At 38.6% G+C, this 72,089-nt stretch overlaps 1 protein-coding gene and 1 pseudogene across 1 annotated transcript; both read right to left on the bottom strand.

Moving 5' to 3' along the window:
• Positions 1 to 19,768: 19,768 nt before the first annotated feature.
• Positions 19,769 to 35,514, bottom strand: LOC130831275 (E3 ubiquitin-protein ligase TRIM34-like; annotated as a pseudogene).
• An 8,558-nt stretch (positions 35,515 to 44,072) lies between these two features.
• On the bottom strand, positions 44,073 to 47,390 carry LOC130830905 (olfactory receptor 52B4-like). Its single transcript, XM_057698201.1, has 2 exons — positions 47,369 to 47,390; positions 44,073 to 45,019 (listed from the first exon to the last, which is right to left on the bottom strand). The coding sequence occupies exons 1-2, from the start codon at positions 47,388 to 47,390 to the stop codon at positions 44,073 to 44,075; spliced, it is 969 nt and encodes a 322-aa protein (XP_057554184.1).
• Between the last annotated feature and the right edge of the window lie 24,699 nt (positions 47,391 to 72,089).

Here is a 72,089-nt window from a genome sequence, read left to right as displayed (position 1 = left end):
GTCACAAATCAAGCCTCAGTAAATTCAAGAAAATTGAAATCGTACCAATCACAAGCACTGAAATTGAGACTGATTAAAAATCTCCCAACAAACAAAAGCCCAGGGCCAGATGGCTTCACAGGTGAATTCTATCAAATATTTAGAGAATAGTGAACACTTAACGCTTCTCAAACTCTTCCAAAATATAGGAGAAGGTGGGACATTCCCAAACTCATTCCACGAGGCCACCATCACCCTGATACCAAAACCAGATAAAGATGTCACAAAAAAAGGAAATTACAGGCCAATATTACCGATGAATATAGATGCAAAAATCCTCAAAAAAAACTAGCTAACAGAATCCAACAGCACATTTAGAAATCATACACCATGATCAACTTGGGTTTATCCCTGGGATGCAAGGATTCTTCAATATATGCTAATTAATCAATGTGATACATCATATTAAAAAATTGAAGGATAGGACTTCTTAGGTGGCACAGTGGTTAAGAGTCCACCTGCTAATGCAGGTGACACGGGTTTGATCCCTGCTCCAGGAAGATCCCACATGCTGCAGAGCAACTAAGCACGTGGGCCGCAACTGTTGAGCCTGTGCTTTAGAGCCTGTAAAAAAAAAAAAAAAAAAATTGAAGGATAAAAACCATATGATCATCTCCATAGAGGCAGAAAAAGCTTTTGACAAAATTCAACATCCATTTATGATTAAAAAAAAAAAACTCTCCAGGAAATGGGCATAGAAGGAAATTAACTCAACATAATAGAAGCCATATATGACAAACCAACAGCCAACATCGTTCTAAGTGGTGAAAAACTGAAAGTATTCCCTTTAAGAACAGGAACAAGACAAGGGTGTCCACTCTCACCATTATTATTCAACAGAGTTTTGGAAGTGTTAGCCACAGCAATCAGAGAAGAAAATGAAATAAAAGGAATCCAAATTGGAAAAGAAGAAATAAAACTGTCACTCTTTGCAGATGACATGATTTTATACATAGAAAACCCAAAAGATTCTACCAGAAAACTTCTAGCACTAATCAATGAATTTAGTAAAGTAGCAGGATATAAAATTAATGCACAGAAATCTCTTGCATTCCTATACACTAACAACAAAAGAGCAGAAAGAGAAATTAAGGAAACTCTCCCATTTACCATTGCAACAAAAAGAATAAAATACCTAGGAATAAACCTGCCAAAGGAGTCAAAAAATCTGTATGCAGAAAACTATAAGACACTGATTTAAGAAATTAAAGATAATACAAACAGATGGTTTGACAAACCATATTCTTGGATTGGAAGAATCAACATTGTGAAAATGACTGTACTACCCAAAGCAATTTAGAGATCCAACACAATCCCTATCAAATTACCAATAGCATTTTTCACAGAAATAGAAAAAGAAATCTTATGATTTGTATGGAAAAGCGAAAGACCCCAAATAGCCAAAGTAATCTTAAGAATGAAAAATGGAGTTGGTGGAATTAGCCTTCCTGACTTCAAACTATAGTACAAGGCCACAGTGATCAAGACAGTATGGTACTGGCACAAAAATAGAAAGGAAGATCAATGCAACAGGACAGAGAATGCAGAGGTAAACCCATGAACATACGGGCACCTTCTCTTTGACAAAGGAGGCAAAAATATACAATGGAAAAAAGACAGCCTCTTCAATAAGTGGTGCGGGGAAATTTGGACAGCTACATGTAAAAGAATGACATTAGAACACTTCCTAACACCATATACAAAAATAAACTCAAAATGGTTTAAAGACCTAAATGTAAGGCCAGACACTATAAAACTCCTAGAGGAAAACATAGGCAGAACACTCTATGACATCCATCAAAGCAAGATCCTTTTTGACCCACCTCTTAGAATAATCGAAATAAAATCAAGAATAAATAAATGGGACCTAATGAAACTTAAAAGCTTTTGCACAGCAAAAGGAACCATAAACAAGACTAAAAGGCAACCCTCAGAATGGGAGAAAATACTTAGCAACAAAGCAACTGACAAAGGATTAGTCTCCAATATATACAAGCAGCTCATGCAGCTTAATACCCAAAAAGCAAATAACCCAATTCACAAATGGGCAGAACACCTAAATAGACATTTCTCCAAAGAAGACATGCAAATGGCTAACAAATAAATGAAAAGATGCTCAACATCATGAATCATTAGAGAAATGCAAGTCAAAGCCACAATGAGGTATCACCTCACACCGGTCAAAATGGCCATCATCAAAACATCTAGAAACAATAAATGTTGGAGAGGGTGTGGAGAAAAGGGAACTCCTCTGCACTGTTTGCAGGAATGTAAGTTGGTACAGCCACTGTGGAAAACAGTTTGGAGTTTCCTTATAAAACTAAAAATGAAATTACCATATGACCCAGTAATCCCACTGCTGGGCATATACCCTGAGAAAACCATAATCCAAAAAGAAACATGTACCACAATGTTCATTGCATCACTATTTACAATATCCAGGACATGGAAGCAACCTAAATGCCCATCAACTGATGAATGAATAAAGAAGATGTGGCACATCTATACAATGAAATATTACTCAGCCATAAAAAGGAATGAAATTGAACTATATTTAATGAGGTGGATAGACCTAGAGACTGTCATACAGAGTGAAGTAAGCCAGAAAGAGAAAAACAAATACCTTATGCTAACTCATATATATGGAATCTAAAAAAAATGGTACTGATGAACCCAGTGACAGGGCAAGAATAAAGATGCATATGTAGAGAATGGACTTGAGGACACGGGGTTTGGAGAGGCAAAGGAGAAGCTGGGATGAAGTCAGAGAGTAGCACAGACAGAGATACACTACAAAGTGTAAAATAGATAGCTAATGGGAAGTTGCTGTATAACAAAGGGAGATCAACTCGATGATGGGTGAATCTTTAGAGGGTCAGGACAGGGAGGGTGGGAGACAGTCATGGGAGGGAGGGGATAAGGGGAAATATTTCTAAATACAGCTGATTCACTTTGGTGTATCTCAAAAACTGGTACAAATGTGTAAAGCAATTATATTCCAATAAAGAGCTTAAAAAAAAAAAAAGAATGAGACTGAAGGTGAACCAGAAATGTAATCCAGCTAAAGGTACAGATGCTGAAAATAGCTAGTGGGCATATACAGTTGCCCCTGGCTGCAAAGACTATGGCCCACATCAGGCTCTGATGAATAACAAGATCAGAGGTAAACATATGACTAGAGCTGTGATCCAAATATGGTGATGGTGGCTCCAATTATTGCTCATCCCATTCAACATCCAACCAATGCTGAGCTGCATGAAGAGCCTATAGAGAAGGGAGGAGAAGAGCATGTATTCAGCCATGAGGTTGCAGAATTTATTTTCCCTTCAGGGCTCCAAGGAGCTAATGTCAAACAGCCACAGCCACAATAAATACAGAAGGAACTTGTCCTCACACATGAAGAATGACCCCCCCCCTTCCCTAAGCAGTGACCCAAGGGTTCCCCAGCAATCAGAGAGACAATTGTAGGAACATGAGTGGCATCTGCCTGATAAAACTTCAGGTCAGTTTGCTGCCATGGTGTCAGGTGATTGAACCTTACAAGTTGGTTTTCTGACATCTGACCTCAGGAGAACACAAAGTCAATATATCTCAGAGGTAACAGCTATAGATAAGCCAAAAGGACATAAAATGACAATAAATATATAAAAGATGTAGATACAGAAATTTCTTTTATTGTGACTCCAGTAAAATTGTGTCCCTAAGCATGATAGCCACAAGTTATGGATGTTATATGGGAAAGGGTCACTTTTCCTGAATAGAATTGGAAAGTGAAATAGTGTTTTGTTTTATTTCCCAGACAGTCATCTAGTATTATTTAATATAAACTTCTTACAACACTAGCAAAATAAAACCTGAAGCAGAAAAGTAACAAAATCATTTCTAAAACCCTGTAGTAATTGGCCTGACAGAGGTGCACTGTTTGAGTTCAGAAGACAAGGGTCTACCACTGACTATGGCTGAGAGGGTGACAAGGAATATGCAGCAGAGGTGATAATCTCCATAGTCAACCTTGATGAAGTAAGATTTGGTCAGATGAGGGGAAATCATGGTGAGGAAAGAGAAAAAACTTCAGGTCAGTTGGCTGCCATGGTGTCAGGTGATTGAACCTTACAAGTTGGTTTTCTGACATCTGACCTCATGAGAACACAAAGTCAATATATCTGGTGTCATCCATGTGCCTGAGAAAGCTGGTGCAGCTGTACCTTCTATAGGAAGGAGAAGGGGAAATAACATATAGATTCTGCTAACTTACTTCCCTTGGGGGGCTCATGATGTTGTTATAATAATAAATCTCAGACAACTTTTTATATTCATAACACCAGTCAAGTAACAAGTTTTTTAAAGTAAAAGTTAGATGTCACTGTTATTAGAAGTTCGATGCTTCCAGATGTCACTTCTGGCATTCCTCCCACGTGCTCCTCTTGCCCCTGACCTCTCAGCTGAGCTGGTTCTGGGTGTCAGATCCTGCTCCAGGAGAAGGAAGAGCAGGTTAGAGATGTAAGGAACAGCAGCACTTCCCTGTGTCTGGACCAGTGAATACATAAAAGGCTACAGAGTCTGCCAGCTGTCACACCATCAGGCTCCTGAGCACAGACAGGCTGAGGGGATGAGAATTTATCTATGTGGTTATGCAGAAATACTACATTGTTACACTGATAGAAATTTAAATATCAGGACTCAAGAGACCCCTCAGCCTTTGCTCTTGTTGTTGAGGGTGAAACTTTCTACCTCTGAAAAACCAGGGATCCTGGCTGTCCTCAGCAAAGTGCAGTTCAGACTTGCAGAATGGGAAGGAACTGTGGGTAGATTCAGACTAGAGAAATCAACAGTCCCTCCAAGGAAGAAACAAAGCCTTTCTCTTCTTCCAACCCCCATTCCTCTAAGACTCCCCTCCCCCATACTGATCTTCAGTCAACACTCTTTTTCCAAAGCAAATAGAAGTGATTTTTCTTTTCCTTCTAGAGAGCAAGGGAAACAAAGAGAATGTTGAACAGGCTACAGGAGAAAGATAACCTGGCCTGAAAGAGTTAATCATTCCTTGTTTTACTTTAGCTGTCACTAATCTGTAATTACTAGATTTTTACTTCACAAAGCTAACTCCCTGATACTTAACTCTGTGTGTTACATTCTGCCTCTCTCTCACTAACTTTATTTACAACTTGGAAGCTGCATTCCATACAAACATTGTAACAAAATCATTCCTATAGTTTGTTTTGCATTTCAGAAAGAAGGTTCCCAGCTGACAAAACTTAGAAAAACACAAACTGCCAGGCAAACAGACAATCAACAAACTGCCAGACCCTAGTTACCAGGTGGCCTGATGCCAGCTATGACTGTTTTGAAATATTGCAAAGGAAAAAAGAATAATGCAAAGGAAAAAGAATGCAAGACCTCCACCAACTAGATCCTTATCACATACCCCAGACAGTGAGCCCCCATGTATAACATCTTTCCTGACTCCCAAGGAGGGGGGGCACAGTTTTTGAGGTGCTAGCCTGCTGTGTCTTCCCTTCTCCTGGCAAAGAAAAATAAAGCCATCTTGCTCTTCCTCCAAAATCTCTGTCTTCAAAATTTCTATTAGGCCTGGGTGCACAGAATGGCCATTATTAAGGCAACACTCTCAGCAGGAAGCCTGCAAGCTGCGCCTTCTCCCCCTTTAGAATAGTTTCCATCCAACAAATTAAACCCACCCTGTTGCAGAAACCAATCCCATGAGAAACCAAGCACCACACACTCAGAGGGTTGAGGAACTCAAGTTTATTGAGCCGGCAGACCCAGATGAGCTAATGCTCCAAAATTCTGGGGCCCCGCTTCAGGGGAATCCTTTCCTTATATAGGCTAAGGCATATAGCTATAGTTGGCACAGACTGATTGGTTGGTTTAAACAGGGCTCTAGCTGAGTGGGCACAAATTGATTTGTTACACAATTACTATCGGTTACAGGCAATTACAGAGCATGGGAGTTGCTGTGGGTTACACGCAGGGAGTGGGGGGGTTCCAAACAGGAAGTTGCAAGAGCAGGAGCAGGACATTCCATACTTATCAGAACATCTTAAGGTTACAGTTGATTGCTAGATAATCTTGTTCTTATCGTGGCACTGCAAGCAGTTTTTACAGAAACACAGCTAGCATAAAGTTATAAACGTAAAAATTCCCTCATCATTCCCCTCTCTTGACGCCCTTGAAAATTTCATAAGGCATCAACTTCTTGGTCATCCAGGCCCAAAGGCTGATATAAAGGTGGCCTGGATGTCACAACCATCTGTAATTTTATAGTTTCCAGGAGCGAGGAGATGAACTTGACAAGGCAGTTTAGGATGCAAGGACCAAATAGGAAAACCACAAAGAGCATGAGAAGTGGCCCAGCCAGAGGCATAAGCCATTTTGCCCAGTCTCAGTAGTTATTCCAGTTTAACCAGGAACTGTCTATCCCCTTTCTCCTCTTTGTTATTTTCCCAGGACCTTGAATATACCATAGGGCCTTGAGAGGCATATGGACATCTGTCAGCTTAGGTTCTTGTGTTGGGTCAAATTGGCTTTGATTCCCTCTGGTGGTATTAATGGCACTTACTGGGACAGCAATGAGTTGGGGCTCCATTATGGGTAGGCAAAGCCAGCAATTTCTTGCCAGAGTGGGGTTTGTAATATTTAAAAGGTGATGTGTGACATTTAGCAACTGGCCCAGGTTAGGGCCTGGGGCTCTAAGTCTAGGTCTGGGTATCCTTATCATGGGGAGTCGTAGAGGAGGTGTAGGCCCTTCATGTAACTCTTCATATTTGATATCTATTCCCCCTGGCCCTGGTCTGTAGCCAACCAGGTAGTGGTTTCCAGGTGGCCTGTCATCAGTAAATCCTGTCCCGTCCCATAAGTCGTCATCCCAGTCTGCCGCTCCTGGAGCAAGGAGCAGGGCTATAGCAACAATTATCCCAAGCACCCAATAGCAAGCAAGCAACTTATAAGCACAAGGAAAAACAGCACGAGTAAAGTCCTTTTCCCCCATGTCCAATCTTCAGGAGCAGCAGATGCTAATCCCACAGCTAGATTCAGTGCTAAAAGTGTAGCTAGAATCAAGAAAAAGGGATTACAGTCCATGGGGAGGTAATAACAGTCTTATCTGTCCTTTTGCTATGGCATCCTTTCTTAGGTTTCCGCTGTCTGGGTGGTTGATTTCTCAAGCTTCTTCCTTGCGTAGACTGACCAGCTTCTAGGAGTGGTCAGAGCAGGGCTGAAGATCTCAGATGGGATCTGATTGCCTCCGTAGGAAGACCCGAAGTGGCTGGTTTGGATAAGTTTTTGCAGTCCAGGTCTCTTGTCTTTCTAGAGCTGTTTTTTCTTCACCCGGGTATGGTGGATCCACAATGCTATTCCTGTAACTTTAATAGCAGTTGGGATTGCCAGTATGACTGTGTGGGGGCCAGTCCAAACTGGCTGAAGTGGTTCCTTTTTCCAATCCTTTACCCACACTTCATCTCCTGGCTGATAGGGATGAACCCAATTTCCCAAAGGAAGGGGAGTCCTTTCTAGAGCTTCTCAAGAAATATGGTAAAAAACTTTTCCCAGGGCCTGGAGGTGCTGTGACATCTCCAGATCAGCTATTTGTTATAAGTCTCCCATTAGTCTCCCTATTGTTGGAGGGCTTCTCCTGTATAAGATTTCAAAGAGAGAATTGCCTGAGGGCCTCATGGTGCACCTAGCATGGAGCAAGGCTAGAGGCAACATATTAATCCAGAGCAATTGTGTTTCCTGACAGAGCTTAGCTAACTTAGTTTTAAGGGTTCAATTCATGCGTTCCACTTTCCCTGAGCTTTGTGGTCTGTACACAGCGTGAAGCTTCCATTTGATTCCCAGTGTCCTGGATATAGTTTGGATTATTTCAGATACAAAAACTAGCCCGTTATCAGACCCTATGGAAAGAGGTAGTCCATATCTAGGGATTATATCTCTTAGTAGGGCCTTGGCAACTTCTCGTGCTCACTCAGTGCATGTGGGGTAGGCTTCAACCCACCCCAAGTAGGTGCAGACTATTACAAGTAGATATCTATAACCTCAGCAAGGCTTGACTTCAGTAAAGTCTATTTCTAAATCTTCAAAGGGCAGTGTCCCATCTGTCTGCACCCCTGGGCTGGGTCTTGGTATTTGACTGGCATTGTTTCATGTACAAGTCACGCACCTAGCACTGATCTGAGCACACAGGGTTGGGAGCTTAGGAATGAAATAACAGCAGCTCAGTAGACTTTCTAGTGCAGTTTTTCCTAAGTGAGTTGTCTCATGGTGTTGTTTCACCAGCTGGACTGCTATAGCGCTGAGGATGAAGAGTCTTTGGTCTGGAAGCTTCCACCAGCCCTCTTTTTCTTTAGCTCCTCCCTCACCTAAAGCACATTGATCTTCTTCTTTGGTATACCTCAGGGACTCAGTCAATTCTGGTGCCAAGAGGACCTTAGAGATTGGCTCTGGGCACAATGCTGGACTTGGTTGGTCTGCTGCCTCCTTGGCTGCCTGGCCAGCCAACCGATTTCCTTTGCTGACTGGATCAGTTCCTTTCTGGTGGCTTCTGCAATGGATGACTGCCACCTGAGAGGGCTTCCAAATTTCCTCTAACAGCTGAAAGATTTCTTCTGTTTTTGATCGCTTTTCCCCGTACTGTTAGTAGTCCCCTTTCTTTATAGATGGCTCCATGGACATGTAAAGTAGCAAAGGCATACCTTGAGCCTGTGTAGATGTTGACTCGCTTTCCCTAGGCATGCCGCAGCACCTGGATGAGTGCCCACAGCTCACCCCTGTGGCAAGGCCTCAGCCTTTATTATCACATCTGTTGTTGTTATTGCATACCCTGCTTTGTATTGTCCTTCCTGGATGAAACTGCTTCCATCAGTAAACAGTTCCAGTTCTGGGTTCTGGAGGGGAGTGTCCGTCAAGTCTGGCCTGCTTGAGTAGATTTCACCCAGGACCTCTTCACAGTCATGATCAGGGGTTCCTGTCTCTGTAAGTAAGAAGGTGGCAGGATTCTGCATCCACACAATCTTGAGGCGGACTTATGGGTTTTTGCACAGCAGTCCTTGATAGTGAGTGATTCTGGTGTTGGTCAGCCATTTATGTCCCTGACTGTTCATCAGCGTGGTAACAGCATGGGGGACTTTTATATTTATAATCTGTCCCAGTGTAAGTTTGTCTGCTTCTCTGACCAGGATCACTGTAGCAGCTAATGCTCAGAGACATGGCAGCCATCCCATGGCCACAGGATCCAGTCACTTGGACAGATATGCGACCAGGTGCTGCCATGGCCCAACTGTTTCGGTGAGGACCCCCAGTGCAGTATGATTTTTCTCATGCATGAAGAGGTTAAAGTCCCATGTCACATCTGGCAGCCCTAATGCTGGAGCACTGGCTAAGAGTCTCTTTATTTCCTTGAAGGCTCTTTCTTGTTTAGTCCCCAACTCTAGGGGGTCCTTACCAGACCCTGCTGTGGCCTAGTACAATGGCTTGGCAGTTTCAGAAAAACCCAGTATTCAGATCTGACAGAATCTGGCAGCTCCAAGGAACTCATGGACGTCTTTCTTGGTGCTCAGCCGAGGTATTGAACAAATGGTTTGTTTCCTTTCATGTCCGAGCGCCCAATGCCCTCTCAATATGACAAACCCAAGGTACTTGACCTCCTGTCTGCAGATCTGTGCCTTTTTCCATGAAGGCAGCAAGAGCTGCAGCCAGTGCTTCACCAAACAAGGTAGGTGAGTTTTTGAAGCCCTGTGGCAGTCAGGTCCAAGTCAGATGTGTCTTTCTCCCAGTGTGTGGGTCTTCCCATTCAAAGGCAAACAAGGGCTGGCTGGCTGGTGATAGCTGGAGGCAAAAGAAGGCGTCCTTGAGATCGAGACAGGTGAACCAGCTTACTTGGGTGAGTAAGAGGCTCAGGAGGGTGTAAGGGTTCGGGACCACTGGATGGATGGTGATCACTGTGTTGTTGACGGCGCGGAGGTCCTGGACAGGGCGATAGTTGTTCCCTCCAGGCTTCTTGACTGGTAGGAGCAGAGTTTTCCAGGGAAACTCACGCTCAGTCAGAATTCTGGTGTATGCAGGCATTGGATGTGGTCCTGAATTCCCAGATGTGCCCCTTGTGGTATTGGATACTGCCTCTGCCTGACAGGAGTGGCCCCTGGCCTCAGGTCCACCACTATGGGTGCATGGGTTTTGGACAAACCTAGGGGCCTCTTTTCTGCCCAAACATTGGGGAACTCCTCTAATAGATTAGTTGGGTTCTCCTGTTGCTCTCCTGAAGAGTAGAGATGCCATTAACCTTCCCTGGGCATGGTCACAGCCATTATCAGAGTCAGTTGACTCCCCAGGGTGAGATGTGGATTTCCCGGGAGCAAAGGTGATTTGCATTCCCAGCTTTGTTAGCAAATCTCTACCCAGTAAAGGAATGGGGCACTCTGGTAAAAACAAGAATTTATGAGTCACCAAGTGCCCCCAAGCTGACATGAGCGGGCTTTACAGAATGAGCGAGCAGTTTTGTCTCCTGTGGTCCCAATGATAGTTGCTATCCAACCCGTGAGGGGGACCACAAGTGTGGTCACCACAGAGTGTTCTGCCCCAGTGTCTACAATGAAAGTCATTTGTTGGCCCCCAATTTTCATTGTAACCATTGGCTCCTGGGGGCCCAAGGTCAGGGAGCCTGGTCTGCCCTATTCTGACTCTGTTCCAGCCAGCCCAATAAGGTCCTGAATGACTTGCTTAAGCTGATACCTTCCTCCACTAGGTTGATTGAACTTTCTTGATCTTTCAGCTGCCCCGCTGCGGTGAGGACATTCATTTTTCCAGTGCCTGGTTTTTTTGCAATAGATGCACTGGTGGCGACATAGCGGTGGTCTCTTCTTGGTTTCCCCTTTCCTCAGGGGTGCAGTCTGCTTCATCAGGCCTGGATTTCCTAGTGTGGTGGCCTGCAGGGACACCTTCTCTTTCATGCCCTTGTCAGCCATATTTTGGGCTTCTCAGTCACGATTCACAAACACTTTGTTTACAACTTCCAGCAACTGAGTAGCATTCATCCCAGTGAAGCCCTCAAGTTTCTGAAGCTTACAGCAGCTATCAGCATGAGACTGGGCCACAAATGCTGCATTAACCATGCGCTGATTTTCTCATGCCTCAGGGTCAAATGGGGTGTACACTCGGAATGCCTCACATAGTGTCTCGCAAAATTCCATGGGTGATTCATCTGACTTTTGGTGTATTTCTGTTGTCTTGGACATGTTGGCCGGCTTCTTAGCTCCTGCACTAAGTCCTTACAGCAGGGCTTGGCAGTACTTGTCAAGAGAGTCCCTTCCATCCAGGATATTGAAGTCCCAGGTGGGCCGGACATCTGGTGCAGCCCCCAAGGCCCAGCCCATGGGATCTGTTACACCAGCTGGAGCCTGTTCTTGAAGCCATTTCCAAGCCTCCTACAGGATTCAACAGCATTCCTCAGTGTTGAAGAGGGTCAGGAGGAGATGGTGACAGTCATCCCAAGTAGGTTGGTGGGTGTGAAAAATAGACTCAAGGAGGTCAACCATTGCTTGTGGTTTCTCTGAATAAGGTGGCGTATGGTGTTTCCATTTGAGGAGGTTGGTAGTACTGAAGGGCTGATAATAAAGGACCGGGCAGCCTGGCTGGATGGAGCTATACTCATTGACCTGAGGAGGGCCTCAGGCCTCTCACAAGGGCATCTGCAGGGCTGTGGGCTGCTGCGTTGGTTGGCTGGCTGAGCAAAGCCACCATGAGCTTGGAGGGGGCTATGGATTTGGAGGTGGTGGAGACACAGAGGGCAGAGGGCTGTCTGGTGGAGGATGAGGGGGCTGGGTGGGAGCTGGTGGAGCTGTTGGTACATAAGATGGAGGCGGGGGGGCTCTTCTTCAGGGTCCCCTTAGTGGATGACCTTGGCTGGTTTTTCTCTACCTTTTTTGAAGCCATTTGGGCTACAAAAATCCTATACTGTCCCTGCTTATTTGCACAGATTGGAACCCATGGAGGCCGCTGAACAACAATTTGTAGCCAGGAATCTATGTATGGAAACTGTTCGGGGTGCCCAGGAGTCCCTGTCACCACTCAATATGCTGCCCTAACCATGGAGAGATCCAGGGTACCCTCCATAGGCCTTCCTACTCCAAAGGTGGGCCATTCTAGCTCACATAATGTGCAGACCTTTCCCATGGTCATCTTAACCCCATAATCTCCAGAGAAACCCTTCCTAAAGTTTTTTATCATGCAATCCAGAACAGTTGATTTTGAGGATTTTCCTCCCATCTTAGCAAGTGAGCAGAGAAAAGGGGAAGGATAATCTAAAGTTGTAGGCAATTATTTTTCCTCCCTGTGTATCCCACCCTGTGTCAATGATGCAGAGACAAACAAGGATGGGTGCCCGCTCTGAAGAGGAGACCACACATGTTCCCACATGGCCGCATCCCCTTGGGGAACTTAGGTGCCTCTTAGCTTTGGCAGGTGGTATAGAATCCCACTTGAATCTGACTCATAGAGAGGAACTGGGTCCCCCAGAGACAGATACCGCCCTGAGCTGTATGAGGTCACCACAAAACCACAGGTTAGGGCCCACTCAGACTCCATAGCCACGAAGGCTGTGGAGCCACACAATTGCCCTGGAATGAGGATGAACCAGGGTGCCCACTCACACACACATTCACACCAGAGTTTATCACAGTGCCTCATCCCTCTGGGAAGGTCCCTAACTGGTGGCCTTCTTAATGAGGACTGTAGGAGGTGATCAAGCTCCTCTTCTGTCCAGAGACAGGACCTGACTAGGTTCAGTGCCCTGGGGCCTTACCTGGTCCTGCGACCATTCCTGGTGAGTTGGTCCATCCCTCCAATGAGTCCAGTTGGGGCTTGGCCATCCAGAGAGTCAGAGCACCGGTTCGGTCCAACAGAGAACCCAGAATACCATCAGGTGGCACGCCTCCTCATTTGTTTCAGGGTTCCTTCGCTCTGACCCGGTCAAGCCACCAGTCTGGTGGCTCAAGGGGCCAGTGTGGTTGGAATCTCACTGGGGCCTCCAAAATGTTGCAGAAACCAATCCCATGAGAAACCAAGCACCACACTCAGAGGGTTGGAGAACTCAAGTTTATTGAGCTGGTGGACCCAGATGAGCTAACGTTCCAAAATTCTGGGGCCCCACTTCAGGGGAATCCTTTCCTTATATAGGTTAAGGCATATAGCTATAGTTGGCACAGACTGCTTGGCTGGTTTTAACAGGGCTCTAGTTGAGCTGGCACAAACTGATTGGTTACACAATTACTATAGGTTACAGGCAGTTACAGAGCACGGGAGTTCCTGTGGGTTACATGCAGGGGGTTCCCAAACAGAAAGTTGCAGGAGCAGGACATTCCATACTCATCAGAACATCTTAAGGTTACAGTTGATTGCTAGATCATCTTGTTCTTATCGTGGCACAGCAAGCAGTTTTTACAGAAACACAGCTAGCATAAAGTTATAAACTTAAAAATTCCCTCATCAAGCCAAGAAGATTCAATTTTTTCTTCTGTGTCTCTCAAAGAAGATTTAGTTTTTTTCTTCTGCGTCTCTGCCCTCCACAAACCACTCAGCTACCTTCGGACCCCAATGGAGAAGCTGTGATTCCTTGGAGAATAGTGAAGGCAAGCCCTGGGCAGATGTGTTCATGATTCACTCACCAAAGCAGTTGCCTGACCTCCACTAAGAAGATCCTCAGTAGAAGATGAGGGAAAATGAAAGTTAAATTCTAGAGGGTGGAGTATGGGCAGGAAAGGAAAACAGAAACTACAGACCAACAGGAGGGCTCCACATAGGGCCTCTGGGAAATGACAAGGCTTTTGTGCCTGAGACTGTGGGTCAGAGACTGCATTTTTATTCCTATCTCAGCTCTCCTCCTGGAAGCTGTTCTCATGGCTCTTTAAAATAACCCATCCTTTGAAAACTAGGCTTCCTGAGCAATGTAATTTCACACACCCACCTTGTCTGGTTTCCTTACTAATGAGCTGTCAGGAGGAGGGAGTGAAGTTTCTCCTTTACCCCAGTGAAGACTCACACTGAGGGCTGCCCTGAGGCAGCAACACTAGCATGCTCTCTCCTGGCCCGTGTCCTGCAGTGCAAGTAAGTGACTCTGGCCAGTCTGTGTCCTATTAGGTCCTGTTAGAGGAAATGGCTCTCCAAATCTGAATCATCCAGGTAGCCCATCAGAGGGGTGATCATAAGAGTTGACTTCACTGATGCTGACTTTCAGAAACTGGATGCAATGGGACCAAAGTGACACTTTTCCTAAATAGGCTAGGAAGGTGAAACTATGACAGTGTCATTTGTTTGACAATGTCATCTAATATTATTTAACATATAATCCCTATGATCTTAGCATAATGAAGATGAAGCAGGAAAATTAGTGACATGGTTAATTTCACATGTCACCTGGACTGATCACTGGGTGCCCATATTAGACATTGCTCATGGGTATGTTTGTGACGGTTTTGTTTCTAGGTGAGATTAGAATTGGGTCTGTAGACTTAGCAAAGTCATTTGTATTCCCCAATGTGGGTGGGCATCATCCAATTTGTTGAGGCCTGAAAAGAAAAAAAATATGGAAGAAAGAAGAATTTGCTCTTTTCATTCCTGCCTACTTGAGCTGGGAGATAGTTTTTCTCCTGTCCTTAGAGGAGGACTTACACTATGACTACCCTGGTCTCAAGCCTTCGGACTTGCACTAAATTACACCAACCGCCAGCTTTCCTGTGTCTCCAGCTTGCAGATGGCAGATCCTAGAACATCTTAGCCTCCATAATTAAGGTGAGCCAATTCATCCTGATAAATCTCCTTTATATATATATAGATATATGTGTATATATCTATATCTATATATGTATATATAGATATCTTATATTGGTTCTACTTATCTGTTTTTCTGGAGAATACTGAGTAATACAGTAATGAAACAATTCTCAAATTCTGCATTTGGTGCCACAGGTGAACTTTGTTAATGATAAAGACATGATTGAACTGTGCAGCTTCAAAAGATGTGTGCCAAACAGTGACTAGGTACAGTTAAGGGTACAAAGAGGATGTTTCAGAGATGATAATATCCATTATATCAATATTTTCTAATTTATTTTTATTTATTTTTAAATTTTTTAAAAAAATTTTTTGGGGGGCTGTGGTGGGTCCTTGTTACTGTGAGCAGGTTTTCTCTAGTTGTGGTGAGCATGGGCTACTCTTCGCTGCAGTGCTGAGGCTTCTCAGTGCAGTGGCTTCTCTTGTTGCAGAGCAAGGGCTCTAGGCACAGGCTTCAGTAGTTGCAGCACATGGGCTCAGTAGCTGTGGCACTTGGTCCCTAGAGTGTGGCAAGTGGGCTCAGTAGCTGTGGCACGCAGGCTCTAGGACTCATGGGATTCAGTAGTTGTGGCTTGTGGGCTCTAGCGCACAGGCTCAGTAATTGTGGCACATGGGCTTAGTTGCTCTGTGGCATGTGGAATCTTCCTGGACCAGGGATCAAAACTGTGTCACCTGCATTGGCAGGTGGATTCCACTGTGCCACCAGAGAAGTCCCCCAATGTATCAATCTTAATCCAGTAGCAAGATCTGTTCAGTTATGAGGGAGTCAGATTAGAAAAAAAAAAAAAAAGAAGAAGAAGAAGAAGAAAGGAAGAAAAAGAAAAAGAGTTTTCACTGGATTTACCATCGGAGTGTCTGGGGTTCATCTAAGCCTCTCCCAAGAAGAGAGGTGATAAATAGTCGCTTCTATTTTAACCTCCTTTTCTCATGGGTGTCAGGATCTTGTTATCATGCCAATTCTTCACATGTCTTTTCACATGATTAAAACCAATCAAGCATCTCATTTTGTTTTATGAAAAATGTAAAGATGCCCCTTATAGAAATTCTTCTTACATGTTCCTCCTGCTTCTGCTATCTCAGCTGAGCTCTGTTTCTGGGTTGCAGATAAGGCTCAAGAAGAAGGATGAGCAAGGCTAGTGATTTGGGAGGAACAGCAGTAGATCCTTGAGTTTAAACTTGGAAATCTTGTAGGACTAGTGAACACAATAGAAGCTGCAGAGCCGGGCAGCTCTCACACCATTAAGGCTCCCAACTCAAGAAAGAACAGGGTGCTAGGAATTTATGTGGTGAGCCATGCAGAAATACTCCATTATTACACTGACAGGTGTTAAATTATTAAGCTCTGACTTTTCCCTATTGTCCCATCAAAACATCTCTTTTACCCTTGAAAACATGGATGAGAACAGATACTGGGCCAAGTAGTGTGGGAAAACATTCAGATGGTTTTCTGAAGCCTTGAGAATGTAACAGAAAATATGGCTAAAAGTAATCAAAGTACGTGGGCGGAGCAACTGGGTGTAGGACGTCCTGCTTGTTCCGCGGTGGAGCGAGGGGGGGCGGACTTAGGAAAGCCAGGTCAGCGCAAGTTAGAAAGCTGCTTGCACAAGCACTGATTGTACTTCTGCTGTTCTTGCAAAAGATCACTGCCCCCAGTCATGTGAGGCCCTTTGTACAAAGAGAAAATCAGTTACTTCAAAGAAAACATTGATTGTGGGACATAATTGGGAGTGTGGGAACCTTATGCTATCTTACTTCCTGAATGCCGAGAGCTCTATAAAAGCAATGTGGGATGAATCAGCAGGGCTCTTGATCCTAGAGGTCTTGAGTCCCCCATCCCATCTTTCTCTTAAGTCTGTCTTTGTGTTTCTTTATGCTTTGTGCCACCCGTCATTCTCCCCAAGTTGCCAAGCTGGTCTCAGCAAAGTAACCCATTATTTCTTTTTCTCTCAGCTCATAAATAGGTTGGGAAAGAGTTGTAAATGAAAATGCCAAGAGACACAGGGACTGCACCATGTGCTGCATGTACACTCACTGTAGCAGCATTTGCTGTTTCACTGGAGGAGGAGACCAGCCTTGACTTTATTTCTAAAGATGACTGAAGCTTTTCAGCTCACTAGAAAGAGTGAGGCTGACCAGGAACAGGAAACACTGACCTACACCTTGGCTGAGGGAGCCCAGGACAGAACTCCTGACCCTCCCTGGCTCATGGGAAGTCATAGTGTGAACCAACAACAAGAAAAATGGAGATACATCTTTGCAAACAGAGAAAAGGTTTTTCCAATGAAAGAGAATTACTGCAAAAATAGGAAAAAAAAAGTCAAATCAACTTTTATCTAGTAAATTCTTACATTAAAGAAGCAGTTCCAGTCATTAAAATAAAAGCCTAGGTACCTTTGAAGAGATAAAACTTTCTTTTACAGCAAAGACTTTTCATTATATGCACAATACAGTATTGTTACCTATATGTTGTACAGTAGCTCTCTCGAATTCATCCATCTTATATAAGCAGCACTTTACATTCACTGAACAGCAGCTCCTTAACAATTTTCTAAGAGGTTAGATCTCATGTTAAATATTCTTACCACATTGAAAAATAAAGACCATGTGATTCAGAGCAGAGAATTAAATAGTAAAATCAAAACAAATGTTTAGAGAAAATAAATAACAACCTAGAATTGTTTACTCAGAAAAATATTTATCTGTAAGGTAAAATTAAAATATTTAAAAGTTTAAGAAAAAAATAAATATTTATTATGCAAAATGATTAGATTAAAATGATTTGCAATTCCTTAATCAAGTTATTATTTATCAAAGCAAAGCAAAGTTACTAATTTAAAATAGATTACTATTCATTCTTAACATTCATTATTTCAAGTCACAGAGAAAATTAATTGATACCAATCTGGATCACTGCTTATGTGCTAGGAAATGAGGAAGTTATTACAAATATTCTATTATTTAATTCCCATAATAGACCTATAAAAGTCTTAGTTTTTTATTTGTTATGAGAAAATGAATCAATTTAATTTAATAAGGACCAGTACATAGTACTATCACTATGATAATAAAATTCTATCTGATTTCATAGTCCAAACTCTTAAATGTCCAGTGTTCACCCATTATAACATGTCACCTGTAAGATCACCCTAGTCACCAAGTAGCGCAACTTGGTTTTAGCCATTATCATGACCTGCTTCTGCTTCATTAATGGCCACATGGATTGAACACATCAATCTATATTTCCTGGCATCTAAGATTTTCCCATTTGCTCCCAGCTCTTTCTGCAGATAAGTATCTCCTGGGTTTGCCCTCCTACTCCACATCTTAGGGAACCTGGCTCCTACCTTTTCTTGGGGAGTGTCCTGCTGAAAGGGTACCTGTGCTGGAGAAACACAGTCCCAGTTCTAATCCGTCCTCCTACACTATTAGCCATGAGACATTGGGTATACTTCATAAGTTTATGAATTCTTTTAATGACCTGATAGGAATTTGTTCTTTATATGATATTTTTGAAGATATACTGAGATAAAGATACTCTCTATATATACTTATATATATAATTATATGTATACATACACGTGTGTGTGTGTAAGATTATGTATGTATATACCAATCCCAGGCCATGTACTTTCTTTGTCATTCCACTGGGACAAGGTATTACCCTTCTATAATTTGATGTGTACTCTGTTCAGTAATCTGCCCTAATTTATAACATATACTTACCTAAGAAAATCTTGTTCTTTTGTTATCCTGGATAAGTCTATTCCTCATCCTGAATTTGAAATTGGTCACAAAGAAAAAGAACAGAAAAGAAAAGTGCATGGTATGGGATATACTATGGTATACTCAAGTGTTTTACCATAAGGGAAAGCCCTGAAAATCAAAAGACTGTCCCTAATAAGAACAGTTGTCCCTAGACATAGCTCCCTCTGCTAGACAGATTTTAGAAATTCATACTTTTGCACTTTTCTGACCCATTTCCAGTAAAGTGCCTTAAAAAAAAAGAAAAAGTTCGATATACAACAGCCTCAGTATAAAGAAATCTATAAGACAAGATTGGAACTGAAGTTGTCTTGCCAGCCAAATCTGAGAATTTGAAAAATCAGACTTGAGTGGATCAATTATTGTTCATCTGAAGGGAACAAATCTGTACACAGGACCTTGACACAGCTTATATTTTTCAGGAATCATATGAGCAAATCTTTATTAAATTGTGCAGGACACTTAAATAATTGCTTTATGTTGCGTGACATTTAGTTTTACATAATGATCTTAAGAGTTAGGCACAGTTTTAAACTCTAATTTGTATTTAAGGAAAAAGAAACTCAGAATTTATTTATCATTACATACCTTGTAAAAGACAAGACAAGATTAGAACGCAAACACTCTGAACATAAAACCTTTACTCTGGGTACATATATTGCTTGTGTTTTCCTTCTGGTGACCCTCTGATGAACCTAGTGTATCCTGGGCAACAAAAGACATTCACTCAAATATTTAGTTGATGGTTGTGTGTGTGGGGGGAGGTGATTGTAGACTGCCTGGATATTATAGATGGTGGCAGACAGGATTTGCCATGTCTCTTTATGTCGATGATCAAAAAAGAAACATATGGAGGGTTACAAGGGCAAGGGTGTTATACCAATACTGCTCTGTCTCCAGGAGGGCCTGGATACCTTTCTTTGAGAATTACAAAGCAGAGTCAGTGGGTAAATAAGCATATCTTCTAACTCAAAGCAGTTACACTGTACATCCCAAGGATGAGCACAAGTTCTAAAATATAGATGGGAGACTGGAAGAAAGAGATGGTGTGAATGGTGCAAATGAGCTCAGGTATAGAACATGAAACTCAAGACAAGGGTCAGTATAAACAGTGGGTGAGGGAATGGAAGTTTCAGGAAGTTGGTGGGCACAGTGTCATGGGAGCTGGACAGTTCCAAGGATTGAAATACGGATAGGCATTCTGAGAAAAGCTACACTTAGAGAATTTATAGATGAGTGACCCATGATTTGTGACATTGAAAAATGAGACAGTGCCTGCTTCATAGTCTAGAAAAACACCAACACAATGGGGAGGAACAGCCATGGAAAGAGTCAAGACTTTGAGATCAGAGGTGAAAGAGTCCTCAAAGGCTTTATACTTAAATTTATCCTTTAACCCTATAACCCAGTAGTCAAATTGAGGTCTGTATATGGAGTAAGCATTTTGATAACTCATGCCATGTCTAACAGCTAACCTTATATTACAAGAACGAGTTCTACAGTATACCGCCAGGATCCAGGCAGTCTTCTTGGATACATCTATTTCCCAGTAGTGTTTCCCTGAGGAGATATATTGGGAGCCCAAGATACCATAATTATAATACTTAACAGGCCATATTGGCACAGATAGCACTTGTCTCTGATCTTCTGAAAGGACAAGATTCAAATTTAGGTTGAATGGATTCAGTGTGATGTCCACTGCAGAGAAAAAAAGTTATCAAAGCATGTAACAAAATATAGGGTAAATTTACCCATTATGAGGGAATGTGGGAAGTGATTATGAAGAACTTTTGTTGATGGATTGGGGAAGGGGGTTCAAACACTGGACTTATGTATTATACCGGAGTATTGGAAGGTGAGGCAAACACCCAGGGCTCTGATCATGAGATCTAATTGAAATCACAAACTTCTGAAAGGGGGTCAGAACACAGTGATTTCAAGACCCAGTAAGTCTTCTTACCCCAGTAGCACTGGACGTGTATTAGCTCTGAAATGATAAAAGATTCAATGAAGTTAATTGAAGCAAATGATTAAGTACTCATGCCTATTTCTTCCCTAGAGTATGGGCAGAGGAGGGGACTACTGTGAAGCTATAAAGTGGTGAATTAGAGGATGAACCAGATACCTAGCCATTCTCCCTTAAATATAACCATATCCTCTTCAGCAATATCCCTTCTCTAAACACCCTCCTCCTTTCTACCCTCACCTGGAAACTATTTCAGTGCCCAAATTTAGTCCCTGGCACCACAAGAATCCTACATCCACACTCCTGCCCTGGCTGCCTCACCTCTAAACATGTGAAGATTCATCTCAGATCTGGAGCAAGGAATACACTCTTCAGTTTCTTGGAAACAGTTTTTGGCTTCTTCAGTGTCCAGATCTCACTCCTACAGATGACAAAAATGTTAACCTTAAATCTCTTATGTTGTATCCTTTCAACACCACTGCCTTCCTCTCCTCCCATGCACTGATGCACTTAAACCTTCTTCCCTGAGAAGCCCAATGAGGGAAGAAATGAGGGCTCTGACACTGGAGACAGAAGAAATGTGCTCATGCCTACCTGCCCACTTAGGAAGGCCTTCACCTAAGAAAACAAAAAGAAAACCAACAAATAACTGTCTCCTCCTAGAAATGGAATAAACAACACTTCCCTTGATACCTCATGGAATGAATATGAAATTAGGTGAAATATAGGAAAATTTTTTGTTACCTCTAACAAAAGGTACTAATATATGGAAAAGTCATCACATCACAATGGGTCTGCCAGTTGTACATTACCAGGAAGATCAGTAGGGAGGCTACAGATCCTGACTGGGATGTGGGTCTATTTTTAGAAAACCTGTAAGCCTGTACTCTACTCCAAAGCTTTAATTCCAGTGGTGTGGCCCACAAATAACATTTGAGATTTCAGGTGTTCTGGGAAAAAGTTAAGAACTTATGGCATCCAGCTCAATATCAAGAAAACAAACAACACAATCAAAAAATGGGCAGAAGACCTAAATAGGCATTTCTTCAAAGAAGACATATGGATGGCCAAGAGGCACATGAAAAGCTGCTCAGCATCACTAAATATTAGAGAAATGCAAATCAAAACTACAATGAAGTATCACCTCACACCAGTAAGAATGGGCATCATCAGAAACTCTACAAACAGTAAACGCTGGAGAGGGTGTGAAGAAAAGGGAATGCTCTTGCACTGTTGGTAGGAATGTAAATTGATACAGCCACTATGGAGAACAAACAGTATGGAGGTTCCTTGAAAAACAAAAAGACAGAGTTACCATATGACCCAGCAATCCCACTGTCCCAGAGAAAACCATAATCCAAAAAGAAACATGTACCATAATGTTCATTGCAGCACTATTTACAATAGTCAGGACATGGAAGCAACCTAAATGTCCATCAGCAGATGAATGGATAAAAAAGATATGGTACATATATACAATGGAATATTACTCAGCTGTAAAAAGCAATGAAACTGGGACATTTGTAGAGACATGGATGGACCTAGAGACTGTCATACAGAGTGAAGTGAGTCAGAAAGAGAAAAACAAATATCATATATTAACACACATATGCGGAATATAGAAAAATGGTACAAATCAACCAGTTTGCAAGGCAGAAATAGAGACACAGATGTAGAGAACAAACATGGACACCAAGTGGGGAAAGCGGGGATGGGGGTGAATGAATTGGGGGATTGGGATTTCCATATATACATTACTAATAAGAAAAAAAGTACCAAATTGTACACTCTAAATATATGCAGTTTATTGTCTGTTAACTGTATTTCAATAAAAGTTCTTAAAAAAAGAAAAGAAAAGAAACTTCTGGTGAAGGAGAAGCTATAACTACCAAACTAAAAACAGTTGGTGCTGCTAATGGGTCAGCAGACTTTAGACACAAGGACTACACTTTCCCATGTAAGCTTCTGAAGTGAGTGACTAGGAAAAGATTAATTATTGGCACAAGGATCAAAACCATGAACCCCAAGGCTCAGATCTGCTTTTAGCAATCTAAAGAGAACCTTGTAGAATGACCTAGTCCCTCGCTATTCCCATATAAGCAAATTATTTTAAAAATATTTTTTAAAAAAATCTGCCCCTGTAGACTATCTTAGGGCTTGACAAGGCCCTCTATATTCTAAGATAAGCACCTGTGAAATACAGAAACCAAAGAGGAATAGAGGGTGAATTAAATGAGTTAAGTCAAAAGAGTCTGATAGTGAAATCCTTTAGCCCTATTATCCTTACAGTCCCTAACCCTGTGAATCCCAACCACCAAATTCACTAACACAGAATCTGGCCCATTCTCAAAAGATATGCAACACTAAAATCCTTACCTATGACCAGCAATTTAAAATAATAAATATTAATTGAAATGTCCTTGTTTGGGGAGATTTTTCATTCTGATTGGGCAGATAACTCCCATGACTGAAAATCTTTCTTCATACCACCTGAGCACCACTCCTGGTCACCCATACACACCATTTCATGACTCCACTCATGTCCTAGGAGGAAAAGAGAAAACATGAGTCAAGGAGAATAAATAGTACAGCAGGATTAATGAAAGAAAGAATAGAAAAACAAAAAAGTAAACTATTTGAAAAAAATCAACAAAATAGACAACCTTTAGCTAGACATTTCAAGAAAAAAAGAGAAAGAAGGCAAATTACTGAAATGAGTGAAAGAAAATACTACTGACTTAACAGAAATTAAAAGATATTAAAGGCTATGAAAAATTGTATGCCAACAAATTAAATAACCTAGATTAAATGGACAAATTCCTACAAACACAAAAACTACCCAAAATAATTCACAAAGAAATAGAAAAACTGAATTGACTTAAAAACATGTAGAGATTGGACTGGAAACCTAAAACTTCCTCCAGGGCTTCCCTGGTGGTGCAGTGGTTAAGAATCCACCTATGTAAGGTCAGACACTATAAAACTCCTACAGTAAAACATAGGCAGAACACTCTATGACATCCATCAAAGCAAGATCCTTTTTGACCCACCTCCTAGAATAATCGAAATAAAATCAAGAATGAACAAATGGGACCTAATGAAACAAACACTTTTGCACAGCGAAAGAAACTATAAACAAGACAAGAAGACAACCCTCAGAATGGGAGAAAATACTTGCCAATGAAGCAACTGACAAAGGATTAATCTCCAAAATATATAAGCAGCTCATGCAGCTTAATACCAAAAAAGCAAATAACCCAATTCACAAATGGGCAGAACACCTAAATAGACATTTCTCCAAAGAAGACATGCAAATGGCTAACAAACACATGAAAAGATGCTCAACATCATGAATCATTAGAGAAATGCAAGTCAAAGCCACAATGAGATATCACCTCACACCAGTCAGAATGGCCCTCATCAAAACATCTAGAAACAATAAATGTTGGAGAGGGTGTGGAGAAAAGGGAACTCTCCTGCACCGTTGGTGGGAATGTAAGTTGGTACAGCCACTATGGAAAACAATTTGGAGGTTCCTTAAAAAACTAAAAATGGAAATACCATATGACCCAGCAATCCCACTGCTGGGCATATACCCTGAGAAAACCATAATCCAGAAAGAAACATGTACCATAATGTTCATTGCAGCACTGTTTACAATAGCCAAGACATGGAAGCAACCTAAATGCCCATCAACAGATGAATGGATAAAGAAGTGGCACATATATACAGTGGAATATTACTCAGCCATAAAAAGGAATGAAATGGAGCTATATGTAATGAGGTGGATGGACCTAGAGACTGTCATACAGAGCAAAGTAAGCCAGAAGAGAAAAACAAATACCATATGCTAACTCACATATATGGAATCTAAAAAAATGGTACTGATGAACCCAGTGACAGGTTAAGAATAAAGATGCAGATGCAGAGAATGGACTGGAAGACACAGGGTTGCGGGGGGCAGTGAAGAGGAAGCTGGGACGAAGGCAGAGAGTAGCATAGACAGAGATACACTACCAACTGTAAAATAGATCACTAGTGAGAAGTTGCTGTATAACAAAGGGAGATCAACTCGACGATGAGTGATGCCTGAGAGGGCCAGGACAGGGAGGGTGGGAGGGAGTCATGGGAGGGAGGGGATATGTGGATATATGTATAAATACAGCTGATTCACTTTGGTATACCTCAAAAACTGGTACAAGTGTGTAAAGCAATTATATTCCAATAAAGAGCTTAAAACAAATAAATAAATAAATAATCCACCTAGTGGGAAATTGCGGCATAACACAGGGAGATCAGCTTAATGATTGGTGATGACCTAGAGGGATGGGTTAGGGAGGGTGGAAGGGAGACACAAGAGGGAGGGAATATGAGGATATATGTATAAATAAAGCTGATTCACTTTGTTGCACAGCAGAAACTGGCACAACAGTGTAAAGCAATAATACTCCACATAAAAAAATTTTTATTAAATAAGTAAATAAATAAATAACCAAAAATTGTAACAATTAAAAAAGAAAACAATCCACCTGCCAATGCAGGGGACATGGGTTCAATCCCTGGTCTGGGAAGACTGCACATGCCACAGAGCAACTAAGCCCATGTGCCACAACTACTGAGCCTGTACTCTAGAGCCCAAGAGTCACAACTACTGAGCCCATGTGCCACAACTACTGAAGCCCAAGTGCCTAGAGCCCATGCTCTACAGTAAGAGAAGCCACAGCAGTGAGAAGCCCGTGCACTCCAATGAAGAGTAGCCCCTGCTCGCCACAACTAGAGAAAGCCCTTGCACAGCAACAAAGACATAACACAGCCAAAAAATAAATTAGTTAATCAATTAATTTAAAAATTTAAAAAAAACTTCCTCCAAAGAAAAGTCCAGGCCTAGACAACTTTCACTGGTGAATTATGCTAAAGGTTTAAAGAAGAAATAATACAAATACTTAAAAAAATTCTTCCAAAAAATAGAAGAGGAGGAAACACTCCCCAACTCATTCCATGAGGCCAATACTATTCTGATACTAAAATTAGACAAAGATATCACAAGAAAAGTAAATTGCATGTCAATATCCCTTATGACTATGACACAAAACTTTTCCAACAAAAACTAGAAAATTTAACCCAGCAAAATATAAAAGATTATACACCATGGTCAAGTCAGATTTATCCCAGAAATGCCAGGTTGGTTTAACATTAGAAAAGCAATCAATAAGAGTGAAAATAAGCTTGACAAATATCCCAGAGGAGCCTCTAAGCATCAACAACAGGATGAGACCCCAGAGATGAGAAGGTAACTTACACTTTGGTTTAAGAATGTCAGATTGAAGACAGCCTCTTCAATAAGTGGTGCTGGGAAATTTGGACAGCTACATGTAAAAGAATGAAATTAGAACACTTCTTAACACCATACACAAATATAAACTCAAAATGGACTAAAGAGCTAAATGTAAAGCCAGACACTATAAAACTCTTAGAGGAAAACATAGGCAGAACATTCTATGACATAAATCAAAGCAGGATCCTTTTTGACCCACCTCCTAGAATAATCGAAATAAAATCAAAAATAAACAAACGGGACTAATGAAGCTTGAAAGCTTTTGCACAGCAAAAGAAATCATAAACAAGAGGACAGTCCTCAGAATGGGAGAAAATATTTGCCAATGAAGCAACTGACAAAGGATTAATCTCCAAAATATATAAGCAGCTCATGCAGCTTAATACCAAAAAAGCAAATAACCCAATTCACAAATGGGCAGAACACCTAAATAGACATTTCTCCAAAGAAGACATGCAAATGGCTAACAAACACATGAAAAGATGCTCGACATCACGAATCATTAGAGAAATGCAAGTCAAAGCCACAATGAGGTATCACCTCACACCGGTCAAAATCGCCATCATCAAAACATCTAGAAACAATAAATGTTGGAGAGGGTGCGGAGAAAAGGGAACCTTCCTGCACTGTTAGTGGGAATGTAAATTGATTTAGCCACTATGGAAAACAGTTTGGAGGTTCCTTATAAAACTAAAAATGAAACTACCATATGACCCAGAAATGCCTCTACTGGGCATATACCCAGAAAAAACCATAATCCTAAAAGAAACATGTACCACAATGTTCATTGCAGCACTGTTTACAATAGCCAGGACATGGAAGCAACCTAAATGCCCATCAACTGATGAATGGATAAAGAAGATGTGGTATATATATACAATGGAATATTACTCAGCCATAAAAAGAATGAAATTGAGATATTTATAGTGAGGTGGATGGACCTAGAGACTGTCATACAGAGAGAAGTAAGCCAGAAAGAGAAAAATAAATACCATATGCTAACTCATATATATGGAACCTTAAAAATTGGTACTGATGAACCCAGTGACAGGGCAAGAATAAAGATGCATATGTAGAGAATGGACTTGAGGACATGGGGGGTGAGGAGGCAAAGGGGAAGTTGGGACGAAGTGAGAGAGTAGCATTGACATATATACACTACCAAATGTAAAATAGATAGCTAGTGGAAAGCTGCTGCATATAACACAGGGAGATCAACTCGATGATGGGTGATGACTTAGAGGGCTGGGATAGGGAGGGTGGGAGAGAGTTGCGGGATGGAGGGGATATAGGGATATATGTATAAATACAGCTGACTCACTTCGTTGTACAGCAAAAACTGGCACAACAGTGTAAAGCAATTCTATTCCAATAAAGAGCTTAAAAAAAAATCTCAGATTGGGTGACCCTCCTTACCTGTAGCAGCTCCACGGTTGACCATTCACTGCGATGCTCCAGATCTGAGATGAGTTCCTTCAGCCACTGGTTCTGCTGGACCAGCTCAGCCTCAGCCACAGCCAAGTTATCCAGGGTCTTCTTTTCCTCTTCCTCCAATTTCTGCAGTTCTCTTTGCTCCTCACTGTCCAGGATGTTCTAAGCCGATTAAATTCTGTTTGTATCCTTTGTTTCTCAGTCTGAATCTGATACTTCAAGGTTGGACAAGAGGGAGAGGGAATGAATCTGTCAGCCTGGGAGCCTGCTTTGTAAGGATTAGGAGCCAGAAAAATAAATTTTTTTTCAGGGGCTTCTAAACAGGAGGGGAGTAAAAGCAGGCAAGCAATTTTTGGGAAAGCTCTTTTTTTTTTCTATTATTTTCCCTTCAGTACAAACCAAAAAGGTCTTAGACAGTCTTATCTGCCAACCCTGGGACAAAATGTAAAACCTGAGTGAGGTTTGGGCTGTAGACAGCTGTCCTAGACACTCATACCTCCCTGCATTACCACACTCCCAAGTTGGAACCCTGAGAAAAATCTCAGTCCTTTGCCCACTGTCTTCCACTGGAGGTGTCAGAGCTTCACTGGAGGTGTGGAAGACAGAATTCTCCAGTCTTCCTCACCATAGGGTCTGTCTTTGGGCTCAGTTCCAAAAATCTGTTTATGCTTGTAACATACCCACTCTTCAGCCCCCACTTCCAACAAGGACAAGACAAAGGAGAAAACTAATAAAATGGCCTCTGGACTCATTCCGTGCCAGGCAAGAAGAGGAAGGGGCTTCCTTGTGATTAGAACAGAAGGTCGTGCCAAGATTCCTATCCTCCTTCCACCTTCCAAGAATTTCTCTCTTCTCTGATGTCAGCTTCCAACTTCTCAGCCTCCTGCTGCTCCTTCCTCAGCCTCCTCAGAGCTGCCTGGAGCATCTACTACAAGCAAGGAACCACACCAGCATCAAGCTATGGGGTTTCTCAGCACCTAGACAAAGAAAAAATGGGGAAGAAATCATGCTGATCTCAGAAAAGACCAGTTTAGGGAAACTGATTTGAATCTGATCATTAGAATGGATGACATGGGAGAAAATCCAAGAAGATAAGTGTATCCTTTATTCCTTGGTGATGGAAGTCACTACCCCCTTGCAAGGAGTATCCCAATTCTCTTTTTTCTTAAAGTAAGTATTGACTCTGCTACAGCAAGGAAAGTCCTTTCTTTCTTATTGATACTCCTTCCATATCCAATCCACAATCTTCAACAGCACCCATTCTGCTGAGAGGAACAATTAGAGCTAACCTGGTGAAGGAATTGCAGGTCCATACAACAGAAGGGACAAAAGAAGAAAACCTCTCACTCTTGGCCAAGACTCTCTACTCTAGGCTCCTCCTTTATGTAACTGAAGGAAAACACAGAAATGTCCTTCAGGCATTGGAAGCTTAGCATATGGTAAGAGACATACATGAAAGGAGATTACAGGGCTCAGAACTACAGCGCCAAGCTGAGTAAATGCAAAGGTGAGATTTTCCATCAAGTACTAATTTCCATCCTGGGCCCTACCTGACTTTCCTTGACTGCCTCCTCCATGAGGAATATGTGGTGACCACAGTGCTCCTGAGACTGTTCACAAAGCTGACAAATGACCTTTCTGTCCTCTTTACAGAAGAGCAGGAGTTTCTCTTCATGGTGCACACAGAGATCTTTCTTCTGCCTCTCCTCTGGGCTCAACTTGACCTCTCTGAGTCTCTCCACTATATTGGCCAGATACTGATTAAGCCATAGGTTTCCAAGTGAGTACCTGTTACCACAAACAGGACAGCTGCTGTCTCCTCCAGGGCTGGCGTCTGCCTTCTTGTTGTCAGTGATGCAAGTTTGGCAGAAGCTATGGCCACAGTCTAGACTTAAGGGTTCTGTCAAAAGCTCCCAGCAGATGGGACAGGATGCCTCTTCCCCTATGTTCACCAGGATGTTTGAAGCCATAGCAGCTGTTCCCTGGCTTCCTCCTGTCCGAACTCCTGAGGCTCTTCTTGCTTAAAGATTCCTGGATGGATGGGCAGATTGAAAAGAGATGTGTCAGAATTGCATGGATAAACATTCTAATTGTGCAGACATTAAAGACTGGTTAAGATTGAAATACTGAAGAACAAAAAAGATGGAAGAAAACCAGAAATGGTATTCAATGGCTTGGGTAAGCCACTAATGCCTCAGGGCTTTTGTAACTAATTTGCTTTTCTTTCACCCTAGAATGATCTTCCCCTTGATGTTTGCATGACTTCCTCTTATGCTTCAGCTGACTTCCTCCTTACATGTCCTCTCCTCTGAAGGACTAACTCATCCTCAGCACAACCACCAATACATCACTTGGTGTGCACTTACCATCTTTCTCTCATTATCACTACATAATATATGACATCTTTCTTGAAATAGTCTACTCCTAAAACATAATCCACGAAGATTAGTCACTTTGTTTTTGTTCACTGCTGTATCCCTAGTGCCTAGCACAGATAGGAACATAATGTTTGATGAATATATAAAGTATCTCCTCACTTCTCCAGAGATGATTAGACCTTTTTTTTTTAAATTAGCATTTCCTCTTTTCTTTCCATTAATTAGCTGTTCTCTAATAGGTTAGCTTTGAGACTACAGATATGGTTTCCAGTGACGATCTACCTATCTGTCTACCGATCTATCGATCTATGTATCTCTCCCAATATCTTTCCACGCAGAGCTCTTCCATAGCCTTATACTCACTCCCCAGACACCCACAGAAAGGGCAAATGTCATAATAGGGAATTAATTTTGTGACTAACAATCGTCTAGCCAGTTACAATTTATAAATCACTTTAACCTATTAATTACGCATACAAAAATCCTTGTGAAATGAGTACTCCCTTTACTGAGATGTATAAATAGAATCAAGTGACTTACAAAGATTATTCAATTCAATAAGCTGAATTGGGGTGAATATAATGTTCTCAGGGTCCTCTTTCAGAGGTCTGCTGAGTATGATAAATGCTATCACCCACAGGTACATGTTTTTGAGAAATCAAATAATTTGCCAAATTTAGAAGAATTTGCCAAATTAGGAGAAAAGCAAAGATATTGCTGTCAAATAAGTAAGGGTTGAATGAAAGCTGAATGATGAGAAGAGAATATGAAGTAAGAGAGAAAAAACATCTTAGAGAGAAGGAATCACATATATGAATGTCCTGTTAATGGAAGGCATGGCATCCTCTACCTGTTTTAAAATGTCAGCATGGCTGGTATACAGAGAGCTGCTATGTCTTTGACATTACAAGAACCAGGAAGGAACCAGAAATTTGATACTTCCTAAATAATATAAAGTCTCTTGTCAAAGAGCAGGGATGGGAGTTTGTAGAATAAGTTGATGGAAACAATGACAAGAAGCATTAGAGAGTGAGAGATAAGGTAAGACAAGAATGACAGGCTTGGGAGTTAGATCGTACATGTGGGAGTGAAGGATTATCATCAGGCTTAAGTCCTTTCTTCATGTAAAAAGGAAAATATTGGCATCACCTTCTCCTAGTATTTTATTTTATTTTCATTATTTTTGGTAAGCAAAGACCTCAGCTTCCTCAAGCAAATTGTGACTCTTATAATGAAATATTCACCTGTAGGGTCCTGAAAGCTATGTTTCTGGTTCTTACAAGATAATCAGGCTGTTGGCACAAGACTTACCTAAACCATGTTAGTTTCATACATAACCACCTGATCTTGTTCTTTTGCAAATGAACTGATGAGAGGGATAAACCTCCTATACCACTGCTGACCTAAAAAAAATGCACAACGTGAGAGTTGAGAGTTGAGTTTATTTGAGGCAAAATTAGGACTGCAACCCGGGAGACAGCATCCCAGATAGCTCTGAGAAACTGTTCCAAAGAGGCAGGGGAGGAGATTAGTATATATGTATTCTTGGTAAAGGAGGCGTACATGCAATCAAATAATTTTTTTGTAGGGGATTTCTGCTAGTCACGAGGAGCAGGTGTCACCATGTAGGGATTTAGTGCTTTTCTAGTATGAGGAGATGCAAGGGTTGGGCTTATAAAATGAGCTCCTAAAAACATCTAACTATCTGAAGACCTGTTCCATCCATTTTCCAAAGCACAGAGTGCCTCATTCCTGGTCTCCACCCTGAATTCCCTTCAGGGGATGTTGAAGGTCAGCAGGTGCAGCAGCACATGTGATTTAATCATTGTAGTAGACGTAGATGGAAAGTGCCCATGGCAAGTGCCAATTTATAGTTGACACCACTGTATGGATCCTCATTGAGAGCCCACCAGAGGCAGCCATGCTGACACGCTGGGTCTCCTCCCCTCAATGCCTCTGCTAAGCTAAGTGAACCTGATTGGTTTATGTCCTGCTAAGTCACATGAGTGGGAAGGGCAACCAAACCTGAAACCATTGCTGGTGGTCAGTCAGAAGGCATAACACAGAGTGGTAGCCTGGTAATGTGGACCCTCAGAACCTGGACTCATTATGGACAAGGACCTGCGAAGCAAAAAATTACATAAATAAAAATAAAGGAATATCTCAGTAGATATTACTGTCTTGATACTTGCTGTAATGGGTTTTTTTTTGTCCTCCACACAGATAGGTTCACCTGCTTGAATATGAGCTTATTTGGAAATAAGGTCTTTGTAGATGTAATCAAGTTAAGATGAGATTATACTGGTATAGGGTGGTCTCTAAATCCAATGACCAGTATCCTTTAAGAAGGGGAGAGGGAACAAAGACAACGGGAAAGAAGGCCATGTGACAACTGTGGCAGAGATTGGAGTAATGCAGCCACAAGGTAAGAAATGCTTAGGATTACTGGAAACCCCCAGAAACTAGGAGAGGAACATGGAGCAGATTCTCCTTAGGAGCCTACAGAGAAGAAACAACTCTATCACCACTTTGATTTTAGACTTCTGGCATCCTGAACTGTGAGAAAATAAATTCCTGTTGCTTTAACCACCCAATTTGTGATTTTTTTTTCAACAGTTCCCCTTGCTCTAAAAAGAAAGGGAGGGGGCATGAGGAAAGCTGTATGGAGATAAATTTAGGTCTAGAAATCTGCCCACATCACCAATCATCCATGAAGTGAACCTGGTGAGAAATAAAGCTGGTGGGTATAATCTAGCCAACAGTAAAGATACTAAAAATTGTCCAAAGGCCACATGCTGTTAGCTCCTGGCTGCAGGGTCAGATGAGGCTCTAATGACCAGCAAGACCAGGGGTTTACATAATATGATAATGTCCAGCCCTGATTACAACAGAAGCCATGAGCCTACATGGGCATAGTGTTCTGTTATTTTTCATTCTATTCAGAATCCAACCGAGGCTGAGAAACACTTACAGCCTACCGGGGAGGGAACAGTGGAACATGATTCTACCATGGGGCTATGGACCTCTGGTTCAGAGTGGGGCTGTAAGGAATTGATGTCAAGCATAATGGCTGCAGAAGGAAGGTGCAGAGGAGACAGAGCCCCCACACATGGGCAATGTGTTTGGGACCAATTCCCAAGAGGGATCAAGAGCCCAGCAGCAGTCAGGGAAGTGAAGAAGGCAACACAAGTAGCAGCTGCCTGATAGAACTCCCAGGTCAGGTGGCTGCTATGATGTCACTTGAGTCTTCTCCTAACATCTAGACTCATGATACTGTAAACTCTATGCCTCTCTGCAGGTTAGATACTAAAGTGAAAGTGTCTCCAGAAAGTGGAGTGCAGGGAAGGATGTCCTTTGAAGCTTCCAGGCAGCATCCTAGACACGTCTCTTGGTTTCCTGAATCAGGAACTGCCAATGGGGAAAGTAGGACCTTTTTTTCTCATCCAAGGACCTAGGGAACTTAAAAACATTGCAACTCCCCCTCCCCATTCATCTGTGCTCAGAGTTCTGCTTCAGCAACTCCTTAGAGTCCAGGACTAAATCTGCCTCATATTAATGACCCTCTCCCTAAGAGCTCTAGCCCTCTGGGAAATATGTTTTAAAGAAATCATTTTTTAGCATAGGATCACTTTCAATATTACCCCTAATCTCATTTGGTCATCTGATACTGAGTGCCGTTTCTAAATTCATTCAACCATTTCCATGACAACCATCCTGGTAGTAGCCACCTGTATCTCCTGCCTGGATTCTGGGAAAATGTTCTTCCATTGTTCCCCCTGCTACTATCATTGCCCCTCTTCACTCTGTTGTCATCCGTGTGCTTACATCACTGGCTAGAGTGATCCTCTTAAAGCAGACACCAATCTTGTCACTCCTCTCTCAAACGGATGTCATTGAGCGTGAGCCAGTCATTACCATAGTCTCACTAGGTCACATGATACATCCCCTTCTACTGCCTCATCCCCTGAGCCAACCTTCTACTCTTCTCCCTGCACACTCCACCTCAACCCACACTGGCCTCCTTTCCATCTCAGGAAAAAACCCATGTGAAAGCCTTTAAATCCCTCATATTCTTAAGATTGTGCTCAAATGGTCTTACCGGGTCATTACAGATCCCTCAGCCTAATTCAACATTTAAAAAATGTTACCCCATAACATTAGTCACCTTCTCGTATACATTATTTTTTGTTTGTTTACAATCTTTCCCCAACTAGGACGTAAGCTCCTATACGTACTTAACATTTATTGTATGTTGAATGGATAGCCATTGTACTTTTAAAAACCAGCAGTCTGCTTTAGTTCCTACGAATTACATTTTAAAAATAGATGAATAAATCCATTTTTATTCTATGTATTGGGCCTTATTTTTGACCCTGAGAAAACAATGACTATCTAGGCAGAAGTGGACACTAACTAGGAGTAAGGCGTAGACTCACAGGAAGGCAGTAACAGTGACTTCTGAAAAGTGGGTACACAGAACAGCATGGCCATGTGTCGGAATGTATGTAAGATATCAATTCTTATATATATGTACCACAGCTTTTTTATCCATCTGTCAATGGACATTAAGGTCCCACTGTATAGCACAGGGAACTATATTCAATATCTTGTGATAAACCTAGTGGAAAAAAATATGAAAAATAATGTATATACATGTATAACTGAATCACTTTGCTGCACAGCAGAAATTAACACCACATTGTCAATCAACTACACTTCAATAAAATAAATTTTAAAATAAAAAAATAAAAGAGTATAACAACAATTTAAAAAGATATCAATCAATGCAAAGATGCTCACACGAGCTTAAGATGGGAGGTCGTCAGTGTCAACGGATGGAGCAAACTTCTTGCCAAGACCACTGAAACTTGGGCTCCTCCTGAGCAATAATCAACTCCTTATTAATTAAACAACAACAACAACAAAAGTAATTCGGGGAGCAATCAATGCAAAGATGTGCCTAAGTGGAAGAATGAGGAAGGAAAACTCCAAGGCAGGTGAGGCAGGTGAAGAAAGAGTAAGCAGGTCTATTCAGAGAAGTGCAATCAGATTCCTGAGACTGGATCTCAGAGGGATACAGGATAGGTGGGAGCCACAGAGGCAGGCAGCAGTCATACCACCCAACCTACTATCCTCAGGCAGGACAGCAGCTTCAGGTATGTCAGGACAGCCACAGACAGCCCTTCAGTGGTTGCCAGGAGGGGACTGAAAGTATCAGCTTCAACACTGCCCCGGCCAGGCTCCCACGGCTCCATCTTGTCTTACACTCCACACAAGAAGCTGGGGCTTCATGCATTTGGAAAACAGGGACCTCTTTCACCAGCTTTTCTTCTGAGGAGGTGGAGGTGGGCAGAAGACTTCCTGTTCATCTCTTTATGATAGAGAAAGAGGGAGACATAGAGGATTCTATTTTCTCTCAGCAAGGTAGACAATCAAAGCTACAGAACAGGAAGGAGACCAGAATGGACTCAGCCTGGAGAAATAGGGCCTCTCCAGGAAACAAACAAGGCCCTCTGCCTCTTCCACACTCCTTTCTTTCAAGGCTGTCTCTTCTCTGGACTCAGGACTGCCATCTGTCTGCACTGGGTGCAGGAAGGCTGCAAGCTGGCTTATCTGCCCTTCAGAGCAAGTCTGGGCCACAAACTAAATTCACCTAATTTCACCTACTACGTTCCTTCTCCCACCCTTTGTGCCCCCATAAATCTCCCCACACACCTTCAGCCCAGTGAAGAAGTCCTGACTCATGATTTAAGTGGTAAAGAAAAGCAGGGGCAGTCAGGGTCAGAATTCAGTCACCAGACAGGAATCAGTCTGCTTTCTGCATGAAGCAGTTCCTCATGAGCTGGCTGAGAAATGAAAGTGAAATTCGTGGGGCTGGCAGGAAGAGAGAAGGGGAAGGTGCTCTGGGCCAAATTGGCAGCACTCCCTTAGGGCCACTGAAGAGTAATGCTTTAACCCAGTGATTCTCAGGAGGGGCGGGGCCTTTAGCAGGCTGAGACAAATTTGGTTGCTTTCCAAACAGAACAATGGAAGCTTGTTCTGGATGCTACTGCCATCTAGTGGGCAGAGGACAAAGATACTGCTAACCATTTGACAATGCACAGGACAACTCCTGCAATAAAGTACCAGGTCCAAAATGTCCATGGTGTGGAGGTTGAGAGGCTCTGTTTAACCCTCTCTGTTCCATAGGCCAGCTAGACATCCAGGGTCTCCTACCACTTTCATGGTTGTGCACAAGCCCTCAGTCTACCAGATTGAATCATCCCTTCCTGTCAAATGTTCCACTTGCTCCCAAAAAGCACTACACCATCTCCCAGGAGATGGGAGTTGAAACCACACCTGATGGGAATAACCTTGAACAGGGGAGTCCCTGTCCAAAGTCTCCACCCTTCTTAGGCAAAGGATAATCCTGATTCAGAAGCCCGGATCTCCACAAGTATCATCATGCAAAAGGATCTATTCACGTGGAAGATAATTGTGTACAGTTAAAATTTTTTATTTTATTAAGAAACTTTCTGGGGTTTTTGAACATTAGACTTTTTTTATTTTTCACAGAATTACTTCACAGAGATTCTAAAACTTATTAGCTTAGAACTGTATAATAATTTTTTAATATTTTAATTATCTTTAATGAACTACTTTTCATTTACAATTTCATTAGTTGTCTGTGCTACATTTGCTTGGTTTAGTTGTGTAAAATGAGAACTTACTCCTTCTATTGAAATTTATTTTATGAACTTTATATGCTATTATATTCTTTCAAAAAGCAAATCTCTCTATATGAGGGAAGCCAGCAATTTGGAGACAGTAATAGGTTGGGATATTTCCCCAAACTGAAGTCTTCGGCCCAACTTGATAGAAGTCCACACAGTGCTGCAGTTGCTTCTGCTTGTGATACCAGCGAGTAGTAGTTTGGGAGTGAATAACTCAGAAGGGAAGGGGCAGGAGGATAGTGTTGGCAGGGCCAACTAGCACTGCCCATTGTAGACTTTCAGAACTCAGGCTCCATGGATGCAGCTCCAGCCCATCATTCAGTGAAGGAGACCTGCTGAACACTTTGTACTCAGCGGTACCAATTGGCACACTTACTAAATGAAGAGGAAAATCTGACGCCTCTAAAACATGTGAGGTCCCCAGATGCCACCTGTTTTCTCCAGCTTTTTCAACAACAAAGATACACTCATATCCCACAATAAATATAAAAATTCTCAATTTGTATGAGTTTGTTAAAGATTACTACATGGCATGTTTGATGGAAAGATAATGTTTATTAATGTACTATGAAGTGCTTTTGCTCCCACAACTTAAAGACCTTTGTTATTAAGTCTCTAATATTCTCAAGAATAATTTAAAATACTTAGCAAAAACTAAAAAAATAAAAAATAAAATAGAATACTTAGGATATAGAATCTTACCTGTAGGGTCTCAATGGCAAAGTAACCTGGAAGAGAAAAACTGTTCCTCTCTTCCCATCTTAGGGAGACTAGATGAGAATCACCTAAACTGGGAAGGTGCATAGCTTGGGAGGGGTGCTGTGGAGGTGGAAGAGTGCAGGGTGTAGAAATTTTAAAAATAAACAACAACTACAACAATAGATCTGGGTGGGAGTCAGGATCGAGAGATTGCCAAGCATTATCCTCAGGGCAAACAGAAGACCACAAGAATCTTTACAAATGTTCAGTTAGCTTAAAAGGCAGCAAGGAATAAGATGAGAATAAGGTTTTTTGTTTTAGTATAAAGGGTTTTTTTTAAAATAATGAATTATAGTACAATTAAAGTTTAAAATTATATGCAATTTCTTATATTTAAAAAGGATAACCAACAAGGACCTACTGTATAGCACAAGGAACTCTGCTGTATGTCATGTGGCAGCCTGGATGCAAGGGGAGTCTGGGGGAAAACGGATACATGTATATGTATATGTAAGGCTGAATTGCTCTGCAGTGCACCTGAAACTATCACAACATTGTTAATTGGCTATACTCCAATATAAAATAAAAGGCTAAAAAAAATAAAAATTATATGCAATTCTTTAATGAAGTTATTCTACTTCATGAAATAAAACTGAGGTAACAATATTTTAAATAATCTAATTTGCATTCTAAAAATGTTTTAAATCACAGGTAATGAAAACCAGAATAAAATCAGTAGACAACTAGTTATAGAGTTAGATAAATAGATCATTAGTTATGACTTATGCTTTATGCTGACATATGTGGTTTTTTACATCCATATGACACTTACACCAAAAGAAAAAAGTACTTAGGTATAAAGCTAGAAAACTATACATAGGATCTGTACCCTGAAAATTAGGAAATGCTGATAAAATAAATAAAAGGAAGCCTAATGAATTGAAAGGCATACCAGATTCATGAATCTGAAGATTCAACATAAAAAAGATCTTAACATAAATGAGATCAGATACCAATTTTTCCAAAATTGATCTATATATTTAATGAAATTCCTATCAAAATCTCAGCAAGGATTTTTGTAGACATAGATATACTTATTCCAAAATTTATAAGGAAAGAAAAAAGACTTAAAGTATCTAAAACAATTAAAGAAAAACCGATGTGTAAGGAGTCGCTGTACTTGAGGTTAAAGGTTAATATTTAGCTACATTAATCAAGATAGTTGTCATTGGCAGGGGAGTAGACACATAGATCAATGGAGCAAAAGAGAAGAACCAAAAACTGACTTATACAAATACGTCCAGCTGATTTTGGACAAAGGCACAAATGGAATTCAGTGGAGAAAGAACAGCTTTTGTTAACAAATTGTGCGGAAGCAATGAACATCCACAGGAGGAAATAAATATAAGAAACTAGACCTAAATTTAACATCTTATATAAAAATTAATTCAAAATTGGTTATTGACAAACATAAAATGAATATTCATAAAAAATATTTAGAAAAATATTGGAAGAAAATCCTTAGAACCTAGAACTAGATGAAGAGTTTTCAGGTGACACCAAAAGCATAACTCATAAAAGAAAAAATTAATAAATTGGATTTCTTATCAACATAACTTTAAGAAGTTTTAAAAATTAAAAACATTTACTCTGAGAAAGTCTCTCTTAAGGTGAAAAGACAAGGTACAGCCTGGGAAAATCCATCTGCAAACCACTCATGTGACAAATGCTTTTTATTTAGAATATATAAAAAAAAACTCCCCAAACTTAACAGTTAAAAAGAAAAAAAGAACCCAATTAAAAATACAGGCAAAATATGTGAACTGACATTTCACTGAGGAGGAATATTCAGATGACAAACAAGCACATGAAAACAATGTACATCATTAACATCTAAAGATATGCAAATTAAAACCACAATCACAATCAGAATGACTGAAATAAAACATAGTGATGATGCCAAATGTTGATGAAGATATAGAGAAACTGGATCACTCATGCACTACTGGTGGAAATATATAAAAATAGAGCCACCCAGGAAAATAGTCTGGTGTCTTCTTATAAAATTAAATATAAACTCATTTACAACACAGAATTGCATGCTTGAGCATTTATCCCAGAAAAATAAAAACTTACATTTAATATTTATTAATTATAATTAATCTATAGTTATTTCATAATAAAATGATTTTTTTTAAATTGTTGAATGTGAAATAAAGATCTTAACAAATAAAATTAAATAATAATAATTATTATTATATCAAATATATATATAACACTATGTCTGACACCATTCTAAGCACTTTACATATATTAACCTATTTAATCCTCATATGAACTCTATAATGTTGATTAAATAAACCTAATTTAAGGATTAGGAAGTAAAAACAGGGAAATGGATGTGAATAAAACTCAAATCCAAGTTTAAGGAGAATTTTCTGTGAGTAACCAATGGAAAAAGACACAAAAGAGAAGACATACCCATAGCTATTAATATTTAAATCAGCTTATTAAAATATTAAAAATAAAGTACAAAGAGCCTGAATAAATATTTAAATATGACAGCAAAAACATGTAGTATTATGTTATATGTAAAAAATAACAAAAAGCAAAGGAAACCACGAACAAGATGAAAAGACAACCCTCAGAATGGGAGAAAATATTTGCAAACAAAGCAATGGACAAAGGATTAATCTCCAAAATATACAAGCAGCTCATGCAGCTCAATATCAAAAAAACAAACAATGCAATCAAAACATAGGCAGAAGACCTAAATAGACATTTCTCCAAAGAAGACATGCAGATGGCCAACAAACATGTGAAAAGATGCTCAATGTCAATAATCATTAGAGAAATGCAAATAAAAACCACAATGAGGTATTACTTCACATTGATCAGAATGGCCATCATCACAAAATCTGGAAACAACAAATGTTGGAGAGGGTGTGGAGAAAAGGGAAATCTCCTGCACTGTTGGTGGGAATGTAAGTTGGTACAGCCACTATGGAAAACAGTTTGGATGTTCCTTAAAAAACTAAAAATAGAACTACCATATGATCCAGTAATCCCACTACTGGGCATATACCCAGAGAAAACCATAATCCCAAAAGAAACATGTACCATAATGTTCATTGCAGCACTATTTACAATAGCCAGGACATGGAAGCAACCTAAATGCCCATCAACAAATGAATGGATAAAGTAGATGTGGCATATATATACAATGGAATATTCCTCAGCTATAAAAAGGAATGAGATGGAGCTATATGTAATGAGGTGGATAGACCTAGAGTGTGTCATACAGAGTGAAGTAAGTCAGAAAGAGAAAGACAAATATTGTATGCTAACTCACATATATGGAATCTAAAAATGGTACTGATGAACTCAGTGACAAGACAAGAACAAGGACACAGATGCAGAGAATGGACTGGAGAACTCGAGGTTTGGGGGGGCAGGGGGTGAAGGGGAAGCTGAGATGAAGTGAGAGAGTAGCATAGACATATATATACTACCAACTGTACAATAGATAGCCAGTGGGAAGTTGTTGTATAACAAAGGGAGTTCAACGCGAGGATGGAAGATGCCTTAGAGAACTGGGACGGGGAGGGTGGGGGGGAGTTGAGGGAGGGTGGGGGGGAGTCAAGGGAGGGAGGGAATATGGAGATATGAGTATAAAAACAGATGATTGAACTTGCTGTACCCCCCCAAAAATTAATTAATTAATTTTAAAAAATCTACAAACAATAAATGCTGGAGAGGGTGTGGAGAAAAGGGAACCCTCCTGCACTGTTGATGGGAATGTAAACTGATACAGCCACTATGGAGAACAGTATGGAAGTGCCTTACAAAACTAAAAATAGAACTACCATATGACCCAGAAATCCCACTGCTGGGCATATACCCAGAGAAAACCATAATTCAAAAAGACACATGCACCCCAATGCTCATTGAAGCACTATTTACAATAACCAGGACGTGGAAGCAACCTAAATTTCCATCGACAGATAAATGGATAAAGATGTGGTACATACATACAATGGAATATTACTCATCCATAAAAAGGAATGAAATTGGGTCATTTGTAGTGATGTGGATGGATCTAGAGTCTGTCATATGGAGTGAAGTAAGGCAGAAAGAGAAAAACAAATACCATACATTAACACATATGTATGGAATATAGAAAAATGGTACTGATGAACCTATCAGCAGGGCAAGAATAGAGGCGCAGATGTAGAGAATGGACTTGTGGACACAGAGTGAGAAGGGGAGGGTGGGACGAACCGAGAGAGTAGCATTGACATATACACACTACCATGTGTAAAACAGATAGCTAGTGGGAAGCTGCTTGGTGTTCCATGATGACCTAAAGGGGCAGGATGGAGGGTGGGGGGGAGGCTCAAGAGGAAGGGGATATTTGTAAACATATAGCTAATTCACTTTGTTGTACAGCAGAAACTAACACAACATTTTAAAGCAATTATACTCCAATAAAGATGTTAAAAAATAAAATAAATAAAAAATAACAAAAAGCAATAAGGACAGAATACAGTTTTCAAGACTTAAATGGCAAAAGCAGAAACAATCAGAATCATTTCGGAGATTTAGTAGCCAAGAGCACAGATTTAATAAATTTAAAAAAAAGGATTTGTTCCTGCCTCTGCCATTTTCCTTGGTAGATTTCCATTTCCTCTTTTGTAATACTTCTTTTATGGGGCTCAAATGAAGATGATGTGAAGTTATGTCCATAAAATGCTTAGCATGGGAGCTGTAACACAAACCCTCAACAAATGGTAGTTATGATTACTTCATAAGATGAAATATACTATTCAATAAAGGTTTAATCTCAATAGCAATAAAAATATAAGTAAAAATTACAGTAAATATCATTTTGTCCTTTTGAATGGCATAAATTTTTAAAAATGAAAATACTCAACTTCATTATTAGTGCAGAAAGATACATTATGACTCCTTCCTGAGTGCAATTTTCTAGGATTCATTAAAAAAAATCTATACAATCTTCAATAACAGTTCTAGGATTCTATTCTTAAAACGAATATTGAAAGATCAGACCAAGCTTTAGTTATAATATATTCAAAGAAATCTTGTGTATACAGTTAAAAATGGGAAACAATATTGTAAATGTATGAAAATATATATCCACAGAACAAGGAATGTAAGGCAGTATAACAAAAAATTATCAGTAGTTTTCTCTTGACTAGGAATTTTCTTTATATTTTTGTTGTTTTCCATGTCTTACATTGAGCATTTTCATTTTATATTAAAAAATAATACTTAAAATAATTTATTCAGAGCATATCTGGGCTGTGAACTTAAGAAACAAGTAGAACTGAGCCTTAAAGTTATAAATATATAGTCATAAAGCCATGTGAAAAGGACTTACAAGGAGAATGCTTGGTTAAATAAATATAGTAAAACCCTTGCAGTGAAATACTATAGAGACATAGTATTGATTATAAAAATGTATATATATTAGAGATGAACAATGTCAACAACATACTGCCAGAAAAGAAAAGTAAATTACAGACCATGTATATAGTATGGTCAATATTCATCATATCATAATTTTTCCAGCTAGATACAGAAATAGATAAATCTATAGATACAGATGGAGAAAAAGTTACAAACACAGATTCAGCTACTGATTTAGATCAAGATGTAGACAGACACAGATATATAAATATGTAGATATAGCTGTATAGCTTTAGGAAACAAAATTTGAACAATAAAATTGCTTGAGGGATGTAAGCTTATGGGTGCATGAGTTCCATTTCATGTTTGCCTTTTTTCATAACTTCTAACATTCTCTACAAGGAACATAGATATTTTTATCAAATAAGTATTTAAAAAGAAATATGTACAATACATTATTTTTCTCAAAGAGGAATTATCAACTAAGTAATACATTGGAAGGAGTTGTGGTTAAAGTGTCACCGAGGAGACAAGATGAGAATTGGGTATAAAAGAATGGAGAAATAAAAGTTTCCCAGCAAGTCAATGGAAATTATCCCAAGATAAAGCAGAGACACAGGATAAGTATGGCATAATGTGGAAAGGTGAGAGGTTAATGGCCTGGAGTGTCTGAAATTTGGATTACTTTGAATGTGATATGAGAAGTATTCCTATAATGAAGGTTGGGAATCAAGTCATTAAAGACCTTGAATGTCCCCTGAGGAGAACACTGATAAACTCCACCTGACCTTGAGATTGGAGGAGTTCCCCTTCCTCAGATTCTCCCAACAAACACCACACCCCATCAGAAACCACATTAGTGTTTTCCCATGACAGGAGTTAACAGTCTCGATCCCCTCAGTCTCTTAAAGTGTTGTTCTGCAAAGTATGAAACACACGATTCATTTACACTCTCTTATTATAGATATGCATGTTGGTAGGACATAAATTATGATATAATAGGAATAACTACAAAACCTAAAAAACACTGATTCTAAGAATTTAGATTCTAATCACTTAGCTAAAATGAAGAACATTAAGGAATAGAGGTTTGTATGTAATTATCTAGGGATATCACAAGCTGTCTCAGAGCTTGAGAAACTCAGTGAGGTGTACCTGTCCAAAATCCCAGACCAGATCACTGTTCTCACTTCATCTAATTCTAAAGATCATGCTAGTGTCATTAAGGATACATGATTTCTGAAAATCAATCCATCCTGTCCCAGGGTCATTGCAGGAGGTTGTTTGCTCAGTCAAACTTGGCACTGTTCTATCAGGTTGTTTTGACGATGAAAATAAGTCCTGAAACCTTGTGGTGAATTTGTTCCCAGACAGGATTCACAGAGCTATTTCCTAGTGTTTCAGCTGACCCCTCCCACCCACCACTTCCATAGACCTCTTCCCAGATAGCTAAAGATTCTGAAAACTCACATCTTATGCCAAAGTTATTTCTGCTTTATGAAAAACAAATGAGACACTTGCTCCCAGATTTGCTTGGTCTTGATCCCATAAATGATGGGATTCAGCATAGGTGGAGCCAGCATGCACACATTAGCCAACAAGACGTGGATATAAGGTGGAATGTGGCAGCCAAACCTCTGAGTAAGGATTGTGAAGATTCCAGGCCCATAAAAAAGGATGATGACGCAGATATGGGAGCCGCATGTGTTGAGAGCTTTGTGACGAGTATCTTGGGAAGGGATGCAGAAGGCAGCACAGAGAATCAGAACATAGGAAACAGAAATTAGCACAACATCCAACACCACTGTTAACATCAGGATAGAAAACCCATACCAGATGTTCACTTGAATGTCATTACAAGCATATTTGGCCAAGCCAATGTGTTCACAATAGATGTGTGGAATAATGTTGTTCTGGCAGGAAGTCAATCTTTTCAAAAGAAATATTATGGGAAAGAGTGTACAAAAGCTTCTCAAAAAGACAGTCACACTGATTTTCCCAATCAGTGTGTATGTAAGAATAGTGGTGTATCTCAGTGGGTAGCATATGGCAATGTAGCGGTCAAATGCCATCACCAGCAAGATCCCTGACTCAGACGTGAAAGTGCAGTGGATGATGAAGAATTGAGTGATGCAGCAATCCAGGGAGATGTCCCCAGCATGGAACCAGAAGATGGCCAAGGCCTGCAGTACTGTGCATGTGGAGAGGACAAGGTCTGCTCCAGCCATCATGCAAAGGAAGAGGTACATGGGTTCATGGAGGCTGTGCTTTGTGACAATGATAAAGATGAGCAGGCTGTTCCCAAGCGGGGCAATGACAGAGGAAATGAAGAAGGGGATGGAAATCCACAAATGCTGGACCTCTAGGCCAGGGATGCCCAGCAAGTTGAAGATAGTGTGGCTCACAACAGTATGATTTAAGGCAGTCACACCTGAAGCAGATGGAGAGGAAAATACACATTCATTTTAATATATTATAACAGGAATTATACAAACACACTTTGTGAAGACACTCAGAGCCTTTGGAATATCTCACACTCTCCATCTTCTTTGAACATGCAAGTCATAGGAAATAGGCAAAGGTGAAAGGATATTGTCTGTGCCCCAATGAGTGATAGCCAATTACACTTACCTGCAACTAATCAAAGTAAGAGATGTTACTGTATGTATTTCTCTTTCAAAGAGAAAATTTAAGTACATGGAAGAAATGAGTATGCGTGTCTGGGAAAGCTCTAAAAAGATGATACTTGAACTTGACTAGTTTTGTAAAATGAGAAGTGAAAAGAGAAGGGAAGCAGCATAAGAAAATGTGAATATACAGATCAATGCAACAGGTGTTCATGAAATGTTTCCAGCATAGAGTGATAGGATAGGGAGAGCCTAAGAGATATTGCAGGAAGGTTTTCCTGACTGTGAAGGGCCTTGACCTCAACTTCACACTTAGACATCATTCTTTATATAGGGGGCAGTCACCAGACATCTTGAAGCCAGTAGTTACAACTATCACGCTAGATTAATTGCCTGTGGAAGTTTATTGGAATGGTTATTGACTGAAGAGACTGGATGCTAAAAGGCCAGTCATGTTCCAGGAATTGAATGAATCTGAACACAGTATAGTCACAAAGGAATTAAACAAATATTTACTGAGCATTGTCTTATGCCAGGGATTGTAGCAAGCATGTTGCATGTGGCAAGTTATATATTCTCCATTTAGGGAACAGACATCCATTCTGGGAAGTGCATATTACTTCTTTTACGTGTGAGGAAAGTGAGACTCAGAGAAAATGAATCACTGCCAAATTTCACAACCAATAATTGATGGAAATTAGTTTGAATCTTTCTGATTTCAACACATACAGTCTGCTTACTTGTAAAGGGTGTAGTGAAAGGTGAGAGGTGAGAGGTAAGAGGTAACATAGGTAGGGTTTCTGTGGCTTAGATGAGTCACCCCTCATGCTCACAACTTATGGAGCTAAGCTTAGACATAACTGAAGTTGGAAAAAGAAAGGATTTATGGCTGGAGCGCAGGGGATTGCAGGACTCGATATTTGGAAGATTCTTTTGCTGAAAGAAACTGAGGTGATTGCATCAGTTAATTCCTAGCCATTTATTAGATTTCTTCTCATTATTTACCATGCTTCAGTAACCTCCATCCAGATATGTGCTCGCAACCTCCCTTCCCAGACCCACCCTCCACATCTGCTATAACCAATCAGATCTGTGCCTCTGGTCTTTACCATTTTTGTCCACAAATATCAATAGTCTTCAAGAGTCCTGTCACCGCTGGCCTATATGGGACATAACACTGGCCCTGTCCTTACCTTGATTCTGGAACCACCCCAACCACAGATGTCAAATTCACTCACCAACCTTAGGCTGAGACTAGAGGAACAGACAGACAGGAGATCTGTAATAAAAGTCAGTTTGTGAAGGGTCAGGAAGGAGTAGGGCTGTTTATTCTCCTTTGTGGAGCCCTTGAGGGAAGCATTTACAGCAGGACACCAGGGACAGAACTGTCTCGACAACCCTTGCCCTCATGCCAAGTGGCTAAATCTCTAAAATCATTGTCCGTCTCCCACCCTTCCTTCCGATTCTCATTCTTGCTTTTCTCAGGTTGTTCTGATACAAAAGCCTTAACCACCTTATCAAGCCTTGCTACAGGCCCATTTTCGTTAATGTGAAACCTATTTTCAACAGAAATATAAATACTTATAATTCATATTTACAAATGATTTTTAAAGTTTTGCTCCTCATGAAAAGGATTATGTTAAAGTTATATTCATTCCCTGAGTTTTCATAAGTTTCAATTTTGAGAGTCATGAATAATAATGTTTAACTGTTACCTAAGGGAATATAAATGTGCATGCTTAACAATTCAGAGAAGAGATGTGTCTTGATTACCTTGGACATTTATATTTTATTTCTCTGCCTCCTTTAGCTGCATTTAAAATTTTTCAATTTACATTAATTTTCAGTTTATTTGTGATGTACCCAGGCATAGCTCTCTTTGTTTCTATTCTCTTTGAGGTTCACTGAGTTTTTGAATCTGTAAATTTATTAATTTTACCTAATTTGCAAAATTTCTCTAATTATTACTTTCAAAATTTTGTTTCTGTCTCACTCTCTGTTTCATTTTATTTGGGGATGCCAACTACAAATGTGTTAGATCTTTTGATATGGTTTCATCAATATCTGAGAATCTTTTCATTTTCTTCTCACTCTTCTTCAGTTGGATAATTCTATTAATAAATCTTAAGGTTAATTACTAGAAGTTTAATTACCTTGGTCAAAGAGTAACTGCATTTGTAGTTTCATTAGATACTGAAGATTCCCTCTGTAGTGACTGCACCATTTTTAATTGTTACTAGCAATGTATGAGTGTCTTTTTTTCTCATAATCTTTCTAGCAGAGTATGTTGTCAAGCTTTTGAACATTGGTCAACCTGACAGTTTACCAAATGTGGTTGACCATCTGCAAAAATGGCTGCCAATCATTCTTCTGTCTGCTGTACACATGTCACCACCTACTTGAGGGGCAGCCTATTCTCTAGCTCCTTGAATACAAGATGGCCTTGTGACTTTCTCTGACCAACAGAATAGGTTTGAAGTGATGTTGTGTGAATTCCAGGGCATATGGGCTTTGCAGCATCAATTTTGCCTTCTTGGAGGCCAGTAGCTATTCAGAGAGCTTAAGATAGACAAATGAATAAAAGATCATATGGACAGAGATCCCAATGAGATCAAGTCACAACAGCTGACAACCATAAAGGCAAAGGTTGTCATAAAGCTTCTGCTTTATTCACTTTTCTTTACACTCTAAAGCTGAACTGTTCTTGGCATACTGTAGGCACACAATAAACATTTGCTGAATGAAACGTGATTGAATGAATAAACTGGTATATGAATGATATAATTATGTGACTTCCATTGCCTGGTGTAACTTTTAAGGTGCTTGGGTACCCTGAAGTCTAGTGATTCCCCAATAAGAGTCTAGTTGAGATTCAGAATGTTTGATTGGTATTGGATGATGCTGGGGACGAGATTTTGGACCCTCTCAGTACTGAATTTCAGGAGGAGTTTCTTAAGAATTCATATCTCAGCATGGTAACTAAGGCAGTTATACATGTTGCTGCAGGCTACTTTTACAGCAATATTAACCATTTCATCTATCATAACTATTCCTCACATAAAGTAACTAAATTTTTTACAATAAATAATTATTTTACAATTAGATAAGTTTTAAAATTATCTGTGATTCTTTTTGAAGTTATTCTATTTCTTGAAATAAAATCAAGGTAACAATGTTTAGAGTAAAAGAAAATTGCCTTCTGTAAATGATTTATTTCAAATTGAAGATAATGGAAACCAAAATAAAATCAATTGACAACTAGTAATAGATTTAGATAAATAGGTCACTAATTATGAGCTATGTTTCATGCTGACATATGCCTTTTTTTTAAGATCCATATGACACTTACACCTCACACAAGCTGCATCGCCAGGAAGGAGCTTACTGTAAGCCTTGGTCTTAGGGTCAGTGTGAAGATTCAAGAGAAGATAAGAGTACAAAAATGAATTTGGGCTCTGTAGGTGGGCTGAGGAGAAAAGATACTTCAGACAGTGAAAGGAAGTTGGTTCTCTGTCATGCCTGTCCACCACTCTCCCTCCACTCCTTGCCTCTCATGCAAATTCATTTACATACACTAAGCCATCCACCCTCCAAATATCACCAAAATATAGACTCTCTTTATCATATATGTAAATCTGACAAATCTTTTTCTCTTTCCAACATCTTTTGACACACGAACATCACCTCTTTCCTTCCCTATGACCTCCTAATTATTCTCACAATTTTTCTCCCTCTGCCCTTCTATGTTCTTCTGACTCGTCTAAGAATTTACTTGACATGAGACAAGTCAACAGAAAAAATCAAACAGAAGTTTAATAACATGTATACATGGGAGAGACCCAGGAAAACTGAATAATTCACCATAATGGCTAAAGCCCTCACCTGAAATAGCATCTTCAGCCAAAGACAAAATAGGAGTTGAGGGTAATGCTTTAGGACCTCAGTGAAGAAGAGTGCAATTCACATGAAAATGGAAAAGTGAATGTTTAATAAACAAATGTTTACTGATGCATGCAGAGACAGTGGGACACAAAGTGGATTCTGATTTCTAGGCCCTGCCAGAGTTTCCCCCATCACACTTAGACCATATTCTTTGCAGATAGGTCTATTTCAGAAAACAGCTGTTTACCTAAGTTATTTAGTCAGTTAATGGGGAGGTAATGGGGAGTCTTCTGTTTCTTAAACACAAATCAGCCTAAATTAATTCTCATCCCAAAGAGACACATTTTGGGGTAGCAAATTGTGCTCTCCTACATTACCCAGTGCACATTCTTCACAGAATAACCAAAATGATCTTTTACAAAGGAAATATAATCATGCCATCCTTGAAAGCAAAACATTTCATGGGATGTTCATTGCTTTTAGCATGAAAACTTAATTTATTAACAGTCTGCCTGGCCTTGAGTGAAGGGATCACAGATAGAACTCTGGTCTCATGTTAAGACATTCACTGTACTCCATTCCTGCTGAGCCTTTTCTAGTGCCTCACCAGGTCCCAATTCCTTCTTGTCTAAAACATGTGCTTCTGACTCTAGAATTCTCTTTCCCTCCTGCTTTACTTAATCAAGTCCAGCTCATCTTTTATATCTCTCATTACAAGTTCCTTCTTCAGGTGGGTATCTTTGACCATAGTACCTAACAAGGTCCTCCATTATAACATTAAAGAAAAAAAGGAAAAAAAAATCCTATCTCAATTCTTCACAACTCTTATCATAAGCGTAATTCAAATGTTTATTTATGTTTCTATTTTTAAGGTCTTTCTCCTCTTCAGTCTGCAAAGTCTGACTTTCCTAGCTTATCCTTCACATCTAGCATCCATGCATGGTACATTGCTGTAAAATAAAAATTTGTCAATAAACAAGCCAATGGATGAGTGAATCAACTGATATATACGAGAGTGTGTGTGTGTGTGCGCGCGCATGTGTGTGTATATAAAACAAAGTGATGTACTCAAGACCAACTATAAGTAACTCTAAGTTGAATTTTTTAATGTAAAAAAATCTCATAGGGAGGCAGAAAAGAAAAATGGAGGAATGAGAAGTTCAGAGAACTAGTAGAAAAAAATAATAAAATGGCAGACTTAAGCTTTCATATAGCAATAATTACTTCAAGTGAAAATGATATAAATATATCAATTAAAAGACAGAGAATGGAGTAGATTTTTAAAAGAGCAAAAATGTATGCTGTCTACAAGAAATTCACATCAAACTTAATAACAGAAGTAGGTTGAAAATAAGAGAAAAAGCACTAAATTCTTTACATTAGAAAAGAGGTATGATTTCAGGGCAATAATCTAAATTCCTGTATAAAACAAACAAGAACAACAACAAACTAGAAACAAAAGAGCAAAATAAACTCAGAGAAGCAGACAAAAAAAAACAATAAAGACAAAAACAAAATCAATGTAATTAAAAATAGGAAAACAATAAAAAGAAATCAATGAAACAAAGCACAATCAATAAAAAATAGATAATATAAGTAACAGTGTAAACATAAAATAAATTGAACTTGAACTTAAAAAGCTCCCAGAAGGAAATCTACAGACCCAGAGAGTTTCACTGGAGAATTTTATCAAATAGTTGAAGAAAAATTAACATCAATTTTATACACTGTGTTCCAGAAAACAGAAGAGGAAAAGCTTCCCACTTCATTTTGTCTTGATAGCAGTTTTATCTTGATACCAAAGTCAGGAAAAGACATTACAAAAAAGAAAACTGCAGACTGGTATCTCTCATTGAGTTTGATATAAAAATCTTCAACAAAATTTTAGTACATTCAATTCAGAGATGTATGGAAAGAATAACACACCACAACCAAATGAGGTTTATTCCAGCGCACAAGGGCAAGGCTGGTTCAATATTCCAAAGCAATCAATGTAATTCTCCATATCAAATAACTAAGAAAGAACGAGTACATGATGGTATCAATCAATGCAGAAAAATTATTTGCCAGAATCCAACATCCATTCATGATATAAAAAAAAAAGTGTTCAGCAAATTAGGAATAGAGGGAAAAAAGAGCATCTGCCAAAAAATCTATAAGCATCACTATAATTAATGGTGAAAAACTAGAAACTTTCTCCTAAAAAATCAAGACCAAGGTAGGTTCACCACTCTTTTTTAAGATCACACTGGAAGCTCTAGCCAGTACCAAAAAGCAAGATAAAGTAAAAATCATATGAAGTGGAAATAAACAACTGAAATCATTCCTACTCAAAAATGACATGTTTTTCTACATAGAAAATATCAAAGAAAAACAAACAAGAAAACAAACTTCTGGAATAGGTGAATGCAGTAAACTTGCAGGATACAAGATTACAAAAAAAATCAATCTCAGTTCTATATACTAAACAAACATGCAGAGATTGAAATTAAAAAGTACTATTTTTAATGACATGAAAAGAAAAACTACCTAGATATAAAGCTAGTAAATATGTATAGGATCTGTATGTGGAAAAATAAGACATGCTGATGAAATAAATCATAAGTAACCTAAATAAATGAAGAGGCACTCCAGGTTCATGAATCGGAAGAGTCAACATAAAAGAGATCTCAACATTAAAGAGATCATATATCAATTTTTCCAAAATTGAACTATATATCTAATAAAATTCTTATCAAAATCCCAGCAAGAAGGCAGAAATAGAGACACAGATGTAGAGAACAAACATATGGACACCTACTGGGGAAAGTGGAGGTGGGGTGTTGGGGTGGGATGAATTGGGAGATTGCAATTGCCATATACACGGTACATTACTAAAAAAAAAATCAAACTGTACACTTTAAATATATGCAGTTTATTGTATGTCAATTATATCTCAATAAAAGTTAAAAAAAAATCCCAGCAAAAATTTTTGTAGGGACCTCCTAGGTGGTGCAGTGGTTGAGAATCCGCCTGCCAGTGCAGGAGACACAGGTTCGAGCCCTGCTCCAGGAAGATCTCACATGTCACGGAGCAACTAAGCCCATGTGCCACAACTACTGAACCTGTGTGTCTCAGCTACTGAAGCCAGCGTGCCTAGAGCCGGTGCTCCACAAAAAGAGAAGCACGCACAGCACAATGAAGAGAAGCCCCTGCTCACCACAACTACAGAAAGTCCATGTGCAGCAACAAAGACCCAATGCAGCCAATAAATAAACAAATATAAATAAATAAATAAATAAATAAATGTATTTTTTAAAAAAAGAATTTTTGTAGCCATAAATAAACCTACTCAAAAAATTGTAAGGAAAAGCAAAGACCTAAAATATCTAAAATAATTTAAAAAGAAAAGAATGATGTGTGAGGAGTCACACTGCTTAATGTTAAGGCTTACTATTTAGCTACAGTAATCAAGATAGTGCGTCATTGTCAGGGGCATAAACATGTATATCAATGGAACAGAACAGAAAAACCAGAAACAGACCCAAACAAATATACCCAACTGATTTTGGACAGAGGTACCAAAGGAATTCAAAAGAGGAAGAAGAGCTTTCTCAACAAATGCTACTGGAACAGTGAACATCCATAGGAAAATGAATAAATAAAAAAATCTTGACCTAAACTTCACATCTTATATGAAAATTAATACAAAATTTATTATGGACTTAGATATAAAATGAATAATCATAAAACATTTAAAAAAAAATAGAAGAAAATCCCCAGGAACTAGGGCTAGATGAAGAGTTTTCAGATGATACCAAAATCATAACTCATAACAACAACAAAAAAGCATAACTCATAAAAAGAAAAATTAATAAGTTGGAATTCTTATCAACTTAAAAATTTTAAGAAGTTTTAAAACTTAAACACTTTTAGTCTGAGAAAGACCCCATTAAGAAGATGAAAAGACAAGCTACAGACTGGGCAAATTTATATTCAAACCATACATGTGATAAGGCCGTGTATTTAGAATATATAAAGAACTCCCAAAACTTAACATTTATAAGAAACAAGGATCCAATTAGAAAACAGATAAAAGCCATGAACTAATATTTCACTGAGGAGGAGTATTCAGATAACAACCAAACACATGAAAAACGTACATCATTGGCATTTAGAGATATGCAAATTAAAACTACAATGACATACACAGATCAGAATGACAAAAAAACAGTAATGACACCAAATGTTCATGAGGACACAAAGAAAAGGATCGCTCATGCATTGTTGGTGGGAATGTATAGTGATAGAGCCCTCATGCAAACAGACTGGTGTCTTCTTGTAAAATTAAATACAAACTTATCCTGCAATACAGAATTACATGCTTGAAGATTTATCTCAGACAAATGAGCACTTAAATTTACACAAACACCTGTGCCTGAATGTTCATAGCAGCTTTATTCAAAATAGCCAAGAACTGCAAACAACACAAATGTTATTTCACATATCACTGTTTAAAAACAGTGTGGCATATCCATACTATGAAATTCTACACAACAACAAAAAGAAACCAACTATTTATACATGCAATAATTTGAATCAATCCTAAGGGAATTATGCTAAGTAAAATAAACCCAGTCTCTAAAGGTTATGTGTTGCATGACTCTATTTATATAATAATCATAAAATAACAAAATTGTAGAGCTGGAGAGCCAGTTAGTGGTTGCCAATGGCTATGCATGGAAAGAGAGGGATGCAAGTGAGCCTACAAAAAAGCTATTATAAATGCTGAGAAAACAATTTTGTATCTTAATTGTAGTGGTGATTCCATGAATCTATAATGTCATATAATTACTTAGCACCAAACATACAAAGACACAAGCACACACGTAAGTAGTGATGACACTAGTTCTGTGGTTTGTACCAGTATCAACTTCCTGGTTTTCATATTGTAGTGTAGTCCTGCAAGGTGTTACCATAAAGAAAAACTGGTGAAGGATAAATAGGACCTTCTGGTACATTATTCCTTTAAAACTTCCTGTTAATCTATAATTATTTCAGAATAAAGTGTTTTTTAATTGTTGAATGTGAAATAAAGATATCTTAAGACAAACAAAATTAAATAATAATAGTAATTATTATAATATTAAATATATATAACACTGAATGCCTGACACCATTCTAAGCACTTTATATATATTAACCTTTTAAATCCTCATAAGAGCTCTATAAGGTTGATCAAATAATCCCTGTTCAAGGATGAGGAAATGAAAATAGAGAGATGAATGTGAACAATACTCATATCCAAGCTTAAGGAGATTTTTCTGTGAGTAACCAATGGGAAAAAAACCACAAAAGAAAAGATATACACATAGCTATTAATATTTCAATTGGTATATAAAAATGTTAAGAATAAACTATAAACATACTAGATAAATATGTAAATATGACAGTGAAAACATATAGTATTATGTTACATATAAAAAACAAAGAAAAGCAATGTGGACAGCATAGAGTTTTCAAGACTTAAATGGGCAAAAGCAGAAACAATCAGAATCATTTCAGAGATTTAGTAGCCAAGAGCACATACACACACACACACACACACACACACACACAAAAGGATTAGTTCCTGCCTCTGCCATTTTCCATCATAGATTTCCATTTCCTCATCTGTAATACTTATTTAATGGGGCTCAAATGAAGATGATGTGAAGTTATGTCCACAAAATCCTTAGCACTGGAGCTGTAACACAAACCCTCAACAAATGGCAGTTATTGTTACTTCATAAGATGAAATATGACTATCCAATAAAGGTTTAATCTCAATAGCAATTAACAATAAGTTAAAATTATAGTACAATATCATTGTGTCCTTTAGAATGGCATAAATTTTTAAAAATGAAAATACTCAACCCCATTGTTAGTGCAGAAATATGTATTATGAATCTTTGTGAGCAATTTTATAGGATTCATTAAAAATCTATACAATCCACAAAAGCATTTCTGGGACTCTCGTCTTAAAATAAAAATAGAAAGCTCAGAAAAAGCTTAGTTTTAATATGTTCAGAGAAGTCTTGTGTATACAGTTAGAAATGCAAAACTTGGACTTCCTAGTTAGTGCAGTGGTTAAGAATCCACCTGTCAATGCAGGGGACACATGTTCAAGCCCTGCCCCAGGAAGACACCACATGCCATGGAGCAACTAAGCCTGTGCACCACAACTATTGAGCCTGTGCTCTAGAGCCTGTGAGCCACAACTATTGAGCCCATATGCCGCAACTACAGAGGCCCATGCACCTAGAGCCTGTGCTCTGCAACAAGAGAAGCCACGGCAATGAGAAGCCCATGCACCACAATGAAGAGTAGCCCCTAGTCAGAATGGCCATCATCAAAAAATCTAGAAACTATAAATGTTGGAAAGGGTGTGGAGAAAAGGGAACTCTCCTACACTGTTGGTGGGAATGTAAGTTGGTACAGCCACTACGGAAAACAGTTTAGAGGTTCCTTAAAAAACTAAAAATAGAACTACCATATGATCCAGTAATCCCATTACTGGGCATATACCCAAAGAAAACCATAATCCCAAAAGAAACATGTACCATAATGCTTATTGCAGCACTATTTACAATAGCCAGGACATGGAAGCAACCTAAATGCACATCAACAAATGAATGGATAAAGAAGATGTGGTATACATATACAATGGAATATTACTCAGCTATAAAAAGGAATGAGATGGAGCTATATGTAATGAGGTGGATAGACCTAGAGTCTGTCATACAGAGTGAAGTAAGCCAGAAAGAGAAAAACAAATATAGTAAGCTAACTCACATATACGGAATCTAAAAAAAAAAAAAAAAAAAAAAGTGGTACTGATGAACCCAGTGACAGGACAAGAATAAGGATACAGATGCAGAGAATGGACTGGAGGACATGGGGTTGGGGGTGGGGCATAAAGGGGAATCTGGGATGAAGTGAGAGATTAGCATAGACATATATATACTACCAACTGTAAAATAGATAGCTAGTGGAAAGTTGCTGTATAACAAAGGGTGATCAGCTCAATGATGGGTGATGCCTTAGAGGGCTGGGATGGGGAGGGTGGGGGGGAGTCATGGGAGAGAGGGGATATGGGGATATGTGTATAAATACAGCTGATTCACTTTGGTGTACCTCATAAGCTGGTACATGAGTGTAAAGCAATTATATTTCAATAAAAAAATACATTAAAAGATATATATATGTTGAAAAAAATTTTAAATTAAAAAAAAGAACACAAATAACAAATGCTCACAAGGATGTGGAGAAAAAAGAACCCTCATACACTGTTGATGGGCATGTAAACTGGTGCAGCCACTGTGAAAAACAATAGTCTCAAAAAACTAAAAACAGAACTACCATATGACCTAGCAACTCCATTCCTGGGCATATCCCACCCATCCTCCAAAAAAAACCACTAATTCAAAAAGTTACATACACCCTAATGTTCATAGCAGCATTATTTACAATTGCCAAGATATGGACAACCTAAGTACCCATCAACAGATGAATGGATAAAGATGTGGTAAATATATACAAGGGAATACAACTCAGCCATAAAAATGAATAAAGTTGTGCCATTTCCAGCAACATGGATGGACATGGAGGGTATTATGCTAAGTAAAATAAGCCAGATAAAGACAAATACTGTATTATATCTCTTATATGAAGAATCTAAAAAATACAGCAAACCAGTGAATATAACAAAAAAGAAGCTGACTCACAGATATACAGAACAAACTAATGATTACCAATGAGGAGAGAGAAGGGAGGAGGGGTAATATAAGGGCAGCAGATTAAGAGGTACAAACTGTTAGGTATAAAATAAAATATAAGGATATATTGTACAGTATGGGAAATATAGGCAATATATTAAAGTAAGCAAAAATAGTGTATAACTTTTAAAAACTATGAATTACTATACTGTACACTTGTAACATGTAATAAAAACAATGCATGATTACTGTCTTAGTCAGTTTGGGCTATTGTAACAAATTGCCATAGACTGAGTTACTTAAATTACAAACATCTATTTCTCACAGTTCTGGGGACAAAGAAGTCCAAAATTAAAGTGCTGGCAGTTCTGGTGTCTACTGAGAGCCTGGTTTGCAGATGGCCAATGTCTCATTGTATCTTCACATGGCAGCAAGGAGAGAAAAAGGAAGCAAGCTCTTTTCTGTCTCTTATGACACTGATCCTAGCATCAGAACTATACCCTAATTACCTAATTACCTCCAAAATACTCATCTCAAAATACCACCAAATTGGGGATTAAGGTTTCAATGTATAAATTTAGGGGACACAAAATCATTCAGTCCATAGCAAATATATAAATTAACAATTATAACAATGTATTATTGGGCTTAAATATATACATTATATACATATTATATATTATATAAAATATACATATATACATATTTTGTGTGTGTGAATAGATAGATAGATAGACAGATAGATAGATAGAGAGAGAGAGAGAGAGAGAGAGAGAGAGAGAGAGAGAGAGAGAGATAATAGATAGATATACAGTTGACCCTTGAACAATGCAGGGGTTAGGGATGCCAAGCCCTCACACAATCAAAAATCCATATATAATTTTTGCTCCCAAAAACTTAAATACTAAAATCCTATTATTTACTGGAAGGCTTACTGTTATCATATATACATGATTAATATGTACTTTGTATGTTAAATGTATTACATACTGCACATCCATACAATAAAGTAAGCTAGAGAAATGGAAATGTTAGTGAGAAAATCATAAGAATGAGAAAATACACTTATAGCACTGTACTGTATTTATCAATATTTTAAGTTTATGTCATCAGATACAAGATGAATCATGTCAGTACCTGAATCAATATTGTCTTATATAATATAAAACACTATACATATTACTAATACTAGACATCAAAAATAGAAACATGTGAAAAATAAATTCATTTATTTATAGGTATAAAGATTCATGCATTGATAATGAAGAAGCAGCAATATGATTTCTTTATAGCAGTATAATGTATAAATCAATGGACAGTTCATCCAAACAGAAAATAAATAAAGACACACAAGCTTTAAATGACACATTAGACCATCTCAACTTAATTGATATTTATAGGACATTCCATCCAAAAATGACAGAATACACTTTCTTCTCAAGTGCACACGGAACGTTTTCCAGGATAGATCACATCTTGGGTCACAAATCAAACCTCAGCAAATGCAAGAAAACTGAAATCATATCAAGCATCTTCTCAGACCACAAAGCCATGAGACTAGATATCAATTACATGAAAAAAACTGCAAAAAATACAAACACATGGAGGCTAAACAATTCACTCCTAAACAACCAAGGAATCACTACAGAAATCAAAGAGGAAATCAAAAAATATTTAGAAACAAATGACAAAGAAAACACAACAACCCAAAACCTATGGGATGCAGCAAAAGCAGTTCTAAGAGGCAAGTTTATAGCAATACAGTCCTACCTTAAGAAACAAGAAAATGATCGAATAAACAACCTAACCTTACACCTAAAACAACTAGAGAAAGAAGAACAAAGAAACCCCAAAGTGAGCAGAAGGAAAGAAATCATAAAGATCAGAGCAGAAATAAATGAAAAGGAAAGGAAAGAAACCATAAGAAAAATAAATAAAACTGAAAGCTGGTTCTTTGAGAAGATACACAAAATTGACAAACCATTAGCCAGACTCATCAAGAAAAAAAGGGAAAAGATGCAAATCAACAGAATTAGAAATGAAAAAGGAGAAGTAACAACGGACACCTCCGAAACACAAAAGATCATGAGAGACTACTACAAGCAACTATATGCCAATCAATTGAATAACCTGGAAGAAATGGATACATTCTTAGAAAAATACAATCTTCCAAGACTGAACCAGGAAGAAATAGAAACCATGAACAGACCAATCACAAGTACGGAAATTGAGGCAGTGATTAAAAATCTCCCAACACACAAAAGCCCAGGACCAGATGGGTTCACTGGCGAATTCTATCAAACATTTCGAGAGGAGTTAACGCCTATCCTTCTCAAACTCTTCCAAAATATTGCAGAAGGTGGAACACTCCCAAACTCATTCTACGAGGCTACCATCACCCTGATACCCAAACCAGGCAAAGATGTCACAAAAAAAGAAAACTACAGACCAATATCACTGATGAATACAGATGCAAAAATCCTCAACAAAATACTAGCTAACAGATATCAAAGATGGCGGCGAAGTACAGGGACGTGGAGTGCATCCCTCTCCACAGATGCATTGGGAATGCACAGAAGGACGCAGCGATTCCCACAGAGAACCAGCTGAACATCAGCAGACGGCCTCGGACACCAGAAAGGACCACAGGGAGCCCGACATAGCCGGTAGGGAGGCACCCACGAGGGCTCAAAGAGGGTGAAGCAGTGGAGCTGTGGCAGACGGGAGGGAGTGAGAAACATACGGAGGGTCCGCAGCACAGCTCAGTGTTCCCGGACCGAGACGTCAATCCGCAGCTGAACGGAGGGTCCGGGAGCGGGAACGGGGGAACCGGAGAGCTGGTTCAGGGTGAGAAATATTGTTGCCAGTAAGGTGACGGACTGAGAGGACAGGAGGGAGGAGGTCCACGGAGAGGAGTGCCCATCCCTGAGAGCTGCCCGGCCATGATGGCGGCTGGAAGCTGCAGGCTCACGGGCGGGGGGGAGGAGCCACGCACCTAGCCTCTCTCTCTCTTTCGGGACATCTGCAACAGGCAGTGGAGAGACGCCCGTGGGCCAGCTAAGGCACTCAAGGATAACAAGCACCCTCAGGCACTCGGGTGGGGCTAGATTAAAACCTTCTCTGTGGGAATCGCTGCATCCTTCCGTGCATTCCCAATGCATCTGTGGAGAGGGATGCACTCCACCTCCCTGTACTTCGCCGCCATCTTTGATATCTGTTAGCTAGTATTTTGTTGAGGATTTTTGCATCTGTATTCATCAGTGATATTGGTCTGTAGTTTTCTTTTTTTGTGACATCTTTGCCTGGTTTGGGTATCAGGGTGATGGTGGCCTTGTAGAATGAGTTTGGGAGTGTTCCACCTTCTGCAATATTTTGGAGAGTTTAAATGTTTGATAGAATTCGCCCGTGAATCCATTTGGTCCTGGGCTTTTGTGAGTTGGGAGATTTTTAATCACTGCCTCAATTTCCGTACTTGTGATTGGTTTGTTCATAGTTTCTATTTCTTCCTGGTTCAGTCTTGGAAGATTGTATTTTTCTAAGAATGTATCCATTTCTTCCAGGTTATTCAATTGATTGGCATATAGTTGTTTGTAGTAGTCTCTCGTGATCTTTTGTATTTCTGAGGTGTCTGTTTTTAATTCTCCTTTTTCATTTCTAATTCTGTTGATTTGCATCTTCTCCCTTTTTTTCTTGATGAGTCTGGCTAATGGTTTGTCAATTTTGTGTATCTTCTCAAAGAACCAGCTTTTAGTTTTATTTATTTTTGCTATGGTTTCCTTCCTTTCTTTTTCATTTATTTCTGCTCTGATCTTTATGATTTCTTTCCTTCTGCTCACTTTGGGGTTTCTTTGTTCTTCTTTCTCTAGTTGTTTTAGGTGTAAGGTTAGGTTGTTTATTCGATCATTTTCTTGTTTCTTAAGGTAGGACTGTATTGCTATAAACTTCCCTCTTAGAACTGCTTTTGCTGCATCCCATAGGTTTTGGGTCATTGTGTTTTCATTGTCGTTTGTTTCTAGATTTTTTTGATTTCCTCTTTGATTTCTTTAGTGATTTCTTGGTTGTTTAAGAGTGAATTGTTTAGCCTCCATGTGTTTGTATTTTTTGCAGTTTTTTTCCTGTAATTGATATCTAGTCTCATGCCATTGTGGTCTGAGAAGATGCTTGATATGATTTCAGTTTTCTTGCATTTGCTGAGGTTTGATTTGTGACCCAAGATGTGATCTATCCTGGAAAATGTTCCGTGTGCACTTGAGAAGAAAGTGTATTCTGTCATTTTTGGATAGAATGTCCTATAAATATCAATTAAGTTGAGATGGTCTAATGTGTCATTTAAAGCTTGTGTGTCTTTATTTATTTTCTGTTTGGATGATCTGTCCATTGATGTAAGTGGGGTGTTCTAGTCTCCCACTATTATTGTGTTACTGTCGATGTCCCCTTTTATAGCTGTTAGCATTTGCCTTATGTATTGAGGTGCTCCTATGTTGGGGGCATAGATATTTACCATTGTGATATGTTCTTCTTGAATGGATCCCTTGATCATTAGGTAGTGTCCTTGCTTATCTCTTTTAATTGTCTTTACTTTCAAGTCTAGTTTGTCTGATATGAGTATTGCTACTCCAGCTTTCTTTTGACTTCCATTGGCATGGAATATCTTTTTCCATCGCTTTACTTTCAGTCTATATGTATCCCTTGGTCTGAAGTGGGTTTCTTGTAGGCAGCATATAGAAGGGTCTTGTTTTTGTATCCATTCAGCCGCAATATACAATTCTTAAAGGAAGGATTGTCTTTTTCTGTTTTCATGGCATAGCTGGCTGACTTTTACTTCTAGCACAGTATTTATCATTTATCTTTGTAGTTGTGCATGTGGATGTATACATGTCTGTGTAGCTCTGTGTTTATGTTTTATCTTCTCATGTGTAAGATGGGGCAAGGTTTATTTGAATATTATTTCTTTATCTTTCCATAACTATCCTTAGTACACAGCTGGTAGAATGGCTGAAGTAGACAAGCTATACTGGAAGAAACCCTAAGGATCGTATAGAAAAATCAGGTGGAAATACACCTTCTTTAGGGACTTCATCCCTTAATTAATCTTTCTCCACTCCCTGGCATAGTTACCATAATTTTTTTTCCTATACACGCATACAACTAATGAGCCAAGACAGTCATGTATCCAAGGATCATATGGAATGAACACTTTCTGCTTCTGCTTATTTCCCCAAAGCTGCCTTGAAATGTGTCTGCCTTAATTTACACCAAATACTGTCTTGCTAGAATAATGGGTTTCTGAGCTAGTGTTTTCATACATTAGATTTCCCTGAGAGGACTTTAAATTCCTAATTCTTATGCCACACCCCAGGTCATTCAGATTAGGAGCTCCTGGAGAGAGTCCTAGGCATCAGTATTTTGTAAAACTCCCAAGGAACTCCATTGCCAAGTAAGTCTCAAAACACTGCTCTAATGATTTAATGATTTAATATACCTTAATCAAGTATATCTCTTAGAAAATCTTAACATAAAAAGCTGATCAGCTTTGCTCTTATTGAATCAATCTGGAAGAATCTGCATTATGAATAAGTAAATGAGACATCTCTAAAATATCCTCAAAGTGGGAGAAATTAACTCCCAATCTCAATATTTTGTGCTTATCATGGTATTTTAGTAATCTAAATTATTCTGGCCTAATCTAAAATAATATAATCTAATCTCTGTATTGCTCTAAATTGAATATGCATGTTGTCCAATTGAACAGAACACTATTTCAGAAGTTAATGGCAATTAAATTTTTGAATTAAAATGAATGTTTAGTTTATTCAAAATAAGAACAAATTAGCTCCTTTTTTAAAAAAATGTCAAAACTAAACCACAGCAGACTTCTTCTTTTAAGTTTCTTTTCTTCATTTCATGTAATGAGATTATTTTCACTGAGGAAGAACACATTTTAAATTGATTAGAAATATAATAACTCATAGTTAAAGATATTCCTTATGTGCACTTGTATGATCAAGCTTATAAACATTTACAAGGTAATAGCTTGGGCAGAATTTTAGACACGTGTTTAACTTTAGATGCTTGTATGCCCTCTTTAAGCCTTTCCCTGTTCCATATCCATTTCCCAGGCAGTTACGTCTCCTAACGCTTTTCTTAATTGTGCCAGGGAAAAAGAAAAACTGTAAAATCTTGGAATTCACTGCCATTTCACTTTATTTTTTGTTAGAACTCCCCCACCCCTTAGACTTTTTGACACTTTTCTCTACCTATTTCCATATTGTTTTCTTCCTCTGATTTTGCTGATTTCATCAATTCCTCAAGGCCCCAAGGCAATGGAAACAAAGGAAGGAATATTGGAAAGAGGTCTAAGTTTTCTCCTCTGGTCTCCCCAGACTGGATCACAGAGGTGACAGTTGACCTCTGCATCTGGAGAATTTGGCTGGTTTGGTTCATAACCTCCCATATGGCCTGAATTTTAACCCAATCTGTTTTCTTCCCATGCACTACATGAGAAATGCATATGTAAATAAGAAGCTGTGCAAATACTCATCAGAAATGAAATCTACAGGAGCAGAAAATACTATTTACTAGCCAGGTAATTTGGGGCAGGTTAACATTTGCATGCCATAATTTCTTCTTATCTTTCAGGTCTACTATAAAGATTAGAGATAAATTGTGTTAAGTATTAGCAAAATGCCTTTCACATATGGTGCCACTTCAGAAAATATTCTGTTACTCTTCTTTTTGGGTGGGGAAGGGGCTGCTGTGTGGCTTGTGGGATCTTAGTTCCCCTATCAGGGATCAAACCTGCGCCCTCTTCAGTGGAAGTGCAGAGTCTTAACCACTGGACCACCAGGGAAGTCCACTTTTTTAAAATCTTCTATTCTTATGTTGCTATAGTGATTGTTAGAATTACATGTGTAACAACATGATCAGGTCAGATTCTTTATTTATCAATATGGAATTAAACTATCCACATTTATAATCTTGTTATGTGGAATAAATTATGAAAATAATATATGAAAATGGTTTGTAATTTATAAATCAACATGAATGTCAAGTATCAGTAGTAGTTTATGTTTTTGTATTTCATACTAAACTATTTTGATTTTCTAAAAGTGGCTTCACTAATCAAACTCCTAGAAAATATATAAGGATCTTGACTAAATTAAAGCTATAAAATTGATCAAGTTGTAGCCAAAACTCGGTCTCTGTTGACTGGTGCTGAGTAGAAATGCAGAGACAGAGTTCTGGGTGAGGTAAAAAAGGGTAGCTTTATTGTTTTGCCAGGCAAAGGGGGCCACAGTGGGCTAATGCCCTTGAAACTGTGTGCCCCACCCTGAAGAGGGTAATGAGGAGTCTCATAGTGTTCAAGGAAAGGCTGTTGTCAGCTTGTGGACATTTTTCTGATTGGTTAGTGGTGAGGTAATCAGGAGTCAGCATTATCAACCTTCTGGTTCCAACTGGTCTGGGGTCTATGTGCTTGTGGGCAGCATACAGTTAACTTCTTCCACCTGGTGGGGGTTTCACTATCTGCAAAACAGCTCAAAGGACATGACTCAGAATATTAACTATAGTCCTTGAGGAAGAACTAAAAGTCCTTGACTTTGTTTAATGGTTAAAGTATTATTATTTTGTCTTGCTTAACTGTTTTCCTTTCTGCCTTTTCTCCCTTCTCTGATTAAATTTATGCTTTAACTAAGGTTTTTCTATAGACAAAAAGCAGGCAGAGGACATCAATGGGGATCTATTCTGGGAAGGCCTCATAGGATCCTGCTTGATTACAAAGTAAGACTTTTATAAGGAAATTAATTTATTAATGCTGCTACAGAAATTCCAACAATGTAGGGGGATAGAGGGGATACTGGAGGAAATGTATCTGGCTATCAATTTTATAAAGCTTGTTTCCTACTTGAAAGTTCAATAAAGTACTGGAAATCCTGAAACAAATATACACTTTTTTTTCAGTTAGAAGCTCTGTGATTTCTATTCTTGCTCCCTTAGGTTATCTCATTTCATCATATCTGAAAAAAAAAATCCCCTTTGAATTAAATTTCTAAAGCTGACATTTTGATATCAATCCATGTTAAATCAGCCACCCACTGAATCCTGTCAAATTTGAAGATTAAATTTCTGTTAAACTTTAGCTGAACTCAAAAAGAACTACAACTGAAATACTAAGAGATTAATTCCTATTTGTATTATTTGCTGAAGATAAAATATCCCAAATTTGGCTATAAACAGCCTGTATACATTGTATATGACTTATGAGCTTAGTTAATAAAATGTTTTCTTAACAAAAACTTTTTATTTCACATGTAGTCAATGTTTATTACAAAAAATAAGCAGGTTGAAGAAAATAAAATTACCTACAGTCAACCCAGAGATAACCATTTATAACCATTTACAAAATATTGCTATTCATCACTTTTTTTTAATTTTATTTATTTATTTATTATTTTTGGGGGGATACACCAAGTTCAATCATCTGTTTTTATACACATATCCCCATATTCCCTCCCTCCCTTGACTCCCCCCCCCACCGTCCCTTGAGTCCCCCCCACCCTCCCCATCCCAGTCCTCTAAGGCATCTTCCATCCTCAAGTTGAACTCCCTTTGTTATACAACAACTTCCCATAGTCATCACTTTTATATGCAATATATAAACAAAAATATTATCAGAATGTTTATTTCTTTTTGTAAACTAATTTTTGAAATGTAAGTACATGTTTCTAGTAAATACAATACCATATTAATATTTTCACAGCATTTGATTGTACTTATTTAAATTCCAAATTATTGGCTATTTAGAATGTTTTAAAATTTTTCTTTTAAAACACCCTATGATGGCCTGGCACGCATATTAATCTCTGTACAAGAACAGTTACTTTAAGACTGATTATTAGAAGTAGAATTACTATGCCAAATGATAAACAGAAGCTTAAGGATTTTGAGACACATTGCCAAAAGTGATCTCTAGAATGTTTTTAACCAACATTTCCTTCCAATATGCCAAATTATTTCCTACACAGCAACAATGAAGATTAGCATTACTTTTAATCTTTGACGATCTCACAGGAAAAACAAGGTCATATTCAAATATGTTTCCTTGATTACTAGTGTGATTCAGCACCACTTTACAAGTTTGCTTTTGTATTTATACTTGTGTTCATTGCCTCTTAAAGATCTTTTTCATATGATCATTTTGGGGTGTTGCTCTTATTAATATTTACATAATTTATGATCATGGAGGCTGACCTTTGGTCTGGAAAATATGTTGCAATCATTCCCTCAGCTTATTTACTTTAACTTCAAGTTTTTTTTGACATACAGAAAATTTATATTTCTAACCAAAAATTTTCTAACCATTTTCATATTTGTTTTTGCCTTTCATGTCCTACTTTGGATAGATCCTCTCTATCCTAAAATATATATAATATTGAATACATTTCCCTGTGAATTTTTCTTATAATTATGAATGATTGTAAATAATTCACACAAGTAATCCATGAAAAAATTTGTTTGACTTGTTCACAAAAAAACTGAAATACCTTGTAGTGTGGCAGTTTTTCTTCAGTATGAACCCCTCTATCCATTTATCATCTAAGAGAAAGCCAGTGTACAAGGATCCAGTTGGCTATAGATTCTTCATGATGAATTCCCATGCATTTACAAACATATTTACATACACACCTTTATTTTGTGCTTTTCATTTACATAAATGTACACTAAGAAGAGAGGCAGAATGACTTTAGTAAGCAACCTATATACTTCTGGGGATCCATTTTTAACCAACTTTGTTATTTGCAGTATACTTGAGAATCTCTTTTATTGGCACAATAGCTAGAATGCATATAGAAAAGGTAAAGGATAATATTTATGAAGAGTTTTCACATTTCATACTGGTATTTTTGTATCTATTTTATTATTATGCAACAATGTGATTTTTATAGGTGGCTAAGTCTTGCTGAGTGCATCTTCATTAAATTTCACCACTCATGAAGGTTTCCATGGCTTAGCACCAATCTATATACCCAGTCATTGCAAAGAAAGGTTGTTAAAAAATTGAAAACTCACGCTTTCTTTCATTGTAATTTTATAAACAATGTTGAAGCCCTTTAATAGTGCATATTCTAGGTGCAATGAGAAAAGCTCTCAATGAATACCTTAAAAGGAAAGAGAGTTTTCTCTATTCTGAAGTAAGAGATAGAAAACACACTATACCCCACAGATGAAATTTCCCTCCCAGATATGTGCTGTTTTTCATAGGTTTTTGCAATGTGAATAAAGGAGTCAAAGATAAGCCACTAGCTTGACAATGAATTCACTTAGATTTCAAATAATACAATGTCAAAATTACAAAAGCATTGGTATTTCTTCATTTCCTTTTCCTGAACCCCTTACTCATCACCTTTTTAATCAACAGCAAATTCAAATATTAGTGATTTTGTGTTATTCCTACTGACAGCATAGCATGTATCAGAATGAAAAGACAAATTAGAAAGGAACTTATCACTGAGGACTGACATGAGGACTTTCATTCATCAGTGATAGATACAGACTAAAAAATAGTGAATGAATGAAAGTTGTTCCCACAACTGGGCATGAAGACAATTGGACTTGGGCCTGGTGAATCTCCTCTCCAAGTAATGAGAATTTCTTTGGAATGCTAGCAACTTTCAAGGGAACTTTAAATAAGTGCTACTGAAGAACATGAATCTCATGATGGATGTTAGGTACATGCATCGGTTTGCTATGATTTTTGTAACATATTTTCACAAAGTAAGTTACTTAACAGAAATGTACTGGCTGACAGTTCTGGATGCTAGAGGTCCAAGACCAATGTGTCAAGAGAGTTGTGTTCTTGTGGGAGCTGTGAGAGAGAGTCTGTCCCATGCCCCTCACCAGCTTGTGTGTTTTGCTGGCAATCACTGGCATTTCTTGGCTTGTAGAAGCATATCCTCAATCTCTACATTCATCTTCACATGGCCTTCTCACTTTGTCTAAAATTCCCCATTTTTTAAGGACACCACTCATATTGGAATAGGACCCATTCTAATTAATTTAGCTAACTACATCTGCAATGCTATTTCCAAGTAAGGTGTTCAAAGGTAATGGGGATTAAGTCTTCATCATATGAGTTTTGTGGGGACACAGTATAACCCACAAGATTGTGTAAGATTATTTCCATATGCTTCACTTACATGATACAAGACTTTCTTTTCCAGGAGCTTCCCATACCCTTGTCCCCCTACACCCACTCACCCAAGACTTTTAGTTCTTTCCATTGTACATTTATAATGTACACTAACAATTCATCTAAACCATTGTTTTTCAACTGAATTCTAAGCAGTAAGGAGAAGAGAAAGAGGAAGTGATTAGAGCTCTATTTACCACTCAAACAACTAAAGTAATTCTGTTTTAATGTATCTTTTATTCTGAATTTCTGTGTAAAAAGTGTTTTTCAAAATAATTTTCCTTTCTTAAAAAATTCAGAAATAATGAAATTTAAAATCAAACTTTAACATTAGGAATTGATGGAGTGAAAAAGATGTCATAAAATTAGTGAATGATAATGGTTCCACAACTTTGTAATATGCTGAGAAACAATTGAATGATATACTAAATTTTATAATATGTGAATTTTTAATTAAAAATTGTTTTTTAAATTTTTTCAGATCCATTGAGGTAAATTTGACAATGTATGTTTCTATGTACATTATAGTCCTAATATTACAACCCTTCTAAAAATAAGAAAAGGCAAAAATCACAAAGAAAAATTAAAACCAGTTGGTATTGATCTTTAACACATGAATATCATCTTTTAGATAAGACACAATATAATCTTCAAAGGATGATATTTGCAAATATCTTTGCAAAACATATTTTTTAATTTTTATTTTTTGGAAAGTATATTGTATGAACTGAAATATAACACCTATTCAACAAATATATGGTAATGGAAGTCATATTAGTAAACTAAGGGTCTAAATTTTAAAGGCAGCCACACTTGCATGTAATTCTGGCCCTGCCACTCAAGTAGGCTGGAGACCTGGGAAGATTTCTGAATCTCTCTAGGCCTGCAGAAATGGATGATAATAACACCTATTTCAGAAAGTTTTAATAAAGATCATATGTGATAATGTAAGTAAATTACTTGTTGTAGGGTCTGCTAATTAATAAGTGCTTAATAAATAGTAGCTGTGCATCAACACTACTCTATTAGTGATAGGACTATTTGGCAGTGTTCCTCCCTCTGCTATATTTTGGAAGAGTCTGAGAAGGATAGGTGTAAGCTCTTCTCTAAATGTTTGATCAAATTTGCTTGTGAAGCCTTCTGGTCCTGGACTTTCATTTGTTGGAAAATGTTTAATCACAGTTTCAGTTTCAGTACTTGTGACTAGTCTGTTTATGTTTTCTAGTTCTTCCTGGTTCAGTCTTGGAAGCTTGTACCCTTCCAAGAATTTCTCCATTTCTTCCAGGATGTCCATTTTATTGGCATTATATATGCTCGTGGTTGTCTCTTATGATACTTTGTATTTCCGTGGTGTCAGTTTTAATTCCTTTTTCATTTCTAATTTTATCGATTTGAGTCCTCTCCCTTTTTTGTTGATGAGTTTGGCTAAAGATTTATCAATTTTGTTTATCTTCTCAAAGAACCAGCTTTTAGTTTCATTGATCTTTACTATTGTTTTCTTTCTCTCTATTTTACTTATTTCTGCTCTGATCTTTATGGTTTCTTTCCTTCGACTAAGTTTGGATTTTGGGTTCTTCTTTCTCTAGTTGCTTTAGGCATAAAGTTAGGTTGTTTATTTGAGACTGTGCTCATTTCTTAAAGTAAGACTGTAGTGCTATAAACTTCCTTCTTAGAACTGCATTTCCAGTGTCCCATAGGTTTTGGAGATTATGTTTTCATTGGCATTTTTATCTAGGTATTTTTTGAATCCCTTTCTGATTTCTTTAGTGATGTCTTGGTTATTTAGTAGTATATTGTTTAGCCTCCACGTGTTTGTGTTTTTTGCAGTTTTTTTTTTCCTGTAATTGATTTCTAGTTTCATAGCATTGTGGTCAGAAAAGATGCTTGTACGATTTCAATTTTCTTAAATTTACTGAGGCTTGATTTGTGACACAAGATGTGATTTATCCTAGAGAATGTTCCATGTCCACGTAAGAAGAATGTGCATGCTGCTTTCAGATGGAGTGTCCTATAAATATCAATTAAGTCAATTTGGTCTAATGTGTCATTTAAGGCCGTCTTCCCATATTAATTTCTGTCTGGATGATCTGTCCATTGGTGTAGGTGGTATGTTAAATTCCCCCACTATTACTGTGTTACTGTCAATTTGCCTTTTTTATGACTGTTAGCATTCGACTTATGTATTGAGGTGCTCCTATGTTGGGTGCATAAATATTTATAATTGTTATATCTTCTTGGATTGACCTTGTCATCATTATGTACTGTCCTTCCTTGTCTCTTGTAACAGTCTTTATTTTAAAGTCTATTTTGTCTGATGTGAGTATTGCTATCCCAACTTTCTTTTCATTTTCAGTTGCATGGAATATCCCCTCACTTTCAATCTGTATGTGTCCCTACGTTTGAAGTGGGTTGCTTGTAGACATCATATATATAGGTCTTGTTTTTTTATCCACTCAGCGAGTCTATGTCTTTTGGTTGGAGCATTAATCCATTTACATTTAAGGTAATTATTGACATGTATGTTCCTATTACCATTTTCTTAATTGTTCTGGATTTGTTTTTGTAGGTCCTGTTTCTTCCCTTTCTCTTTTGCTCTTTTCTCTTGTGGTTTGATGACCATTTTTAGTGTTGCGTTTGGGTTGCTTATTCTTTTGTTTGTGTGTGTATCATACTTTTTTGGTTTGCATTTTGCATGAGGGTTTCATAAAGCAGCCTGTATATATAGAAGGTGGTTTTAAGCTTCTTGTCTCTTAACTTCAAATGCAATTTCCATTTCCTGCATTTATATTCTCTTCTTCTCACAGTTGCTGGTTTTGGTATCATATTTGTGTGTGAGTGATTTCCTGTTTTTATTGTATGTTTGCCTTTAACAGTGAGCTTTCCTATTTGTGATTTTCTTATTTCTAGTTGTGGCTTCTTTTCTCTTTCTCCCATGCCTGGAGAAGTTCCTTCACCATTTGTTGTAAAGCTGGTTTGATGGTGCTGAAATGTCTTAGCTTTTGCTTGTCTGTAAATCTTTTGATCTCTCCCTCAAATATGAATGAGTGCCTGTCTGGGTAGAGTAATCTTGGCTGTAGGTTTTTGTCTTTGATCACTTTGAATATATCATGCTCCTCCCTTCTGTCATGCAGAGTTTCTGCTGAGAAATTAGCTGAGAACCCTATGGGAGTTCCCTTGTATGTTATTTGTTGCTTTTCTTTTATTGCTTTTAATATTTTTTTCTATTTTTAATTTTTGTCAGTTTGATTAATATATGCATTGGTGTGTTTCTCCTTGGGTTTATCCTGTGTAAGACTCTCTCCTATTCCTGGACTTGGGTGACTATTTCTTTTCACATGTTATGTTAGTTTTCGACTATAATCTGTTTAAATATTTTCTCAGGCCCTTTCTCTTCTTCTTCTGGGACCCCTATAATTCGAATAATGGTGAGTTTAATATTGTCCTAGAGGTCACTGAGACTGTCCTCTTTTATTTTTTTTTTCTTTACTGTGTTCCACAGCAGTGATTTGCACCATTCAGTTTTCAAGATTACTTATCTGTTCTTCTGCCTAAGATATCCTGCTATTGATTCATTCTAGTGTGTTTTTTATTTCATTTATTGTATTGTTCATCTCTGTTTGTTTGTTCTTTAGTTCATCTAGGTCCTCATTAAACATTTCTTGTGTCTTCTTGATTTATGTCTCCATTCTTTTTCCAAAGTCTTGTATCATCTTTACTACCATTACTCTCAATTCTTTTTCAGGTAGGTTGCCTATCTCTTCATTTAGTTGTTGTACTTTTTTATCTTGCTCTTCATCTGCAAGCTATTTCTCTGTCATCTCTTTTTGTCTAACTTACTATGCTTAGTTCTCCTTTCTGCAGGCTGCAGGGTCATAGTTCCTTTTCCTTCTGGTGCCTGCTCTCTGGTGGGTGGAACTGGGTCTTGTCCTTCTGGTGGGTGGGGCCATGTCAGGGGGGGTGTTTTGTTTTGGGGTGGCTGTGTGCTTAGTATGACTTTAGGCAGCCTGTCTGCTGATGGGTGGGACCATGTTCCTGTCTTGCTAGTGTTTTGGCCTGAGGCATTCTAGC

The sequence above is a fragment of the Hippopotamus amphibius genome, chromosome 11 (genome assembly GCF_030028045.1).
Source record: "Hippopotamus amphibius kiboko isolate mHipAmp2 chromosome 11, mHipAmp2.hap2, whole genome shotgun sequence".
Lineage (NCBI taxonomy): Eukaryota > Metazoa > Chordata > Mammalia > Artiodactyla > Hippopotamidae > Hippopotamus > Hippopotamus amphibius.
This window is presented reverse-complemented; position numbering and strand designations above follow the sequence as displayed.

What these genes read in the sequence shown, in the direction of transcription:
- LOC130830905 (XM_057698201.1), bottom strand. Translation starts at nt 47,390, where the DNA reads ATGCAGTTACTCTTTGACCAAG. An exon ending in GCAGTTACTCTTTGACCAAG is followed by an intron (nt 45,020 to 47,368) that starts GTAATTAAACTT and finishes CATCTGCTTCAG; the next exon opens with GTGTGACTGCCTTAAATCAT.